General features: G+C 40.0%; 2 protein-coding genes and 1 long non-coding RNA gene across 3 annotated transcripts; 1 reads left to right on the plus strand and 2 right to left on the minus strand.

Annotated features, from left to right (window-relative positions):
• Window positions 1–10,795: 10,795 nt before the first annotated feature.
• LOC113661250 lies at window positions 10,796–13,806 on the minus strand. Its single transcript, XM_047814556.1, has 4 exons — window positions 13,036–13,806; window positions 12,904–12,961; window positions 12,150–12,642; window positions 10,796–10,857 (listed from the first exon to the last, which is right to left on the minus strand). Exons 1-4 carry the CDS (start codon window positions 13,062–13,064, stop codon window positions 10,796–10,798), a joined length of 642 nt encoding a protein of 213 aa, XP_047670512.1. The 5' UTR covers window positions 13,065–13,806.
• Window positions 13,807–28,591: 14,785 nt separating this feature from the next.
• On the plus strand, window positions 28,592–33,264 carry LOC113661267. The gene is made up of 4 exons (XR_003445009.2): window positions 28,592–28,612; window positions 32,415–32,631; window positions 32,723–33,058; window positions 33,253–33,264. It is a non-coding gene; the product is annotated as an uncharacterized LOC113661267 (long non-coding RNA).
• A 2,386-nt stretch (window positions 33,265–35,650) lies between these two features.
• Window positions 35,651–41,225, minus strand: LOC113661272. The gene is made up of 4 exons (XM_047815211.1): window positions 41,061–41,225; window positions 40,602–40,627; window positions 37,045–37,795; window positions 35,651–36,257 (listed from the first exon to the last, which is right to left on the minus strand). Exons 3-4 carry the CDS (start codon window positions 37,671–37,673, stop codon window positions 35,981–35,983), a joined length of 906 nt encoding a protein of 301 aa, XP_047671167.1. The 5' UTR covers window positions 37,674–37,795; window positions 40,602–40,627; window positions 41,061–41,225; the 3' UTR covers window positions 35,651–35,980.
• Between the last annotated feature and the right edge of the window lie 30,864 nt (window positions 41,226–72,089).

The raw sequence follows: 72,089 nt of genomic DNA on the forward strand, positions 1-72,089 counted from the left end.
ATATATATATATATATATATATATATATATATATATATATATATATATTACACACGTATAATCAGTGTGTGTATGTATATATATACACACTGTGTAGGTGGCAGCATTACTTTTTTTCTGATGAACACAAAAGAAGATATTTAGATAAATGATGATAAGCACACAGCTGATTGTAACACATATACTGTATGGTTCTTTAATGTATTTGCATTGCACTAAACTGGGTTCCTTTTCAATGGCCATATACAGTATGTGGCTGAAACAGGTAGCCTAGTGCATCCCAATTTTTTCAACATTATCATTTTAATATAACATTATAGTTATTATGGCCTTTAGAAATATGTCTTTTGAAGAGGTGGTGCACAATAGGCCCCTGTGGCACAGCCTAAGCTTTTGTCCTTAATGGCATTTTTTCCCCTGAATTACTTTTATTTTTATACTTTTAAGTAGTTTTGAAACCAGTACTTTTACACTTTTACTTGAGTAAAAAGCTTATATTACCTAGTATCTATACTTCTACCTGAGTAATGAATGTGAATACTTTTGACACCACTGTATCTCAGCCATCGGGTTGCAGACATATGTGCCGTTTTCTGTTCAAGAAGAAGTGACACTGCATGTGGGACCAAAAGTGTTAGTTCACTGTATCCCACAATATCCCTAGTAGCATTAACTTTTCCAGCTGCTTCAGCTTACAGTAAGTCTAGTTTCAACTCTTACAAAGGCCTTTTCTTCAGAAGAGCACAGAGCGACCACTCTCCGCTGAACATCGACGGATCATCCATAGAGATAGTCAAGAGCACCAAATTTCTTGGTGTTCATCTAGCGGAGAACCTCACCTGGTCACTCAACACCAGCTCCATCACCAAGAAAGCCCAGCAGCATTTCTACTTCCCACGAAGGCTGAGAAAAGCACATCTCCCTCTCCCCATCCTGACCATGTTCTACAGAGGGACCATTGAGAGCATTCTAAGCAGCTGCATCACAGTCTGGTTTTGGAACTGTACGATCTCAGATTGCAAAACCCTGCAGCGGATAGTGAGGACAGCTGAGAAGATCATTGCGGTTTCTCTTCTCTCAATCATGGACACTTACACCACACGCTGCATCTGCAAAACCAACAGCATTGTGGATGACCCCACGCACCCTTCACACACACTCTTCACCCTCCTGCTGTCTGGAAAAAGGAACCGAATCATTCGGGCCCTCAGAACCAAGCTTTGTAACAGTTGAACTGTACTGAGCACAACATACAGTACACACACATCTGTATGGACTGCACAGACCTACAAAAAACACATACTGACATATCAAACTGTTTACATGTTGTTTTGCACACTTTTGCACAAACTGTCCAACATTTCAGTCGTTTTGCACATACTGTACAATATCTCAGTCATTTTGCACATAGTTTACAATATCTCAGTTGTTTGCTGTTTTTGCACAATTCTATACATTATCTCAAGGACCTGCTGTTAAGAAACTGTGCTCATTCTACTATTACTGAACGAAATATTGTTTGAAAATTCAGTATTCACATACAGTACTGTATTTACACTGGTCGGCACTGTTTCTGTATACTGTTTATTGTCTTTTGTGTATTATATTTTTTTGTACTTTTTCTATTATATTGTAACTTTTTGTCTGCACTATCTTTTGTCCTGCACTGTCTTGTTTGTCTTGTCCTGCACTGTTTGCACCAGGTTGCACAGATGCACTTTGTGTCTAAGACTACTTACAAGTCCTCAGCCCTGTCTTTGTTTTATGTAGCACCAAAATCCTGGAGAAACTTTGTCTCATTTCACTGTGTACACCAACAGCTATACAGTATATGGTTGAAATGACAATAAAAGCTTCTTGACTTGATTTGACTGACTTGACTTGACATGTGTAGTGACATCGGTGATCAATTTGGTCACTGTGATCTTGTCCTTTACTATCAGATATGACACTAAATTCCTCATCATCATCATCATCACCACTGCCAGGTGAATCTGACCTCCACCTTTGTTGTACTTGGCTTCATACTGTATGTGCGATGTAACTGGTGATATGCACAGACCTTCCTGAGTAAGCAGATCTGGGTAGAGCAGAGGTCCGCTGTTAAGTCAGGAGCTGGTACTAGTGGGTCATACGTCAGTGTTGATTGTGGCTGTGGTGCAGCCGCCTCCAGACATGGTCGAGGAAGTGCAGATAATCACTTTGAATTAGATTGTGGTTTTCTCTACCTTTTTTCTGCCTTTGATTTCCAAAAAAAATCTTTGTAAATAGCTGTCCAGTTTACATTTACCCTGTTCCTACATTTACATTTACATTTACAGCATTTGGCAGACACCCTTATCCAGAGCGACGTACATAAGTGCTTAAATCTCTAACATTGAATACATTAATGCTGGTTCACTAGGTTATGTACTTAAGATACCATGAGTTTAAAACATTTGTTCATAGTTACATGGTTACCTTTCAGTGAGTCTAAGTGTTTCAGGCTAAAACTGCTGCCATCAGGGAAGGCATACTCTGTCACCCGTCACATTAGCTGTGACTGACTCAGAAACATAATTAATTCTCATAAAATTCACATTAGGTCCAGTGTCACACTCTGTGTTTTTACTGAGTTTGCTTTTAGATTTTCTGTTGCCCATGACTATCTTAGTTTATTGTTGACTGTCTCTGCATCAAAAAGCCTGTTTTGTCTTAGAATCTATCTGTACTTTATCTTTTTCGGCCTCTTTTTCTCTTCTGGGGTGGTTTTCCTCTTTTTCCTCTTTCCCCTCACCTGCTTTGCCCTCCGGTGAGTCTACACCGAGCTCGTCAGCCCTTAGCGGCGGGTTTTCCAAAACCCCTAAAAACAAGACACCTGAAGCACCTAATCCCAAATTAGTCCCATGCTTTACTTTTTATTCCCTAGGCCAGGGGTCGGCAACCTTAAAGACTCAAAGAGCACAGAAAAAAAAAACACAGGGAGCCAAGAAACCCTTTTGACTATCTAAAATGAAGATAACACTGCATATATCATTTATAACACTTCATATACCTATATGGAAAGTATAGAAAAAACTGTAGTGTGTTGCATTTATGAAATCAATGAACTGCTACCAAGTAAACGAAATTTTATTTCTGCAGGCAAACAAAAATATAGTTTGAACTAACCTTAAGAACAAAGATGCTGGGTTGAAGATTACTTTCAAATAAAATGTTCAATGTCTTAGTTTTGGAGACAGGCAAGATGTCTTTTGAAGACATCTCCAACCCCCCCACAACCCCAATTTTTTTCATTGGTTGTTGCATTAAATCTTTCCCAGATAGTGTTATTTTCTGATTAGCTATTGTGTAGCCTATTTTTTTGATTGGCTGATAAGTGTCAGGCTTGACTAAGAACTGAGACGCGCTTGATTCCTGCTCGGTTCCATAGAGAGAGCGGTGCGGACTGATACATTTTGGGCGCTGCGGCTTATTAAATATATGATAAATAGTCAAAAACTTTTTCTGTGTGGCGGGAGAGCATGACAAAAGACCCATGCGTGACTGTCACTCTCAATGCGTGACACTTGACAGCCCTGCATGACATCAAAATTTTAACTTGCCGGCTGCAGCAAACCAAAAATGCGTCTGCTTCTGTGTGCCAACTGCAAGTCGGCAGTTATAATGCATATTTTGAGCGACAAAAAAATTAAACACAATTTTAATGTTACAAGAGCATCATGATCTTAGAATTTAGAATTACATTTTTTTTTAAATCTAAAATAAAATAAATTTAAATTATTTTCCAAATCTACAGGGAGCCGCACCAGAGGGATGAAAGAGCCACTTGCCGCGGATTGCCGACCCCTGCCCCAGGCCATGCACTAGGTGCCTATCCAGGTCCCTGACCTGTCGACAGATCCAGGTTTAAATCCTGTCTTTACAGCCCTTTCCACACAGAGACAACCAACGATATAATTTTACTATTCATCGATAATAATTTTAACTATGATTTTCTGAAAACTCTTACAAACTTTCAATTATTTAGCAATTTCAAAAAAACAAATAACATTATGAATGAACATTATGTTCTAACCTTCCACAGCGGCAATTGTTCCGATTCCAGTGTTGAGGTGGCTCATGGTGAACTCCCGCGTTCTCTCACACTCTGAGCCAATCATGCAGTCGAGGTGAAGTTAACAGAATCCAAGGGGCCTGCAGTACACCTCCTCGGGAGCTCCCATAGCCAATCCTCAAGCGCAAAATCATGCCCGACAACGCCAACTTCTTGTGGAAATTTGAGAAATTAAGCACACTAGTAGGCAGGGGCAAGAGTAAAAAGGTTTTACAATTTATTGTATGCTGTTGCACAACAGGCAACAGGTCCCAACACTCCTTGTGTAGCATGAGAGGAAGGGCCCTGATAATTTGTTACACTCAGCTTTTATAAACATGATTCAGACACAGAATCTAAGAAAAAGAAAACATCTACCATTGGCTAAATGGACAACACCTGATCATCTCCTGCTCAGGATAATCTTACCCTTACCAAGGTCTGCCTAGAGTAGTTTATGAGCCAACTCGTCTCCAGCTCATTTTGACCCAGTAAAATTTTATACTAACAATCTCTAGTAATAACAATATCTATTCAAAAACAACTATTCTAGTCCTCCACACAGAAGGTCAGACCTTAACAAACAGATTCTTAGTAAATATTTCCATCACACAGTAAAATAAATTTGTTTGATTTACAATTAGGGCAGGTGTTGTTTTTTTTAATAATAATATGTTAAAACATTGTGTACCTGTAAATAAAAGTTTTAATGCCATCACATGGATAAGAGTTCAGAGGTTGGGTTTTCAGTAACTTATAATAAGCATATGTTTAGAAATTGAAAACTAAGATTACATTATTCCTAAGAGACTTTCTTTTTTCTTTTGCATTTGACATATCCATCCATCCATCCATCTTCTACCGCTTATCCGGGGCCGGGTCGCGGGGGCAGCAGTCTAAGCAGGGATGCCCAGACTTCCCTCTTCCCAGACACTTCCTCCAGCTCTTCCGGGGGAATACCGGGCCGTTCCCAGGCCAGCCGAGAGACATAGTCCCTCTAGCGTGTCCTAGGTCTTCCCCGGGGCCTCCTCCCGGTTGGACATGCCCGGAACACCTCCCCAGGGAGGGGTCCAGGAGGCATCCGAAACAGATGCCCGAGCCACCTCAGCTGACTCCTCTCGATGTGGAGGAGCAGTGGCTCTACTCTGAGCTCCTCCTGAGTGACCGAGCTCCTCACCCTATCTCTAAGGGAGCGCCCAGCCACCCTGCGGAGGAAACTCATTTCGGCCGCCTGTATCCGGGATCTCGTCCTTTCGGTCATGACCCAAAGCTCATGACCATAGGTGAGGGTAGGAACGTAGATCGACTGGTAAATAGAGAGCTTCGCCTTGTGGCTCAGCTCTTTCTTCACCACAACATATCGGTATATCGACCGCATCACTGCAGAAGATACACCGATCCACCTGTCGATCTCCCGCTCCATCCTTCCCTCACTCGTAAACAAGACCCCAAGATACTTAAACTCCTCCACTTGAGGCAGGAGCTCTCCACCAACCTGAAGGGGGCAAGCCACCCTTTTCCGACTGAGAACCATGGCCTCGGACTTGGAGGTGCTGATTCTCATCCCCGCCGCTTCACACTCGGCTGCAAACCGTCCCAGTGCACGCTGAAGGTCCTGGTTTGAGGAAGCCAGCAGGACAACATCATCTGCAAAAAGCAGAGACGAAATCCTGTGGTCCCCAAACCAGACTCCCTCCGGCCCCATACTGCGCCTAGAAATCCTCTCCATATAAGTAATGAACAGGACCGGTGACAAAGGGCCGGAGTCCAACATGCACCGGGAACAAGTCTGACTTACTGCCGGCAATGTGAACCAAACTACTGCTCCGGTCATATAGGGACCGGACAGTCCTTAACAGAGGGCCCCGGACCCCATACACCCAGAGCACCCCCCACAGGTCACCACGAGGGACACAGTCGAAAGCCTTCTCCAGATCCACAAAACACATGTGAACTGGTTGGGCAAGCTCCCATGAACCCTCCAGCAACCGGGCGAGGGTATAGAGATGGTCCAGTGTTCCACGACCGGGACGAAACCCGCATTGTTCCTCCTGAATCCGAGGTTCGACTATTGGCCGAATTCTCCTCTCCAGTACCCTGGCATAGACTTTTCCAGGGAGGCTGAGGAGTGTGATCCCCCTATAGTTGGAACACACCCTCCGGTCCCCCTTCTTAAACAGAGGGACCACCACCCCAGTCTGCCAGTTCAGAGGCACTGTCCCCAACCTCCACGCGATGTTGCAGAGGCGTGTCAACCAAGACAGCCCCACAACATCCAGAGATTTGAGGTACTCAGGGTGGATCTCATCCACCCCCGGTGCCTTGCCACTGAGGAGCTTCTCAACTACCTCTGTGACCTCAGCTTGGGGAATCGATGAGTCCACAACTGAGCCCCCGCCCTCTGATTCCTCAGTGGAAGACATGTCGGTGGGGTTGAGGAGAAACTCGAAGTATTCCTTCCACCGTCCGAGGATATACCCAGTCGAAGTCAGCAGATTCCCACTCCCACTGTAAACACTGTGGCGCTGGACGGTTTGCCAGAATTTCTTCGAGGCCAACCGATAGTCCTTCTCCATGGCCTCACCAAACTCCTCCCAGACCCGAGTTTTTGCCTCCATAACCACCCGGGCTGAAGCTTGCTTGGCCCTTCGGTACCTATCAGCTGCCTCCGGAGTCCCCCAAGCCAACCAGGCTTGATAGGACTCCTTCTTCAGCTTGACGGCATCCCTTACTTCCGGGGTCCACCACCGGGTTCGGGGATTGCCACCACGACAGGCACCGGAGACCTTACGGCCACAGCTCCGAGCGGCCGCGCCGACAATGGAGGTGGAGAACATGGTCCACTCGGACTCAATGTCTCCAACCTCCCTCGGGATCTGGTTGAAGCTCTGTCGGAGGTGGGATTTGAAGATCTCTCTGACCGGAGACTCTGTCAAACGTTCCCAGCAGACCCTCACAGTACGTTTGGATCTGCCAAGTCTGTCCAACTTCTCCCCCCGCCATTGGATCCAACTCCCCACCAGGTGGTGATCAGTTGACAGCTTCGCCTCTCTCTTTACCCGAGTGTCCAAGACATATGGCCGGAGGTCAGATGAAACAATCACAAAGTCGATCATCGACTTCCGACCTAGGGTGTCCTGGTGCCATGTGTACTGATGGACACCCTTATGCTTGAACATGGTGTTCGTTATGGACAAACTGTGACTAGCACAGAAGTCCAATAACAGAACAACACTCGGGTTCAGGTCGGGGGGGCTGTTCTTCCCAATCACGCCCCTCCAGGTGTCACTGTCACTGCCCACGTGAGCATTGAAGTCCCCCAGTAGAACGTCGGAGTCCCCGGTCGGAGCACTTTCCAGCACCCCTTCCAGACACGCCAAGAAGGTCGGGTACTCTACACTGCCATTTGGCCCATAAGCACAAATAACCATGAGAGACCTATCCCCGACCCGAAGGCGCAGGGAAACGACCCTCTCGTTCACCGGGGTGAACCCCAACACATGGTTGCTGAGCTGGGGGGCTATGAGCAAGCCCACACCAGCCCACCGCCTCTCACCATGGGCAAATCCAGAGTAGTAGAGAGTCCAGACTCTCTCAAGGAGTTGGATTCCAGAGCCCAAGCTGTGTGTGGAGGTGAGCCCAACTATCTCTAGTCGGTATCTCTCAACCTCCTGCACCAGCTCAGGCTCCTTCCCCCCCCAGCGAGGTGACATTCCATGTCCCTAGTGCCAGATTCCGTGTCATGGGATTGGGTCGCCGAAGCCCCCGCCTTCGACTGACACCCAATCCACATTGCACCGGCCCCTTACGGTTTCTCCTGCAGGTGGTGGGCCCACAGGAGATCGGCCCCATGTCGCTCTTTCGGGCTGAGCCCGGCCGGGCCCCGTAGGGCAAGACCCGGCCACCAGGCGCTCGCATACGAGCCCCAACCCCCTGCCTGGCTCCAGGGCAGGGCCCCAGTTGCGCCTTACCGGGTGACATCACGGACCTTGGTTTAACTTTACTCATAAGGGTTTGAACCGCCTTGAACCGCCACCTTAGGGGGTTTGCGTGCCTGAATGATCCTAGGAGCTATGTTGTCTGGGGCTTTTTGCCCCTGGTAGGGTCTCCCAAGGCAAACAGGTCCTGGGTGACAGGCCAGACAAAGAGCGGTTCAAAAAAAACCCTTATTTGACATATTTGCATAGGAAATCAGATACACAAAGCTACTTTTTAACATTAGTTTGCATCTTGAGTCACCAGATGCCCTTTAGTGCATTTAAATCATTGTTATTGCTGTACTACATATACTCGTTAGCACGTCACTGTCCAGAAATTACCTTGCATGATTTTGTTTTCAAAGATTTAGTTGAAAAGTCAGTGTGAAACCATTTGGATTGTTTGTTTACACTTTTATTCAATTTTCGAAGTGTGACGAGTTTTAGTTTAATACCATGAGATGTCTATTGCACTTTAGTATGTGAAACATTATTTGGTGAACCATTGATAAATTCAGTTCTAAGCCTAATAGAATTATCAGGTAAAATAAGATCACTGCATTACTTAGCAGGGAAGTATGGAATAGTAATTAACATGCTTTGTCTAATCTATGTTTCAGGCACAGTGTCAAAGCTAGGAGACAAGCATTTTTGGAGTGAAAGAACTTTGAGACAAAAGAGGGGTAATGGTAGAAATTGGAAGAGGCAAACTAAATCGTAGTATATACAGTAACTAGGGGGACAGCTTACATCATTTACAATTTGGTCTTCCTGAGGTCAATTGGACTAAGACACTGACAAGGCTCCGGGGACATAGGCTGCTTAGCTTGATATTGCAAAGCTTAGTGAAAGATCCAAGGACAATTAAGGCTACCATCTCGTTATCTGAATTCATAAACGATCAAGTCAAGGAGGGCAACGAACCACTAGTAGTTGTATTTAACAATAGACATAGACAGCAAGTTATTGCTCAGAATTAATAGCATTAGAGCTTAAGAGAGTACAGTGGGAAACTGGGGTTGCTGTGTCCATACTAGTAGATCAACCCACTTGAAGAAAAGTGCTGGAAAAAGGATGCAGTGAGACCATGCATGAGAGAAAAGTAGATAAATGTTCGCTTAGTGTGGTCAAGGCAATATCAAATCCTAGCAGTAATGTCATGGGTAAGCTCAGAAATGCTAAACAAAAATTCATTAGAAAATATAAAATAAAATGGCATGACAGGATTCAACGAGTGTTGTAGTGGCCTAAGGAATGGATGTTCATGGAAAAGCAATGTAAGGAGGTGCATTAAAAATGATGAGACATTGAAAAGTAGGAAAAGATGATGACAAGACTTGGGGAAAGAGAATAAAGAGATTAGAGATACTAAGCTGGTTTGAAGAGGAAGGATGATGAGGAGGAAAGAGGATGCACTAAGGAATGCAATATGATATGAAAAGGAAGAAATAAGAAAGCAACAGAAAGAAGAGCATGAAAAGGAAAGACCTCCACCGATATAGCACAGCAATGGTATTGAAGGAAACAATACCATTCTATATTTGTTTACATAATTATTTGTCTAACATAAAAATACTTGTAGTCTGAGCTAGATACATTAAGGATATGGAGACAAAACAACATTGTGTTAGGTTATTAAAAGGGAAAATGTTCTTACCTGATATTGCCATTTGTTCTCTGTTGCGATCCGAGAACTCAGATTTGTTAAAAATAAAAAATAGCAGACAGATGAAAAAAATAATCCCGGTAACAGTCACACACCTCTTCAAACAGACATAATTACAAAATTTGCAAAATTCTAAACTGAAAAGGCAGAAACAGTTGTCGTTGGGCAGTTTTCTGAACGATAGCCAATAGGAATTGCTTCAGCGTTCAACAAAAATCTCCAGCCACTGCTACAAAACAGCTATGTAGGTCTATGAAAAGCTAATAATGGTTAGATTATAGTGACATTCATGAGGCCCTTAAGATGACCCACTAACATTTTAACAAATCCTTTACTTTATAAAGTTTTTACCCTTTATTTTGTTGAAGTATTACACAATCTGTTAGTTTAAAGTTATGCCTCTGTCCACAGCAGCACTAATTTGCCAACATTGACATAATTCCATACAAGTTACAACATCTGTCTTCAGAATTTTGTTTAACTGCATGGAGTGAGCCAGTCTATTGCCCAGCCTTTTCTTGTCTTTATTGTTCTACATAGGCTGGCCAGGTCCAAGGTGTTGTCTGCAGTGGTTAGGCCATTAGCCATCCCTGGTATGGGACAGTGTAAACTTCTTACTGTAGACAGTGTCAGTGTTTAATGCATTTTATTTTTAGATGTAAGAAAAGACAATATTTGTACAGACTGACCCTAAGCCAGAGTGATGTTCCACCAGAAACTTGGCCTTTCTGTCTGACCAACAAGTCAGCATGTATGCATTTCAACACTGCAGTAATGTGCTACTTAAATAACACCTGTATTAGTGCTTGTAGGGATTCTGAATTTTCAAGACATGCATACTCTATGAATTGAGGAATCTATATTGTTCTTAGGTCTGTGTGTGTTACGTACATAGTACATATAAGGACAGTACAAGTTTTAAATGCTTCACTGTAACTATTTTTCTCTCTCACAGAAAAAAGTTTGCTAAATTTGTATGCAGAATCGTATGCAGAGTTTGAATGTAATCACAATGTGTGATGGCCACTCTGTTGATGGACCCTCCATCCAGCATCATTCCAGTGGGTTTTTCTGTGGCTAGGTGCCGGTCCTTGGGATCACAATAGTACTAACACTGTACTCCACTGCTGTGTTCTTCACTACCGGTGTTACACACCACTGAGGTGTTAAGTGCATAAGAATAATGTGTGCATAGGAAAATGTGATAGTTGTATAGACAGTATAATATGCCTTAAAGAATATAGTCATACATGCTGTGCATGTTTGAATTAAGTACATAGTATGTACGAAAGTAATCAAGAAATATAGAGTGAATGCACAGATAACATACATAAATAGAAGTAAACTAATGTAAGTAAAGAATGTACAGTTATATACATTTATAATTGATAGAAAATATGTAACAGTATGTACAGGGTGGAGCAGAACTGCAAAGTGATTACAGACAATAAAGTATTTGTGAGACATCAGGGTCCCAGCTGTGTAGTGTAGAGTTCAGTAAAAAGTGGGAAAAGTGGTCCTGTATCTATTCCTGGATGGAAAGATGTTGAACAGTTTGTGAATAGGGTGGAAGAAGTCCTTGATGATAGTGTGTGCTCAACACAGACTATCTACTTTGGTGAAGAGACTCAATGGCAATTGTGTGGTTTTCACCACCCTAGACAGTGTTTTGCATTGTCTTTTTTTAGTTAAAGCATTGTCTAAATGACTGTTAAGCAGGGGCTATACATATTTACATTAAAGCAGCTATAACCAATTGTTCCCTCATAAGACTCTGTTTTCTCTTGCTTGAAGATAATAAGACAAAAAAAATCTTGACATGTTACCAGAAAATGAGTATGGGGTGGCAAATGAAAACATACAATATAGACAATTTTAACAAAAAATAGTAAATATAAAAAAAATACTGAATCTAAAAGAATAATAAAGCATGAGCTTTAAAATAACACACATACCCCTAAGGCTCCTGGGTATTGTCACACCGTGAGGAGGAAGACAGACCCAGATACAGGATAGCTTCAAATAAATGGGGGTTTAATAACTAATAACACATAAAACAGTAACAATGATGAAAACTAAACAGGACAAAGGATGAGGGTACACTGTCGATGCATGGTTAAATAGACAATGAACACATGAGGAACAGGTGTGTGGAGATGGGGAGGAGTAAACAAGGGTGGGGCAGACATGTGACACGGAACATAAACAGAAGCACATGGCCAAAAGGCCAAAAGCACATGGCTGAGTCCTGACAGTACCCCCTCGAGGTTTGGCTCCCGAAGCGCCAACCCCATCTTAATGACGATCCAGACAAGGTCCAGGAGGTGGGGGCGAGGCACATGGCAAGGTAGATGGGTAGAGCAAGGCACAAGCTGAGGCAGCTGGGGGGAGCAAGGCACACGGCAAGGCAGCTGGGGGGAGCAAGGCACACGGTGAGGCAGCTGTGGGAAGCAAGGCACACGGCAGCCGAGCAACATCCACAGCCAAGTAGAAGTGCCGAGCATCGCCCACAGCCGAGCTGAAGGGCCGAGCGATGTCCACAGCCGAGCTGAAGGGCCGAGCGACATCCACAGCCGAGCTGAAGGACCAAGCACAACCCCCGACACATCGTGGCCAGACCATATCTCGAAGACCAGAGTAGGAGGGAGGGAAAGCGGGATAGATCCACTGCCACGGGCCTGCAACTCCTCCTGCAGAACAGAAGTGAGGCGACGTCCTCCTCGGGTAACCGGAAGTGGAGCGAGGTCCCCCACCAGGACAGGTGCGGACGATGCCGCAGGGCGCCAAAAAAAAGGGGGCAACATTGGGATGGTGACATCGTCCGTGGAGCAGAAGTGAGACGACGTCCTCCTTGGGGAACCGGAAGTGGAGCTGCATCTCTCACCGAATAAAATGCGAAGCAAAAAGGAAAAAGTCCAGGAAGACTGGAGGATACGAGGAACAGTCCAGAAGGAGGAAAAAAACATATGCTACTAATAAGCCGGTCCATGATGGAAGCTATCCTGCTGGGTCCAAGTTTTGCGCAGAATCATTCTGTCACAACCGGGAGGAGTAAGACAGACCCAGATACAGGATAGCTTCAAACAAACAGGGTTTAATAACTAATAATACATAAAACAAAGTAGATCATTTAATAATTACCAGTCACACTCAAAATAAACAAAACTAAATAAAAATAAACATACCTTAACAAGAGGAAACCAACCAAACGCACGGTGATCCCGAACATCAAGCACCCACATTCTAAATAAAATAAATCATCTTCATACATCAATCATACCCAACCACACAAACAAAACAAATAAAACAAAACATACCTTAACAAAGCAAAACCAAACAAATCCATGATGATCCTGAGCTTCAAACTCTCACATTCTAAAAACAGAATAAAACACTCATACAGTGGAAAATACACTGGGACTCCTGGTCCCACACAGCTACAAGCTGAGCAACGGGCAATTATTAACAAGACCCCCCAGCTGCCCTTCGTTTTTGCCTGTCCTTTAAATAAGTGCGGCTTATTAGCAATCTGTAATGGGGTTAGAGACCCCGCCCCTCTTTTTGTTACATTTGTCAAGGGTGTGGCATCTTATAGCTCTTGAAAGGTGAAAATAGTGTTGTTAATAACAAAATGCATGGAAAACATTTTTTACAATTACATATACATTTATAACAGAAGTGCTCTAAAGTCTATTAATAAATATATATTCATACTGGTTCACCAGGTCATGCACTAAGAACACAAATCTAAAATAATGTTGTGAGTGAATGTAGAAAAAACAATTATCTTCAAAACATTAATGAATGAAGAGTTATTCAAATGAAATTCAGGCATTTATTATCATTATTACTTTGCATCCATTCAGGTCACCAGAAAAAGTATAAAATTTTAGAGACACAAATAAAATGTTGTCCAAACATGCCACACTTTGGGTTTTGATGAACTGATGTTGATGTAATTATCTTATTTTACATGTGCTTTGAATGACTTCTCTCAAGCTGAAGTCAGAAAGTTGTCAGCTCAGCTCAGCTCAGCAGTGAAGCAAGTAAAGGTTTATAGTGCTTAGACTCAAAACACCAAAGATGAAGTATCTCTTTTTTATTTGTTACCTGTTTGTCCTTTATGGGACATCTGTAAGTGTGACAAGAGAATACTTTTTCGTTTCTCAGAAGATGACCTGGACTACAGCTCAAAGCAATTGCATACAACACTTTGGGAATTTGGCTACCATCACTTCTGTAGAGGAAAACAACAAAGCTGTGGCGGTTACAGGACAAAACCTAGCTTGGAACGGGCTTATCAGAACTGCACCATATGTAAGCAACTGGACATGGACTGATGGAGATGAAATAAATTTCACAAAGTGGTCCTCTGGCGAGCCCAATGGTATGAATACAGGAGAGAATTGTGTTGTTATGGATCAAAATGGCTGGCGTGATACTGGCTGTAGTGGAAATTTTTTTCCCGTTTGTTCTAGGAGTTTCATATTTGTGAATGAGAAAAAAAACTGGGAGATGGCTCTTCAGCATTGCAGGAATCAATACACTGGCTTGGCTTTTATGGATTCAGATAAATCGCTTCAATATTATCAGACACTGCTTAAAACTGAAATTCAAGCAGCAACAGTTTGGACAGGAATGCGTTTCCTTGATGGAAAATGGGCCTGGGTGAACGGGATGCTGCTGGGGAACAAAGTACCTCTACCTCAATGCCCAATCCAGCCATATAGCTGTGGTGCCTTCAACTTCAACACATCAGTCTTGGAGAACAGAAACTGCAATGAGGAGCTTAATTTCCTTTGCTATCACTGAAGGTGGGTAATAAACATCCAGAACATCAACCAGAAATGTGTTAGTTTGCATATTATTGTAATAATGCAGAATAATTAAGACCAGCACCATAGACTTTACAATAAAAAGAACTTTACGTAACATTCAATTTCTTCCTGTTTCAGTAAACATGAATATGTTAAAATTTTGTCTTTTTTTCTATTTTCTAGAGATAACTACAACTTCTCTAGAATAAGAAGAGTCTCCCTCAAGAAGCATTCTTCAAGGAATCATTCACTATATTCTAGATATTATGTAGTATGAGTAACCTGGGTCATCACTTTTTAGCTTGTGTTGTTTAATTACAGGTGTTGTTTAATTATCTTTATTTTACTTTTCTTTTTAATAATAATATGTTAAAACATTGTGCTTTTCTAGAATAATTTAATGGACCAATTGGTTGGGTTTTCAGTAACTTATAAAAAGCTAATGTTTAGAAATGGAAAACTAAGATTACATTATTCCTAAGGGACGTTCTTTTTTCCTTTGCATTTGACATATTTGCATAGGAAATCAGATACACAAAGCTACTTTAAGATTAGTTTGCATTCATCTTGAGTCACCAGATGGCCTTTAGCACTTTTAAATAGTTGGTATTGCTGTACATACACTCAGTTACACATCACTGTCCAGAGAATACCTTGCATGATTTTGTTTTTTTAGGAGTTAGGAATAGAAAATGCACTGCTTTAGTCAGTGTGAAATGATTTAATGAAAATGATAACAATCACACTGATGTCATGTGAAATTGAATTAAATATTAATTGTAATTGTAAGAAATTCAAAATTAAAAATGTAGCAGAACAATTCAGTACCTTTCTGTTTCTGAGATACATATATTTAAACTCCCACTGGACGATTTGAGTTGCATGACAAAGCAAACTTGTCTTCTACATGCCTTTTAGGTTTTGTGTGTAATTATGCAAACAGTTGTATATGTAATTTACTCTTAAATATTTAGAATTTATTGCTGTAAGGCAGCCATTGTTTACATACCTCATCATTGTTTGCAATGTTGATAATTGAAATTAGTTGAATTAAATTTTATTTGTATTTGGACAATAAATGTCAAAAAATAACAAAATAGCCTGCAGTTTTGGATCACAATAAAAATTGTGGCTGATTGGAGCTTGTTTATGACCCCTGACCTCCCTAGTAAAATTATATTGTTGGTTGTCTCTGTGTGGAAAGGGCTGTAAAGACAGGATGTAAACCTGGATAGGCACCTAGTGCATGTCCTGGGGCAGGGGTTTTAGTGAAAATAAATATTTAATTTAAATTTATTTTATTTTAGTTAAAAAAGTAATTCTATTCTAAGATTATGATGCTCTTGTAACGTTAAAATAAACCGTGTTTAATTTGTTTGTTGCTCAAAATATGCGACATAATTGCCGACTTGCAAAATAAGACACACAGAAGCAGACGCATTTTTGATTTGCTGCAGCCGGCAAGTTAAAATTTTGATGCCATGAACACGAAAAGGACTCAATTAGACACTGAACATTTTATTTGAAAGTAACCTTCAACCCAGCATTTTTTTTGTTAAGGTAAGTTGAAACTGTTCAAAATATTTTTGTTTGCCTTTATTTACTCGGTAGCAGTTCATTGATTTCATAAATGCAACACACTACAGTTTTTTCTATACTTTCCATAAAGGTAATAAACGTTATATGCAGTGTTATCGGCATTTTAGATGTCAAATTGTTTTTTCTGTGGGAAACGGGTCCAAATGGCTCTTTGAGTGTTTAAGGTTGCCGACCCCTGTACGAGGACCTTCAGGAAGAAAGGAAATACAGTAATACAACCTAGTTGTATAATAGCGTGAACTAGTTTTTCTGCATTGTGTTTATTTTAGCAATATGTCAGAGATGAAAGAAGGTTATGCCAGTAATATTATCTACATTACCTTCAAATAAATGACCACACCAAGGTCCTTTACTGTTGCACATGAAATATTTTCTACGATTGTCTACTATTCTTACACATTGCTTTGCTGAAACATATAACTGAGTATCATCAACACAACAGTGGAAGCTTATACCATGTTTATGGATAATTTTACCCAGAGATAATATTTTTAAGGAAAAAAGCAGTGGGCCTAGAATAGAACCTTGCAGAACACCAACCTTCACCTTGGTATGTGTGGCGGTATAGGAGAAGAGTAGATGAGGGGGTGTGCGGTTTTGGTTGCAACAAGAAAATCCTGCTAACTGCACCAGAATGTGGCGCTGTTTAGTTAGAGCAATTGCAGTTGCAATTGCACAAAGGCACGGAGTGGCAGTTAACCCAATTCTATACCTCAATCCAAATATCTTTTATTAGGAGTCCGACTATGCCACCCCAAGAGTTTCACCCAGGGAACTATTAACGATATCCCAACAAGAATGTTAGGTCACACAAATCCGTTACTATTAAAAAGATGGCAGACGAGAAGCGTGAGTGCAGTTCCAAACACAACCTTTATTTATATAGTTGTCTAATAATAACAATATTAAAACAGTTAGACCACACTGTTACATGTTACTAATCCCAGGGGGAATGGGAACACTCACACACACACACACACACACACGCACACGCACACAAAAGCAGTTGACAAAAAGACTGAAGTGTATGCAATATGTAAAATAAAATACTAAAGTATTGGGCTGAGGATCCCAAGGGGAAGAAGTGATCACTTGCTCATGTAAGTTAGCCACAAGCACAACTCACAGATCCCCATGCACTCACATCAAACCCGCAAACCCCAGTGTGCGCAACCAGCACACCCCCAGTGCACGCAACCCACACAACCCCAGTGTACACGACACGTACAGAAGAATTCACAACCTGAAAGAAGATCCTTCCACCAGTGGGGTGCCTCCGGACAATAAAGCAAAAGAAAGAACAATCAATAAACAAACATCAGAATCAGCTTTATCGCCAGGCATGTTTTCACATGCGAGGTATTTGTTTTAGTGACATAAGCTCCACAGTGTAACAGAATGACATATGCAGTATAGATGAAATTGTATGTACACATTTACAGGTGTGAAATGTGCAGTTTAATATACATATGAAATATACAAATATAGACAATTTGTATGTACAAATTTGCAAGTGTTAGAAATGTGCAATTGAAGTATACAATATATACAATTTGTATGTGCAATTGTGAAATGTGCAGTTGAAGTAAACAGTAAACATATGACTTCCAAGAAAAAAACAAAAATCCCCTCAAACAGACTTTCACAAACAATATGAGCATAAATAAGAAAACTCCACCATAAAATAACCTTCACGGGATGTAAGCAGATTATACTGGGCACTAATCCAGGTTATATACCAGCAATTTAATTCAGTTGCCGAACACTCCCCCTTAATTAACAGCCATAACTAACACAGCATACAGCATACTTCCACAATATGGTATGCTACACACTGCACTCAAACTTCAACAAGTGTGTGTGTGTATATATACACACACTTCAACAAGTGTGTGTGTATATATATACACACACACACACACACACACATATATAATTCATACTGTATATAATGAGTAGTGCATTGTAAATATGTCTAGTAGTACACTGTGTGTACTGACTATGTATGAGCACATTGCATCTTTTCCACATTTTCCACATTTGCACATTTCACCTGGTACTAAGCATTTTGCAAATTTTTTAACCTGTTTGTAAATTGTGCTAATTTCTTTTTCTTAACTACTGTATGTAAATGGTTCTGCAATTTCTGGAGCTCGCTCCCAAGAATTTCACTCACCATGGCACATATGCTGTGGTGATGTGACAATAAAGGTGACTTGACTTGACGCAAATGAACACTCTCTCCGCCCATATTGACAAGACCTGCCCCTTACTGCTCATTGGCTACACATTTGTTTTGATTTTTGTTTACCTTGTCGTCCCGACTAATTTTTCTAAAGCATTTCTCAAATATCGGAGACCCTACCTTTAAATAGGAAGTGTACCCTGCTAATTGGTGAACACAACTGTATATCCTTCATCCACTTAATTCCATTACAACTGCATACAGAAATCGCCATTTATATCTACAAACTGATAATGAACAGTAAAAAAGTTTGCTGTTCCCTTAAGGACAACAAAATGTTCTAGCCTATCAAGTAGAACAGCACTGAGGTCAAGCAACATTAGGAAGGAGACACAACCTGATCAGATTTCAGTATTAGGTAGAAATTACCACTTTAATCAGTGCTGTCTCAGTAATGATATGAAGTGTAGGTATGAGCATAATTATATTTTGATTCAACCTTTCATTAAAACTTGGAGATAAAGGAGAGTTTCAAGGTTTGATATACATAGGCCTATAGTCAAGGTCTGTTTTCTTAAATCAAGGGTTTGCTAATTCCTTGTGTAAAATATTTATGTATGTAGCTAACACTAAAGGAAGAATTAATTACTGTTAGAAGTTTTTTCTATTGATTCTTGTGTTATCAGCATGGAGAAAATTTAGTTAAGGGATTTTGCAAATTTATGAGTTTGAAGAGGACATTAGAGACATTAGACTAGTCCTTAGTAGGGAAATGGTGATCTAACATAATATTATATGCATAGTTACAGTCGTATGCAAAGGTTTAGGACCCCCTGACAGTTTATTTTATAAATATTTGGGTGTTTGGATCAGCAATTTTTAATTTAAAAAAATTACATTTTTATCTGTCAAATAACTGTTTGAAAGAAACAGTTTGTCTGGCTGTATTTCAGTAGTGAAATGAGGTTTATTGGATTAAAAGAAAATGTGCAACATGCATCAAAATGAAATTAGACAAGTGCATACATTTTGGCACCTTTGCCATTTTGTTGATTTGAATACCTGTAACTACTTAGCACTGATTAATTGAAACACACAATTGGTTTGGTGGCTCATTAAGCCTTGAACTTCATAGACAAGTGCATCTAATGATAAAAAGGTATTTAAGGTGGCGAATTGCAAGTTGTTCTCTAACTCTCCGCTGAGTGGCAAAATGGAGGCCTCAAAACAACTCTGAAATGACCTGAAAACAAAGATTGTTTAACATTATGGTTAAGAGGAAGGCTACAAAAAAATTATCTCAGAGATACAGTATAAGCTGTCAGTGTCCAGTGTGAGGAACATAGTGAGGAAATGGAAGACCACAGGCACAGTTCTTGTTAAGGCCAGAATTGATAATTCATGAGGTCATTGCTGCTAGTTATTAATGGTGTGCATGTTTCTGTTGTCGATGACGCCTGAGATAGGCACAGGCTCCCCGTGACCTGAGGTAGTTCAGATAAAGCGGTAGAAAATGAATGAATGAATGAATACATGTTTCTGTTGTGATTTTATTTCTAGTAAATTGTTACATTAAATAAAAATCAAATTATTTTTATCGTCAATTAGGGTAGAAAGATGACATTAGTATGTGGTAGACTAAATTGTAGCAATACAAATTGTTTTGATACACCTTTTTTTTCCAATAGAAATTCTTGTTTTTATGTGGACAAACATGAATAGCAGCTCCTGTGTCAAATTTGAATAAGATTGATTATTTGAATAAGATCTGGTTTTATCCATGGGGTTACCTATTAAGGATGTGGATACAGAGGACAATTTCATATCGGACCATAAACCAGTCTTTTTTAGATTTGATCAAGCCGTTGTCTCACCAAAGGGATCATTTAAAGATGTTTATTTTTGTTCGATGACTGAGTCAACGGCAAATCATTTTGCAGAGGCGTATGCAAATAGCTCTACCTCATCATTACTAGAAACTGCTGGACCTTTGATGGACACGGATAAATTGACTTTTGCTTTGAATTCTGTCTGCTTGGACATTATAAATATCGCTCCATTTAAGAAGAAAAAGCCTAAATCTTTGCCTCAGCCTTGGTTTAATTATGATACAAGAGCATTTTTCTTAGACAGGTTTGCAGACAAGCTGAACATAGATGGAAGAGTGATAAATTGCAGATTTCTTTTGAAATATTACAGGCAACTCTTAAGAAATATCAGTATGCTGTTCAAGCTGCTAGAACTAGATATGTTTCAGAGTTGTTAAATTGATCTCCTCACTGCCCCCAAAACTTTGTTTAGTACAATAGATTAATACTTAATCCATATATATCTACTTCTACTGATTCCTCTTTTTACACTCGTGAGGACTTTTTGACTTTTTTTCCAAAGTAAGATTGAATTAATCAGAGAAGATATCATGCCTTCATATTGTGTTCTAGCAGTTTCCACCACAATCTCATGTACATTTGATAATTTTGACTCCGTCTCTCTTACAGCTCTGGAGGATATTATTAGACACATGAAACTATCAAATACTCCCATGGATCCTATACCTCCTTGCTTTTTAAAAAATCTTTTTGATATTTTGGGCCCTAGCATTCTATCTATTGTAAATAGCTCTCTGATGCCTCTTTACCACCAAAAAGAACCGGGTGCTGGATCAGAGATAGCACTGGTGCTGGTTCAAATTTGGTTCCACTGGTGAACCTTCTAAGAACTTAGAGAGCTAGAGAGCCATCATAGAGCCGAGTCTGATGTCACTGTATACGTGTCACGTGTCCCAGCAACGTGAGCGCAGCAGCGGCAAACACAAATGCCTCAACAATGGCAGATGTTGCTTTACCGTTAATGCTCATGGCTTTGTGAACCTACATTGGCATCCAAACGTGGCGAATCCAACGTATACGTGCAGCTCCATGTAATTTGTAATTTGGATAATTGTAAATGTGTAAAGTAAATGTGTATTAAACATTAGTATACTTAAGGTACATTATCAAAGGCGCTAACTGTAGCCCCACCCACAGCCGCTAACACAAGCGGTTCTTAAGTCTAGACCAGCAACGTTTTGGTGCTACTTAAGAACCACTTTTCCTTGTTCAGAGCCGGTGCTTTGTCTGTCGAAAAAAAAAGAACTGGTTCTAAATTAGGCTCTGGCTCCGAACCAGCACTCAAACTGCCTCGATGGAAAAGGGGCATGAGAAATGGAGTGGTGCGTCCCTGTGTAAAGCAAGCACTGGTCTCTCCTTTACTCAAAAAATCTGGCTGTAACCCTACATAGTTGAATAATTATCGACCAATTTCCAAATTACCATGTCTCACAAAAGTATTGGAAAAAGGTTTTTTTCTTCAAATTACTCCTTTTCTAATTGAAAATGACATTTTAGATAACTTCCAATCTGGTTTTAGAGCTGGCCACAGCACAGAGACTGCATTAGTTAAAGTAGTAAATGATCTACTAATTTCAGTCGATGCTGAACATTCTTTGTGAATTTTGCAAATAACTCTTCTTTAAAATCCTCAGGGTTCTATTTTGGGGCCCATTTTATTTTCTTTGTACATGAGCCCACTTGGCTCAATTTATCATCGTCACGACATCTCTTATCACTTGTATGCTGACGACAATCAATTATATTTGCCTTTTAAAGTTGGAAATTTGAACTCGCTACAGCCTTTAGTACTCTGCCTGGATGAAGTCAAACTCTGGTTATTGCACAATTTTCTTCAATTAAATGAGAAAAAATCTGATAATTATCTTTGGGGGGGCACGATGGCTTAGTGGTTAGCATATTCGCCTCACACCTCCAGGGATGGGAGTTCGATTCCCGCCTCTGCCTTGTGTGTGTGGAGTTTGCATGTTCTCCCTGGATATACCTATAAAAAATACTGTTAGGAATCTTGGTGTTATTATTGACTCTTCCCTCAGCTTTGACAACCAGATTAAGTCAGTGGTAAAGAGTAGTTTTTATCAACTTAGTCTGCTCTCCAGGCTGAAATCCATCCTTAATACTAAAGACCTACAGGTCATAGTGTATGCTTTTATCACCTGAAGACTGGACTATTGCAACTCTCTGTATGTTGGGATAAGCAAACACAATCTATCTCGTCTACAATTAGTGCAGAATGCGGCAGCTAGGTTTCTAACTGGCACAAAAATTAGGGAACACATAATTCCAGTATTATCTACTCTTCACTGGCTTCCAGTCCAGTATAGAATTGATTTAAAAATGTTATTGATGGTTTTTAAGGCTTTTCACAACATTGCCCCAAGCTATATCACCAACCTCTTAAAGGACCATACTCCAGTCAGGTCTCTGAGATCAGGAGACTTCTACTGGCAGTTCCCCTACTGGTAGTTCCCCTACTGGTAGTTCCCCGTTCCTCAAAAAAATCTAGGGGCAATGGAGCTTTTATGGTCATCGCCCCAAAACTATGGAACAGCCTCCCTTTGCACATTCCGCAGGCCTCAACTTTAGAAGATTTTAAGTCTCAGTTAAAAACCTATCTTTTTAATTTAGCGTTTATTGAGAATAGACCTTGTTCAGAGGGAGTTTCTTGATGCTTTTCTGTATTTTATTTCATTTGATCTTTTATCTGTTTCCCTTTTATGTATTTTATTTTTTATCTGTTTTATTTTTCTTTGTTATAATCGGTCTGATATATATTACGCTGTTTGTAATATTGTGCAGCACTTTGGGCAGTTGAAATTTCAGTAAAATGTGCTATATACATGAATAAAGTTGAAGTTGAAAGTTGATTTCAATAGGAGTTTCATGACAATAGGTCAGTTTGAACCCTGTGATATAGGGTTACTGCTGGTTGGCTAATTATTGGCTAATGCTTACATTTACAGCATTTGGCAGATGCCTCATTGACTCATTGAATGCATGAACTCTGGTTCACTAGGCTACAGACTTAAGATACCACGAGCCTAGATCACTGTTCAATTATTATTCGTTTTTATTTATAAAATACACATATACAACAAACAGGGAAGAAAGTGCTAGTTGAAGTGTTTCATGGATAAGTAGGTCTTCAACCGGGAAAATAGCCAGTGAATCAGCTGTCCAAACCCCTAGGGGAAGTTCATTCCACCCCCTTGGTGCCAGAACAGAAAAGAGTCTTGTAGTATACTTACTTAAGAGGGAGCTGGTCCATTTTTGGATTTGTAGGCCTATTTGTAGGCGTTTTGAATCTGATGCGTGCAGCTTTAGGAAACCAGTGGAGGGTTAGCAGCAGCGGGGTGGTATGGGAGAACTTAGGCAGGTTGAAAACAAGTCATGCAGCTCTTATGTACTCAGGTCATCTTCAACAAGTTATGTACAGATTAGACTGAATATGAACTGTATCAAATTTAGATGAATAGGACTTCCCGCCCCAGCCACATTGAGAACATTGCTCTCTCTTTGCACAGCTGAGGACCACCCTCTCTTAGGGGATGAGCTATGGAGGGAAGTATGGTGTTAAATGCTACACTGTATTCAACACAATGTATCAAAACTTCCTTTTCTGCTGTAAAGACACCTCAGGACTGTATGTAGAATGTGTGACAGTGATGTTCTACTGTACCCTGTATGGTGTGTGTGAGTGACCAGTAGAATTTGCATTTTAGGAGGTGAACACGGTCATACCGACTCAAATTCCCACAATCCCATTTTTCCATGCATTTAAAACTGCCCATAAACCAAAATTATGCAATTCCTCTGTCTCCACTGGACAATGAAGGCTGAAGAGGGGGGCCAGTATCTAGTGGACTATGAGGCCAAGATGAAAGATTATGGGTGGACAAATGAGACATCCTTTACTCAAACTTAGCACAAATCCAGAAATTCCATGATAACCACCCAGGAAGACCTGCTACCAAACCCAGGTGATGCCCTAGTACAGGGGTCGGCAACCTTAAACACTCAAAGAGCCATTTGGACCCGTTTCCCACAGAAAAAAAACACAGGGAGCCACAAAACCCATTTGACATCTAAAATGAAGAGAACACTGTATATATCGTGTTTTACCTTTATGGAAAGTAGAAAAAACTGTAGTGTGTTGCATTTATGAAATCAATGAACTGCTACCGAGTAAACGAAATTTTATTTCTGCAGGCAAACAAAAATATTTTGAACAGTTTGAACTACCCTTAAGTAAAAAGACGCTGGGTTGAAGGTTACTTTCAAATAAAATGTTTAATGTCTAATTGAGTCCTCTTCGGCTCTCAAGTTTTGAAGACAGGAAAGCGTGACATCTCCAACCCCCACGCAACCCCAACTTTTTTCATTGGTTGTCTTTCCCAGATATTGCTATTTTCTGATTGGCTATTGTGTAGCCTCTTTTTGATTGGCTGATAAGTGTCAGGCTCGACTAATGACTTCAGGGGAGATGAGCTTGATTCCTGCGCGGTTCCAGACAGCGGTGCGGACTGATACATTTTGGGCGCTGCAGCTTATTAAATATATGATAAATAGTCAAAAAGTTTTTCTGCATGAGAAATACGATGTGTGGTGGGAGAACGTGATAAAAGACCCACATGCGTGACTATCACTCTCAATGCGTGACACCTGACAGTCCTGCATGACATCAAAATTTTAACTTGCTGGCTGCAGCAAACCAACAATGCGTCTGCTTCTGTGTGTTGGATTTCACAAGTCGGCAGTTATGACGCATATTTTGAGCGACAAAAAAATTAAACAGGGTTTATTTTAATGTTACAAGAGCATCATAATCTTAGAATTTAGAATTACTTTTTTTAACTGACTAAATAACTAACTAAAATAAAATAAATTTAAATAAAATTTTTATTTTCCAAATCTGCAGAGGGATGAAAGAGCCACTTGCCACTTCGGAGCCGCGGGTTCCCGACCCCTGCCCTAGTAGGAGAACACCAGAAGGTGTTCATAGAGGTGGGGTTCTGAAACAACTTCATTCGCACGTCCCCCTTTCACCACCAGAGGGAATCCTCATCCTAACATCTGAATTTCTATGCATAATGCAATAAAGCTGCTTTAAGTCAATGGCCATTGTTAAAAGCACTTAACAAATAAAATTGTACTAAACACTTGCTTTCTTGTACCACCATTCTGGCTGATCTCACTTACCTGAGAAGCCTGAGTGTAACAACTTCCAGAGACGTCTGCTTAATACTTAATTTTGCACAAATAAGTATTTCATTTTCTAGGTTCTCTTGTGTGGTGAATTGCGACTGTGACAGGCTGACCATAGACATGCAGAAGATGAAGGTGGTGAAAAAAGTGCTCTTTTTTTTTTTAAAGTACTTCAGGTGAAATGAGGTGTATAGGCCATGAAGGGTGCTGTCATTAATAGTATGCTCTGTGGAATGAGTTCTGCCTGGATCCAGGGAGCTCATACTGCTCAGGGATTGTGGTTCTCACTTTTATCAGCATGTTCTGGAATACAGAGAAAATCATCAGATTTGGGTTGCTGTTTTCACAGTGAATAATGTGTTTTCATGTTTAACTTTTCCTTGCCTTTCCTAGCATTTGACTAAACCTTGGTTATTCTAGTTCTTTCTTTCTTTCTTTCTTTCTTTCTTTCTTTCTTTCTTTCTTTCTTTCTTTCTTTCTTTTTCTTCTTTAAAATATTTTTTGTCCATTTGCATCAACAATCGTGTAATGTCAGTCAGTAGTACTTTCATGTCTTCAAAGTCCCTTAAGCATCTCAGGTGGTACAGACGCTGCCGGGCCTTCTTCACCAGGGTGTTGATGTGACAGGACCAAAACAGGAAACTGTCCACTCTCCCCAATGGGGTCCCATTGATGTTTACCGGTTGGTATGACCGCTCCTGCTGAAGTCCACTATCAACTCCTTAGTCTTGCTGACATTCAGAGGATTGTTCTCCTAGCACCATCTCTCCAGGTTTTTAGTCTCCTTTAAGTAGGTATGAGTGCGTATATGATTGATCTGATTACAAATATATGAGACTGAACCTTTCAGAGTTGGAATTAGTGTCAAAAAAAAACACTTAAGGCCCACACACATTGTACACAGTGTACATTAGGTAACACTGGAATCATGGGGAAAAATCCAAACCTGCAGGTACCTAATAAAATGCGAAGTGAATGTTTGAAATAAAATGAATATTTGTTTAATAACTGCCGATGATACAAAAATGTTATCTATATATAATCAATTAATGAATACCAAATTTGTTCATGTAGAGAAGACACTGTCTGACTAGGAGGGAGGAAAAGTATGATTAGCAGCCAGTAGGCATAGGTAAAAGGGGGACTGAAAGAAAAAAAGCACTTAAACTGAGCCCAGATTCTGAGAGAGGCTTTGACAAGCACATTCTTGGTTTCAGGAAAGATAGAAATCTTCTTACCCATATGGATAAGAGGAAAAGCTTCTCTGGTTTTACAAAGAATTTGGGTCTAAACTAAAATAACTAAAGGATGAAAAGGCTGACCATCCTTGGGCCTAGAGACTTCAGTACAATTGTCAAAGTCCAGTTTGGGTTTATCAATATGTTTGAGTAAGTCTTGTAGGAGCTGGGCAAAAGTATTATAAAAAAAATTAATAAAACTACTAGAAAACTAGAGTTTAAAAAGTATGATAGAATAAAGTAACCTTTAAAGACTTGTTTAGATGATATCTTGTGTTCAGAATAGGAAAAGACCTGTTACCTCATGTACCATCATTCAAGAGTGGCTTACTTAATTAGTTTGCATTAGACATATTTGAATAGGAAATCTGATTTGCTTGCACTGACTTTGAGGCTACAGATGAGTTTGACTTTCAATGCCTCCAATTTGGGTACTTCATAAGCTAGGGAGTTGCTGTGAGCTGTTCCAGAATATACTGTACTGGGGTGTAACCTGAGCTACACCGAAAGCATATCATGAATCAGTATAGTTATTTTAACAGACAGCATGCCATTGTTAGAGCTACAAGCTCAACGGCTTGATCTAAAAGATAAGGAATGAAATTAGCTTCATGCAACCAGTAGGCAAAGAACAAAATGTACATACCGCTTTCCAATGGGTGTCACGACAGATCAAGTCAAGTCAAGTCAAGTCACCGTTATTGTCATATCACCACAGTACATGTGCCATGGTGAGTGAAATTCTTGGTAGCGAGCTCCAGAAATTGCAGAACCATTTACATACAGTAGTTAAGAACAGAAATTAGAACAATTTACAAACAGGTTAAAAAAATGTACCATTTGAAATGTGCAAATGTGGAAAAGATGCAATGTGCTCATACATAGTCAGTACACACAGTGTACTACTAGACATATTTACAATGCACTACACATTATATACAGTATGAATTTTATATATATATATATATATATATAAAGTATGTTTAAATATAAATAATATATATAAGTATAAATATTATATATGTAACATGTAAGGTGCAACAGACTGTACAGATACAGAAATGTCCTGTGGTACCGATAGCTTATTGTCAGATAGATTGTTATATTAAATTAAATGCAGTGTGTGTATAGTATAGTGTAGTGTGCGTATAGTCCAGTGTGTATATATGCAGAGCAAAGAGATCAGTTTTAGAAAAGCAGTCAAGCTCCAACCAGCCTTCAGGAGCCTGTTCCACCTACTCTCTGGGGAATCTCAGAATCTCTGGGATGTTTTGCATATTACAGGTTTAATAGTGAGAGTCTGTGTGGCATGTATTTTGTCTGAATGTTATTGAGAATGGTGACTACTTGAAGCAGTGCATTCAGTGTAAGTGGATGTAGAAAAACAACCTTTTCAGTATCTGAAACCAGTAAAGCAGAGGCAGCAACTGAATGCAAACATTCAGGCATACCTTGGACCACAGTGTCGAGAGATTTAGAAAGATATATTACTGGACAATAAACACCACCATGCTCTTGGGCCAAAACTCCCACAGTCATGCCCCTGTGCTCAATGACATAGATATGATACGGAGCATTATAGTGAGGTATAGTGAACCAAGACCAGGAGTAGATGCATAAATGTGGATCATATAGCCACACCTACTAAAATTCAAGAGATTTGTGTAATATGTTAAACCTACTTCTGCTAACATATTTAAAGGCACTGTCACCTTTCAAGAAATTTGAAAAATAATCAGTAGAGTCTCTTCAAGTGTTCTTCAGATCATATGGGGATACATATGTAATGGGGTAGAAGGTGTAGGACTACAAATTGGGTGGACTACAAATCCCAGGTGACGTCCTCTTTGTGTACCATATGCTAAGAAATGCTGTTTGGTGTTTTTCAAGGCTGTGTTATAGCAGATGAAAAGACCAATTGATTAATGAGCAGCATAGCAGCCTAGAACTGAATTGTAAAGGTAAGGGTTGTGAAGTATGCTTACTATAGGAATTGGTTTTAAGTTTTTTATATTGTAATTTGTGCTTTTAATATGTAACTCTTTAAAGTGTTTTTAAGGTTATTAAATATGGTATGGCAATCAATTTATCTTTTTACAGATGATGTATGATTGCCGTTTACTTTTATTGAAAGCATTGATGGCTTAATGTTTTTTGTTTTTTTGTTTTTTTTTTTGGTTTGTTTTATTTATCTTGGACCAACTGATGACCGAGGGGTTTCCATTACCTTATACATGTGGTGTACTCTGTGGGGGGGGAACATCTTGTTGTGGTTTGAGGGTATGATTTCCTTTTGCCGTGGAGTGCGGATTGAACGGGTTTTGGTTTTATTGTAATTTGAGTGTGCACTTATTTGCAGAGTAGCAACTACTATTAAATAGGCTTGGGAACCCTGTTGTCTGTAATGGTTACAAGATAGTTCTTTTTCTTTCTTTCTTTGTTTTTGCTTGTCTGATCTTTTTGATTCTTTCTGATGCTACTTGGAAATGTTGTAAAATAAACATTGTCATATTTGCAAAGAAACACACTGTAGTGGTTACCCTTAATTTTAAGGTATCTCCTCATCCCCTTATGGGGTGATGGGGTTACACATAGTAGTAGTAGTAGTAGTAACCTTTATTGTCACTGGTCACAAGAGTGTCTTGCTGCAGTGCTCTTCCAGGGGAATTGTTGTTCCAACAGCGGCCTTGGCCGAGGCCAATGCTGGTTGAGGGGAGCCGAAAGCAGATAAGATTGGGATTGTTTGGTCTTGGGGGGAGTAGACATATATTCCAATGTACACGACTACTCTCTTGGTCCGTTCTAGTCTCCAAATCAATCCATTTTTCTTTCCAAAGCAGTGAGCTTCTCTGTGATGTTAACCAAAGCAGTATCCAAAGCAGTGAGCCTCACCGTGATGTTATCCATATTGCGGTTAATAGTCCCAGCCTCAGTGCTGACCGCCCTGCCCACTGCATCAATCATGACGGGCAGCCTTTGAGGTTTTATACGGCTGTCACCGTTTTCTGATTTTTTCAATAAACCAGGGCAATCCATAATCCAATCAGCAGAACTCCTGTTATCATGGTTCCGAATAGGTAAATATCTTCAACGTCCTCCACGGAAAGAGCCACCAGACACACGACCCGCCACTTCTCCCAAGTATCCATCGTATTGCCAGCTGTAAACGTTCTGGCAGGGCAGTCAGGTTCCCGTGATCCCAAGCTTCTCGTCGAGATGATGGTGTCAATTGCGTTGAGAGACCAGTTTATCAAATCCATGATGTTTTTTAGTTTGGAGAGCAGTGCGGAGAGAGTCTCTCAAAGTATAAGACAATAGATGAGATGAGAGGAGCAAAGCAGGGAAAGTAAGGGGGAGAGAGAGAGAGGGAGAGAAAATGCGACCGCCTTCGTTGAGAGCCAAAAGAGAGAAAAAGCAATCAAACAACAAACATAAAACACATATATAAACAGCAATCTTTTTAAAATGTGTTTACCATGAGACCAGTGGTTAGTGGTTAGATACAGCTTACTTCCTTTTTTACAACTTTGCTTTCAGATTCATTGGCCCATTACAGGTGAACCATTTTGGATATTTGGCTTACTCTCAAGATTACATATGCCAAATTAGTGATGAATGATGTTAAAGGAGTAGTGAGAAAAATCCTAATTACAGGTACAAATGTGATGTCAAAGCTTGCTACGCATTGGGTTTTGATGACTCAGTGATGAAGATTCAATTCTCTTTGCATAGTCAAGCTGTCTGAAAGGTGCAAACTACCTTGCATGATGATATAGTACAGAGTAGAATACACAAGCTCTTTAGAGGATAGTATGATCACCTGTGCTCCCTATACACCACTGCAATCGACAAAACTATAGCATTCCTGGACCATGGACAGCTATTTGAAGAATGAATGATCCTTGCTGTTGTGGTCAGGTGACTCAGGCCCTCAGTCGGTATAAAACCTAGGATTACACTTTGGATTTGTTTAGACAGAATAAAGAAACCTACATTACCATCAATATAAAAATATTATTCCATATCTAATATATTGTATATGCTATGTTTGGCACTTTCATGGAAATGAAGTCCTGAATGCCAAACCATTCAACTTGCCTGTGCAACCCTAAAGAGCCAACCTAAAAACAATGAATCTAGAACTGTTACCCTAGCGTCCTACCTAAATTGATAGATAGGTTGAGTAATTTAACACCATTCTCCAGAAAATCCGAGCCACAACCTCAGAGCAATCCCATTGTGAGTGGAATTTTATGGTTACTTAGGCTCACAGAGCTTGTGCTCTTCTGCTGGGAGCTAACTGAGCCTACTTCTCTAGTCACTGGAATGTTCCCAATGATACATGGCTCAGATGAGGGAGGAGCTGGAGTCAGCCCGCTACCAAATAATAGCAGTTACACCCCTATTGGTGAGTGATGACAAGAGTGAACTCCTAGACAATGAGAGAGAGACCATGAGACCAACAGAGACTATGACATTAAGATACATTTAAATGTACTGTAAAGCCATAAGCAAGGCAAGAGTCTCCTCTTCACTAGCACTGTAGTTTAGTTAGTGTTTCAGGAATGTCTTTGAGAAGTAGCACACAGGGTTGATCCCCTTTTACCAGAAGTTACAGTGAGTAGAAAGCAGTCTGGCACTCTGGAGACCACTTGCACAAGACACTTTGGCCTAACAAGTTAGTAAGAAGTAAAACAAAATTAGCAAAACGATCGAAATATAGTGATAACATCCAGCCTGCCTAAAAAGTGACCGAGATCTCATCCTGTTTTTGGAACTGAAAATGCACAAATTACTTGGATTTTGACATCAAAATATGTTTCCACCATATTCTGCCCCACAATTTTCCCCAAGTGACCACCCTGTACTGAATTCACATTTATCCAAATTAAATTAAAGGGTTCAAACCTTGGACAGCTATTCCATGTTTATATAAGTACTCTGTCTCTTGCTTCATAATCGCTTGCTTAGCAGTGCTGGCTTAGGGTTTGCTCCATAAGGATGCTGCTTGATAAGCAAATGATCACCTATGTCAATGTCATGTGTGAGAAGGGAGCAAACAAACTAGGAAACATTTTAATGAGCCTTGATGTCTCCTTGAAGAGATGCAGGCAAATTTTCTCATTTCTTAGGTAAACGCTGCAACACCTCATAGTTTGGACACACAGTAAAAGAGGACACATATTTCCTACCAAGATATAGACCATCTATCTGTGGGGAGCATTCATTGTATGGGCCATTGAATCTGGTCTGGAGTGAAGAAATGGCACTGGCAATAAGGCTAAAACTCCAGCATTATACAAACAGGCAACTGCAAGACAATCATACCAGTCCTTCATGTCATCCTGAGAGGAGCTTAAAGCTTAACCATTGCCAGAACTATAGGAAGTTCAAACTCAAGTTGGTGCAAAACAGTTAGTCAGTCAAGCTGATGTTCAAGATTCAAGAATTAGTCATTATTACTCTGCATTCATTCTAGTTCATTCAACAAATGTTTGATATTTAGATGTACAAATATGATGTTCTCCAAACTTTCCACGCTTTGGGTTCTGGTGAAATGAAATGATGACGCTCTTATGTCATTTTGCATGTGCTTTAAATTAATCCTTTTAAGCTGAAGTCAGAAAGTTTCAGCTCAAAGTAAACACCAAACACCAAAGACTCTAAACACCAAAGATGATGTATCTCTTTTTTATTTGTCACCTGTTTGTCCTTTATGGGACATCTGTAAGTCTGACAAGAGAATACTTTTTAATTTCTCAGCAGATGACCTGGACTACAGCTCAGAACAATTGCATACACCACTTTGGGAATTTGGCTACCATCACTTCTGAAGAGGAAAACAACAAAGCTGTGGCGGTTACAGGACAAAACCTATCTTGGAATGGGCTGATCAGAACTGCACCATATGTAAACAACTGGACATGGACTGATGGAGATAAAACAAATTTCACAAAGTGGTACCTTGGCAGGCCCAATGGTATGAATACAGGAAAGAATTGTGTTGTTATGGATCAAAATGGCTGGCGTGATACTAGCTGTGATGGAGGGTTTTTTTCTGTTTGTTCTAGGAGTTTCATATTGGTGAATGAGAAAAAAACCTGGGAGATGGCTCTTCAGCATTGCAGGACTCAATACACTGGCTTGGCTTTTATGGATTCGGATAGATCGCTTCAATATTATCAGACACTGCTTAAAACAGAGACTCAATCAGCAACTGTGTGGACAGGAATGCGTTTCCTTGATGGAAAATGGTTCTGGGTGAACGGGATGCTGCTGGGGAGCAATGTACCTCTACCTCAATGCCCAATTCTGCCATATAGGTGTGGTGCCTTCAACTTCAACACATCAGTCTGGGAGAACAGAGACTGCAATGAGGAGCTCAATTTCCTATGCTATCACTGAAGGTGGGTATTAAACATTCAAAACATGAACCAGAAATGTGTTAGATTGAATATTATTGTAATAATGCAGGATTATTAATAGAATTTTAAGACCAGCACCATAGACTTTACAATAAAAATAATTTTAAATAACATTCAATTTCTCCTTTACTGATTCATTAAACATGAATGTGACATTTTTTTTTTCCATTTTCTAGAGATAACTCTCTACAATCTTCTCTAGAATAAGAGGAATCTCCATCAAGAAGCATTCTTCAAGGAATCATTTAGAATATTATAGATATTATGTAGTATGAATATCTTGGGTCATCACCTTTTACCCTTAATATAACAGTAAAATAATTTTGGTTGATTAAAAATTAGGGCAGGTGTTGTATAATTATCTTTATTTTACTTTTCTTTTTAATAATATGTTAAAACATTGTGTACCTTGTGAATAAACATTTAGGGATTAGTTTTGCTAGAATAATTTAATGGACCAATTGATTGGGTTTTCAGTAATAGTTATAAAAAGCTAATGTTTAGAAATGGAAAACTAAGATTACATTAGTCCTAATAGACTTTCTCTTTTCCTTTGCATTTGACATATTTGCATAGGAAATCAGATACACAAAGCTACTTTTTTAACATTAGTTTGCATTAATTTTGAGTCACCAGATGCCCTTTAGTGCTTTTAATTCATTGGTATTGCTGTACTACATACACTCATTAACATAATCATTCTTCAGAGAATACCTTGCATGATTTTGTTTTTTTAGAAGTTAGGAATAGAAAATGCACTGCTTTAGTCAGTGTGAAACGATTTAATGAAAATGATAATCACACTGATGTCATGTGAAATTGAATTAAATATTAATTGTAATAGTAAGAAATTAAAAATTAAAAATGTAGCAATACAATTCAGTACCTTTTTTGTTCCTGAGAAACATATATTTAAACTCCCACTGGACAATTTGAGGGTCATGACAAAGCAAGCTAGTCTTGTACATGCGTTATAGGTTTTGTGTGTAATTATGCAAACAGTTGTATGTTTTGTATGTATGTACATTTTTAAGACAGCCATATTGATTACATACTTAATTTTTGTTTGCAATGTTGATAATTGAAATTAGTTGAATTAGATTTTATTTGTATTTGGACAATAAATGGCAAAAAAAAATAAAATAATTGCCTGCAGTTTTGGATCACAATAAAAATGTGGCTGATTGGAGCTTGTTTATGAACCTACTAGGGCCTCCAGGAAGAAAGGAAATACAGTAATACAACATAGTTGTAGAAATAGTGTGAACTAGTTTTTCTGCATTGTGTTTATTTTAGCAATATGTCAGAGATGAATGAAGGCTATGCTAGTAATATTATCTACATTATCTTCAAATAAATGACCACACCAAGGTCCTTTACTGTTTCACATGAATTATTTTCTACGATTGTCTACTATTCTTACACATTGCTTTGCTGAAACATATAACTGAGTATCATCAACACAACAGTGGAAGCTTATACCATGTTTATGGATAATTTTACCCAGAGATAATATATTTAAGGAAAAAAGCAGTGGGCCTAGAATAGGACCTTGCAGAACACAAACCTTTACCTTGGTATGTGTGGCGGTATAGGAGCAGAGTAGGTGAGGGGGTGTGCGGTTTTGGTTGCAACGAGAACATCCTGCTAACTGCACCAGAATGTGGCGCTGTTTAGTTGGAGCAATTGCAGTTGCAATTGCACAAAGGCACGAAGTGTCAGTTAACGCAATTCTATACCTCGATCCAAATATCTTCTACTAGGAGTCCGACTATGCCACCCCAGGAGTTTCACCCAGGGAACTATTAACGATATCCCAACAAGAATGTTAGGTCAAACAAATCCGTTATTATTAAAAAGATGGCAGATGAGAAGCATGAGTGCAGTTCCAAATTCAACCTTTTTATATACAAGTCTTCTAATAATAACAATCTTAAAACAGTTAGGCCACACTGTTATATGTTACTAATCCCAGGGGGGAACACACACACAAAAGCAGTTGACAAAAAGACTGAATTGTATGCAATATGTAAAATAAAATACCAAAATCCTGGGCTGAGGTCCCCAAGGGGAAGAAGCGATCACTTGCTCATGTAAGTTAGTAACAAGAACAACTCACAGATCCCTGTACTATCACATCAAACTTGCACCCACAGTGTATGCAACCCACCCACCGCCCCAGTGTACGCAACCCCCACAAACTCAATGTACACACCACACACGGAAGAAACCACCACCTAAAAAGGGGAGAGAAGATCCTTCCACCCGGGGGCGCGGGTGGGAAGAGTAGCCAAAAGTTGTACTCAAGTAAAAGTACTGTTACTTCAGAATAATATGATTCAAGTAAAAGTAAAAAGTAGGCATCCATATTAATTACTTGAATAAGAGTAAAAAAGTACTTGGTGAAAAAACTACTCAAGTACTGAGTAACTGTTGAGTAACGTCTGATTTATTTTTTAACACAAGACAGTCAGACAGACAAAAATACAAAATAATCTTTAGGCAAATTATGGCTCATCCAATCAATAGAATAAATTAAAATAAATTAATTACAAAATAGCTTAAATTAAAATAACTCCGGTAAATTCAAATACTTAATAAATAAAATAAATAAAATAATAATAAATAAAAAATAAATATACACAAGTAACACAAATTTCCAAACCTTTATACTTTAACAGGCAGAACTAGAACGAGTCAGCCCATAAACTGTGTGTGTCTCCAGTGACCGAACAACAGAAGAAAAACACACATTTCATACCAGGCATGCTGAACAGAAAACTGCACACCAGAAGGAAGCGGTCAACGTAAAATGTGTGTGTGTGCGTGTGTGAAAACATGCAGAAAAACTATTTCACTATTAAACTTCAACAGTAGCTGGCTCTCAAGGTTCTTGCTGTGAAGCTATGACCATTTAGCAGTGAACAGGAGTCCTGCATGACTGAAAAGTCTCTCACAGGCTGCAGATGCAGGAAGAACTGTGTTGACTTTGAGTGACAGATTCTTGATGAGAGGAAAGGTGTGGAGTAGATCAATACCTGCAGGGGAAGGACATGAAAGGTACCTCTCCAGCTCTCCTACTTGTGATTTTCCCAACTCCATGGATGCAAAGAAGTCATCTTCATTAGAGGGGCTGCTGTTTGTGCTGGTGACATCATCCAAGTCTGTGTCAAGGTGATTCCTGATGAAGTCAAGGCCTGTGGGTTAGGGTTAATCATTTTAGGGCAAGATAAATCGTTTTTCAAAATAATTAAGTCTGTACATTATTCTTACCCTTCTACTGTCAAGCTGCTGATGTTTGACATTAAAAGCTACCTGAGCTTCTAACTATATTGCCATCCTGTGGTTTGTCAACGATACACTATAATCCTAAATGTCAGTAACATTATACAGATTTATATAGGTCAATGTCTACTGGTTCACATTTGAATTGATAAACAAGTATATATAGCAGCATTTAAGATGTTCTCCGCTGTGGTCCAGGATGTTCTGAATCTTGGTAGGAGTATTGCTGCTGCAATCAGCTCAGGCTCTTTCATGACGTCTCCAAAACGTTTCTGGATCCCTTGCTGCAGGGCGTGAACAAGAGGTGTACACATTTTGCAAGTTGACTCCAACCTCTTCAGCTTATTCCGCAACTGGTAAAGTGTTGGCAGCAGGAGGCCCATATGCACAGATGATTCCCCTTGGAGGATATTAAGGGCCATGGCAACAGGCTTCATCACAGCAGCATACTCGGACAAAAACCCCATTTCAGCTTTCTTTATTATGCATTGTACATGTTAAATACATATAAATAGAAATAAAATAAATTAGTTTAATTTTTTCATTCAAGTCATCCACAATTGTCACACACCATGCAAAAAAAAAACTTAGTTACTTGAGACAGGTGGATTCACTCATTAATCAGCAAGGCTTATTTATTTTTATTATTCTTTAAAAACAAAATATACATTTTGTCAACTTACATCTTTATCTTTAATGCTGTGCAGACATTGCAAATTGCTTTCTCTCCTTGCTCTCTGTGAATGCGCACAATCCTTTCTACAGCGAGGAACAGGGAGCTCCAGCGTGTCTGATTGGGTCGGAGAAACTGCAGCTTGCATTCACGTTCCACTGTCTCATGAGCCATGGTTGACCTGCTGGTTTTATTCCAAAGAGCTTGACATTTGGCAAAAGCAGACTGAGACAGCCTCTTGTAGGTTTCGTTTGCACCTCCTCCTGCAGCAGTGGCATCAACTGTGGATACAAGATTGAGGAGATGGCATGCACACTTTTGGTGCCTTGGAAGTTGGTACTCAAGGCCTGAGTTGTCATCCAGAATAGCAGACACATCTTGATACGCCACCTCTGACTCACTCTGATTTTCTGTTGCATCATCAAGGGTGGAGTCACTGTCCTCTTGTACATTGGTGGCTTCCTCCTCTTTCTTCTCACCATATAATCTAAAGGCCTTCAGGAAGTTTGAGCCACTGTCTGTTGTTGTCCTGGTCACTTTTTCCCTGATTTTGTACTCAGAATGTATTTCCTCTAATGCAGCTGCAAGGACATCAAACGTGTTTGAGCCTTTGACAGGTCTACAGGTGTTACCCGCCATGTGGCAGCGAAGGCTGTGATTTTTGCATTCTTCACAAGAGTATCACCAGAAGAGGAGGACTTATGCTTTCTGTGGTTCTCTATTAAGTCTGCATACTTTGCCAGTTTGTTGGGGTGAACCCTCTGTGGATAAAAAACAATCTGTGAGGCTATAGGGAGATCAAGACATTAAAATAGACTTATCACATGAAATTTGGATATATATATATATATATATATATATATATATATATATATATATATATACATGTATATATATATATATACACATGTATATATATATATATATATATATATACACATGTATATATATATATATATATATATACGTATATATATATATATACACGTGTATATATATATATATATATATATACACACACACACACATACATACATACATACATACATACATACATATACACAGGGCTCTCAAGTTTTACCAAAAGTTTAGACCTTACTTCTCAGTGTAAGAAATACAAGGTGTGAGCGTGTGAACTGACTGAAATGCGTGTCTCACGGTGAAGACTTGAGAGCTCTGTGTAGCGTCTGGTACCGGTCATTTTAGATTTCATGTCCCAGGCACCCTAAATTTCAACATCTACTCCTCAATTAACCGCTGACCACTCAGTTTTACGATTTTATTGAGGGCTACACTCCACAGTGTCACACACCCACAACTGGCTCCAGAATGACTGGAGCCTACACAAAGACCAGATAACCCCATGTGGCTTCTCTGGGGCCCTCAAACAGAACACACACACACACACACACAAAACACAATGAGACATTCCTTTTACTAATAAAACCCGAAGATAAGATACTCTAAGGTTCTCATTCTTATAACCCTTTTTGTAATGGTTTCTTCTTTTAAGGTAGGCTTGCCTGACTTAAAATTATTTGCTCCTTAATTTCCTGACAAGAGTGTATTTTATTCATGTGTCTGAAAACAACATTGTATTTAACATCAGTTGTACTCTAATTACTGATCATGGCATGTTAATGTATACCTGTTCTAATGCTGTATGCCCCTTTAAGGTCTGATGTCAGAATGTATATGAAGCTATCGTTTTCTTTTTACTTCCCTAATGAAAGTGCATCCTGTTTTATGTTTCATTTTTGTTTCTTTGCCTTTATAAGAACACAATATCTTATTAACATCAGTTACCCTTCGATTACTGACCTGTGTATATAATGTACTGCTGCCTTTATACCTTCATTACCCTTCATGTTTAGTATCCAAATGACCACAAAATTATCGGTTACTCGTTTTTTTCAAACACTGGTGTATTTTATTTGAGCACGAAAGGTGCCATACCGTCTTAATACACCCTGGATCAAACTTTAAAGTCATCTAAAAGTTTGATAGCTAAACCACGCCCACAGACACCTGAAACAAATGGAGTTTTTCCCTCCAAAACCTTGACCGAAGTATTGGTCATCTCCCCAAAGATGGGTGGAGTTCACAACCTTTAAATTGTCACAAACACCACTAATCCGTGGTCAGACTTTCTGAACAGCTTGGAGACGACTCCATCTTCCTTCAAAGAAGTTCCAGCAAGCTTCACTTCCAAGAACGACAACTATTCTGATCTTCAGGAGAACTTGGAAGAACGTCTGACCCCACCCTAACTGACTTTTCAGAGATTTCTCTGTTGCATCCGGACTCTTGTGCAGTAAGCCAATGCAAGTAACCGTTTCCTTTTCCAACCAATTTAGATGCGTAATTTTAAGTAGGAATCTTTCATTGAATCTTAAGGTGAATCTAAGTTTCTGTGACGATTTCCCAGTTAGGGTGTGATTAATTTTTGAGTCTAAGCTTGCCATTCCTTTCCTTCCTGTCTCTAGTTTCTTCTTTCCAGTCTCTTCCTCCCTTTCCCCAATTTTAATTTCTTTTGTTTTATTTTATTTTCATTTTCCCTATTTCTTTTGTTTGTTTGTGTAGTTAGTTTTATGTTGTGTTTGTCTCATTCATTAAATGTCATAATTTTGAGCCACAGGTGATTTGTCTCTGAGTATCGCTCACAAATTAAGGTACCTGCAACATCGGGTCTGAACTACATGCTCTATTGAGTTAATTTAATTCAAAATACGGTGTAAAGTAAAAAGGGGAGTGAACCTTCCTGGGCCGGGAAGATACCTCCTTCATAGAATTAATAAAGGTTACACGGCCTGTTCGGCGGACGAACAGACCAAATAAGTGTAACGTTAATTCCATTACCGTAAATTTCAACTTAGGTTAAAATATTTAGAGTCACTATAACACATTATAGTTACTTATAAACATTTACCTTGCTTCACGAGCCAAAATCGCTACATCTGTCATATGTAACCTAAAAGACAAACATGTGCCTATTGATAGCAAAAAATTAAAATAAAATTAGGAAACTTAGCGCTACATGTTTCCTCAAGTTAGATGTTGAGTTTTTCAATGCTGAAATGTCCGTTTGCTTTGGCAGACACAGAAGACACCTCATAATGTAGCTGCTCTCTCGCACTTTTACTAAGGTAAACATGCTTTCAATATAAGGCCAGGGGTTCGGGTTTTCCTCCTCGTTTGTGTCTGCATGGCCGACGGTTGATGCTGACATGTTTTCGTTGCTAACTAACCCATCCTGCCACTGAGATTGAGTATGGTAACATGACGAGACTGCACAACTACATTTGATTGGTGAAACACAGGCATGTGGTAGAGCCTTAGCGGAAGTTTCTCTCTCTGTCAAAATGATGTGTAGAATACCAAAGAGGTAAAAAGAAAAGTAACAAGCTCATTGTAGCCTAATGTTGCGGAGTTCTTAATCACAAATCTACTCAAGTAAAAAGTATAGTGATTTAAAACTACTCCTAGAAGTATCTTTTTAAAAAAAAAAAAAAAAAAAAACTTACTCAAGTAAATGTAACAGAGTAAATGTAACTTGTTACTACCCACCTCTGCCAGGGGGGGTCCTCCGGCAACTAAAGCAAAAGAAAGAGTAATAAATAAATAAACATACAACTTCAGTCACAAAAGAAAAACACTTCGATGAAAAAAAAATCCCCTCAAACAGACTTTCACAAACAATATGACCATAAATAAGAAAACTCCACCATAAAATAACCTTCATGGGATGTAAGCAGATTATACTGGGCACTAATCCAGGTTATATGCCAGCAATGTAATTCAGTTGCCGAACACTCCCCAGGAATATGCAAAATAAAGGAAAACAACCAGACAACTTCCTTCGTAAATAGCAGTAAGATGACAACACAATCACTGTATTGAACCAAGACACTGTTAAAGCAGCCACCAGCCCCAGATAGTGTGATCCAATAGTCCACATTGTAAGCGTAACAGGAGATATCGATCAAAAAGACGAAAAGGAGGTATCCACATGCCTCCCAATATTACCACAAACACACTAGTCTGGTCTCAGGTGAAGATTCACAACATTCATAAAAGCCACTGTTAAACTGGAAGTTCAGCAGTTGTTCAGCTCACTACTGGAGCACACTAAAGGAGAACAAGCCACCCAAAGGGGCAAAAGGCAAGCTACAGCTACTGCCAGCCAAACAAAGGGACAACCCTGATGTGAAGCATCCCAGCTATCACCAATCAGCCTTTAAATAGGAAGTGCACCCTGCTAATTGGTGAACACAACTGTCAATCATGCTTCCACTTAATTCCATTACAATCACATACACAAATCGCCATTTATATCTACAAACTGATAATTACCAGTAAAAAAGATTGCTGTTCCCTTAAGGACAACAATATGTTCTAGCCTATCAAGTACAACGGCACTGAGGTCAAGCAACATTTAGCAAGGAGACACAACCTGATCAGATTTCAGTATTAGGTAAAAATTACCACTTTAATTACTTTAGGTTTTATATTTATAGAATTTTGCCACTGAAATAATTCTTGAATTCATTGTTGCTAGATATTAATGGTGTGCATGTTTCTGTTGTGATTTTGTTTCTAGTAAATGTTGTTACATTATTAAATAAAAATCTAATTATTTTTGTTATCTTCAATTAGGGTAGAAAAATACTAGTCTGTGTTAGACTAAATTGTAGCAATACAAACTGTTTTATGATACACCTTATTTTTCCAAAACAAATTCTTGTTTTTATGTGGACAAACATGAATAGCAGCTCCATTGTCAAATTTGAATAAGATTGCTTTCAATAGGAGTTTCATGACAATAGGTCAGTTTGAACTCTGCGATATACTTGCTGTGTGCTGGTTGGCTAATTATTGGCTAAAGCTTACATTTACATTTGCAGTATTTGGCAGAAGCCCTTAAGACTTTATCACTGAATGCATGAACTCTGGTTCACCAGGCTACAGACTAAAGATACCATGTGCCTAGATCACTGTTCAACATTTTTTTTTTTATTTAAAATATGCACACATACAACAGACAGGGAAGAAAGTGCTAGTTGAAGTGTTACATGGATAAGTAGGTATTTAACCTTTGTTTGAAAATAGCCAGTATTCAGCTGTCCAAACCCCTAGGGGAAGTTCATTCCACCACTTTGGTGCCAGAACAGGAAAAGTGTCTTGTAGTATACTTACCTCTTACCCTGAGAGATAGTGTGACCAGTGGAGCAGTGCTGGTAGCTCTGAGGGCATGAGGTGCAGTGTGAGGAGTGATGAGGGCTTCAAGGTAAGAGGGAGCTGGTCCATTTTTGGCTTTGTAAACAAGCTTCAGTGTTTTGAATCTGATGCGTGCAGCTACCAGAAGCCAGTGGAGGGTTAGCAGCAGCGGGGTGGTATGCGAGAACTTAGGCAGGTTGAAAACAAATCGTGCAGCTTAAACTCAAGTCATTTTCAACAATCTACTTACAGATTAGCCCAAATATGATCTGTACCTAAATTAGCTGAATAGGACTTCCCACCCCAGTCACATTGAACACATTGCTCTTTCTGACAATCTGAGGACCACCCTCTGTTTGGGGATGAGCTATGTCCCAGGACCTCTAACATTTGGAGGGAACAATGGTGTTAAATGCTACACTGTATTCAATACAATGTATCTAAACATAACTTCCTTTCCTGCTGTAAAGACAGCTTAGGACTGTATGTAGAATGTGTGACGGTGATGTTCTACACTGTATGTTGTGTGAGTGACCAGTAGAATTCGCATTTTAGCAGGTGAACATGGTCATACCGACTCAAACTCCCACAAAAATAATAAATAATCCAATTTTTCCATGTGTCTTAAACTGTCCATGAACCCAAATGCCACAATTCCTCTGTCTCCACTGGACATTGAAGGCTGAAGAGCCCTGCTCCCAAACCTAGGGGATGCCCTAGTAGGAAAACACCAGAAGGTGTTCAAAGAGGGGGTTCTGTAACATCTTCAGTCGCACATCCCCCTTTTACCACCAGAGGGAACCCTCATCCTCAGATCACTTACTGTTTTTAGCCATTTAAGCCATGCTCTTGATAATGCTTGTTATGTTGTTCTTGTTTCTTTTCCATGCTTTTGACCTAGTTTCCCACTTTTTGGTTTTGCCACCTTTGGTTTTTCTGACATTTTTATTGCTATGCCTGGTCCTAGTTGTTACCTGTGACTAATTTATTGGATGTTTTTTGCTATTGTTCTCAGTCTCTGTCTCAGTATTAGTTATTAGGTATTATAATCGACTTGAATGCTTATTAATCAAAAATTCTACAGTGATCACCATTCTGTGTATAATATCTATTTTATACCTGTAATATCTGTTTTGCCCACCTGATGTCATCTGATCAACCAACAACAGGCTACACACACACACACACACACACACACACACACACACACACACACACACACACACACACACACACACACATACACCCTACTCAAAAATATGGCATAATTTCATGTGAGTAAAACTTCTTTTACACTCCTTATGTTTTTTTTTTTTATTATACTTAATTTATGAATGATAAACCTTATGAAATGATGCCATATTTTTGAGTAAAATAAGCAAAAATTATTAAATATTATTTTGGATAACCACTGACTGATGAATGTCAAACATTACATTACTCAGCATATCTCTAGGCCAAATCTGACTGATGCAACTAAATTTATAAATAAGAGAGGAATCAAATATGATTTGCAAAACACATGTATTTTATTTTTGAACTTCTTTATATGAATGTGTGTGTGTGTGTGTGTGTGTGTGTGTGTGTGTGTGTGTGTGTGTGTGTGTGTGTGTGTGTGTGTGAAGCTTGTTGGTAGATCAGATTTTGCCCCCAGCTGGACAAATGCATATAACAAGTGTGAAATATTTAGCTTTTGTTATTTCTGGAGGTCTAATGAATTTCAATGCCCAATGTGTGTGCGTGTGTGTTTCTGTGCTTGTGTGTGTGGTGTGAGTGTGTGTTTTGGGTGCGTCTGTTAGTGGACATTTTATGTGTACATTTTTGTGTCTGTATGTATGTTCATTGCGCTGAAAAGGGCAAAAGTGTGACCTATTGCCCCACTAAATGTGGCCGGGTTAAAATGACCCAAGTGGATCCAAAACACATAGTATATACTGGTCTGAACACATAGTTCAAAGACCCTTTACTTGCAAAGTTCAGAATTTGGAACAATCCTGGTAAATTTCAGGCAAATAAGTGGAAGAAAACCCAAGTTATGACACATTAAACTTTCATTAAACCTTTCAGTCGGGTCAAATAGACCAAGGGAAAATAGGAAGGTTAAGTCAATGTCCATTGTTAAAAGCACTTAACAAATAAAATTGAACTGAAGTGAAAGCTAGCAAAAGAAAAAAAAATTAAAGTGGGAGAGCTAATTGGATCTTGAAGCTTATTTGTTTCAGAAAACACAAGGAATCACTGATTGTTTTGTTTGTAGGATTCATGAGACACTGACTGAAAAGTAAACACTTCCTTCCTAGTACCACCATTCTGGCCTGAGAAGCCTGAGTGTAACAGTTACCAGAGACATCTGCTTAATTCTTAATTTTGCACACATGATACTTTTTTCCCTGTTACTCACCCTATTTTGGTTGGCGCATTATGCTTATGCCTGTGAGCACAGATAGATTATGGTTGCCATTTGCACTGTGTATTTCCATTTTTTTATATTCTAGGTTGTCTTGTGTGGTGAATTGCAACTGTGAAAGGCTGACCCCAGACATGCAGGACCTTGCACCTAAATGTTAAATGCTCCCTTGCAGTCCACAAAAGGACTGTCATTTTGGCATCTGGGTGGTAGTGAGGACATTAGTGTGAGAGGAATATTGAGGCTGCTTGTGGGTGGTGATGTGGGTTTCACCATCACACTCTCCTAGACCTTATGGTTCAATTGTTTTGATTCCTTCCTTATTAGTTACCCTATTTAGATTCCATGCTTTCCTTCTTTAGTTGTTGGAGCAATGAATATCAGATTTGGGTTGCTGTTTTCACAGTGAATAATGTGTTTTCAGGTTTAACGTTTCCTTGCATTTCCTAGCATTTGACTAACCTTTGGTTATCCTAGTTCTTTTTTCTTTCTTTCTTTCTTTTTCTTCTTCTTCTTCACACCAATACAACATTTAACTGACTGTATATTACAATCACACCCCCAGTGTCACCCATATGAGGATGGGTTCCCCCTTGAGTCCGGTTCCTCTCAAGGTTTCTTCCTTTACCAATCTAAGGGAGTTTTTCCTTGCCACTGCTGCCTGAGTCATCTCAGACTTGCTCATAGGGGAATAAATACATACACACTGTGAACTATATACATCTAATAATAATCTAGAATTTTTATTCTGTTAATTCTTATTTCTTTTATTATTCGTTATTTCCTTTATCATTAATTATGTTTACCTTCTGCTCTGTGTTTATGTTCTGTAAAGCTGCTTTGAGACAATGTCTATTGTAAAAAGCGCTATACAAATAAACTTGAATTGAATTGAAACTTGATTTCTTTAAAATATTTTTTGTCCAATTGCATCAGCAATCAATTAATGTCAGTCATTACTACTTTTATGTCTTCAAATTACACTTCAAAATGAATGATTCATGGAAAGCCAAAAAATCAAGAAGAAGAAAGGAAAATGATTACAAAACGTTCCTAGCATGATTTCTGCGTGAACCCCTAATAATGATAATGGCATAATAGTGCCAGCCATAAGGATAAATGCTTTTGTGCCAATATAGGCTCATCATCATTCATAAAAATAATCAAGACCTTACGCAACCTGCACCAAGTCCATCATCAAGCTATTGTCGACCTGTTTGCTAAACAAAAAGAATAATTATAAGCTCTCGTGATGATGTAAATATGCCAGGAACAGTACTTACCTTTTACTTACCTTTTACTTGGATATCATGGATTTCTCACCTTTTACTTAAAGATGGTTTAGAAGTAGGTGATCTAACACTTAAATACATGAAAGACATGGGATTCTGTGGATTGAGAGTGTCGCCATTAATAATTTCCCCAGCATGTCACACAGAGTGTCACTGATTAAATGGTGACAGGTTTTGGAGCACAAAGATGTTGGCATTCTGCAATACTTGTAGTGGCCAGAGGTGGTACTATAGTTCTGCATTATGTGTAAAAGTTGGGGAAACATTAGCATAAATCTCAGACAACCATGCTTTAGTGTAATACACATAAATTTTAAATTATATAAGGCCATATCTTCCACAAATAAAGAAGTTATGTACATATACAGTATTCTCCAAATGTCCTCTGGTATGTCCTGCCCCAGATCAACCTCTTAAAGGGCCTTAATGGAATTTAATCAAATTATATCAAATTTTATTTTTCACATACACATACATACAGAGTACGACATGCAGTGAAATGCTTTTTACATCTGTCCGGTATTCAAGCATAGATAGGAATGTAATCGAGGATAAAAATAAAACCAAAAGGAGGTAGATAAATAAAAAGCATAAACTATATAAAATATATGTGAAAATATATATATATATATATATATATATATATATATATATATATATATATATATATATATATATATATATAAATGTGTTGTATTGGCAGTACAAATTAAAATGATTTTGTGATTGTCCTTAAAGTGTCCATGTGCAGTATGGTGTGGTATAAAGTGGCACTGTGCTGTGCAAGTCCAGATTTAAAGTGACAGTCCAGAGTTAAAGTATCATAGTGCAAAAAAAGGTTGTGCAAAAAAGGGAAGATCCAGTAGAGGAGATCCAAGGAGAGGTCCAGTATTAGATCCTGGGTGTTTCCTGGTTTAAACTCCGAATGGCCTGTGGGGAGAAGCCTCTCCTCATTCTCTCCGTGTTTGCTTTAGCGGAAGCTTCCAGTTGTGGAGCATCTCCTAAACATCCATAATTGGTCAGAGTATTCAGTAAAACAGTAACTATAATCTATTCATACACACCAAACACAGACAAAGACATTAGTATAATGCTACAACCAACAAGGGGGGGGGGGGGGTTTTACACATAACCTAAATAGGGTGACCAATAGGGAAATACAGTAGACCAGACACAAAGAAATAGCTTCAAAAATTGATTGAGAGTTCCCTCTGCAGACAGAGAATTGTCCCTGATAGCTTTGACACTCCCAACTGCTACTCAGCAAGTCAGATGGGCCAGATCAGTCAAATGGTGGCATTAGAGTGCAAGTGTTAACAATTTTATGGTTTACATTCAATGTTTCATGAATCAAGAGCTAACTTTTTTCACCAATTCTATGGGTTCTCTGAAATAAAACAGCCTTAACAATCATTAATCTTAGATTTAACTTAGATTTTTTGCTAACTTGAATAATATGCTAAATTTCTTTTATGTTCACATTTGTAAGCAATACCAAACAGCACAACCAAGCAGCTTTCAATAATCATTGAAAACTCAACAAAGAAGAGAGTCCATTGTTGGGATGGCTGAGGTCCTTTACAATCTTCCTGGCCCTGGTCCGGCACCACATGCTGTAGATGTCCTGCAGGTCAGGGAGCTTGGTGTGGATGGTACATTCAGTTGACCGCACCACCTCTGGAGGGCTCGCCTGTCTTGCATGGTGCTGTTCCTGAACCAGGAAGTGATGCTACCCGTCAGGACACTCTCAGTTGTGCAGGTGTAGAAAGTCTTTAGCACCTGAGAGGATAGTTTGAAGTCCCTTAAGCTTCTCAGATGGTACAGACACTGCTGGGCCTTCTTCAACAGGGCGTTTTTTGTGATAGGACCAAGACAGGTCTTGTGTGATGTGAACACCTATTTACCTGAAACTCTCTCCACTGGGGTCCCGTTGATGTTTAGCGAGTGGTATGACCGCTCCTGCTTTGTGCTGATGTCCACTATCAACTCAGTCTTGCTGGCGTTCAGGAGAAGATCTCCTGGCACCATCTCTACAGGTTTTTAGTCTCCTGTAGGTAGGCCGTCTTATCATTGTATGGAGATATGCGTGCGTATATGATTGATCTGATTACAAATATATGAGATTGAAATTTTCAGAGTTGCAATTGGTGTCAAATAAAACCTTCTAAGACGGTGTCATTAGGTAACACTGGAATCATTGGGGGAAAATACAAACCTGCAGGTACCTAATAAAATGTGGAATTAATGTTTAAATAAAATGTTTATTTTATTAACTTTTTTTTTTCAATGTTTTATTTTATTAAACATTTTATTTTAAATGTTTAAAATTAATTAAAACCTAATATGACCATGTAGAGAAGACACTGTCTAACAAGGAGGAAAAGTATGATTAGCAGCCAGTGGGCATAGGTAAAGTGGGACTAAAAGACAAAAAAAATCACTTAAACTAAGCCCGAATTCTGAGAGAGGTTTTGACAAGCGCATTCTTGGTTTCAGGAAAGATCTTACAAATATAGAATATTATTAATATAGAAAAGAGGAAAAGCTTCTCGGGCTTTGCCAAGAATTATCAATAAGTTTAAGTAGGTCTTGTGGGAGCTGGGCAAAAGTATTATTTAATAAAAAGACTAAAAACTAGTGTTTTAAAAGTGTAATAGAATAAATTATCCTATAAAGACTTGTATAGATGATATCTTGTGTTCAGAATAGGAAAAGACAATTTGTAAGCTGAGGTACCATCATTCAAGAGTGGCTTACTTAATTAGTTTGCATTTGACACATTTGAATAGGAAATCTGAATTTATATTTGCTTGCAATGACTTTGAGGCAACAAATGAGTTTGACTTTCAATTATTTTCTAGGATTTCAGGTACTTTGCTTCTCTGGAACACTATTGTTTTTGTTTGGACTCTTCTTCGTCTTTCTTTTATTGTTTTGTGCATTACAGAATTTTGGCTTTATTACTCATATTCAGAGAAGAATTCTTAGCCATTACCTATGAATTGAATTCAGGAAAGACATTGCCAAAAAAAACCCCATACAAAAACATACAATAGATTGTGTTTTGGGACAGAAAAACAGCATAAATGAGTATAATCCTGCTAGGGGTATGACACTAAAAAAATGGTGTTCTACTAACAAACATAAAATAGCATACGTATACAACGAAAATGCTACACACCTTAGCCTCGACACCTGGAATCGCTTTACTAAAAAACATACGTCAGAGAAATAAAACTGTCACCTGCTACATCTAGTAGGCTCAAAATGTGGCAAATTAGAGAACACTGTGATTTGGCTATTTCATCAGCTACAGTAGGGAGTTGCTGTGAGCTGTTTCAGTATATATTGGGGTGTTACCCAAGCTGGAAAGCATATCATGAATCAGTATAGTTATTTTAACAGATAGCATGCCATTGTCAAAGCAACAGGCTCAACAGCTTGATGTAAAATATAAGGAATAAATTAGCTTCATGCAACCAGTAGGCAAAGAGCAAATATGTACACACTGTTTTCCAATGTGTCACGACAGATCAGAGCAAAGAAATCAATTTAAGAAAATCTCTGGGCTATTTTGCATGTTACAGGTTTGGTAGTGAGAGTCTGTGTGGCACAGAGGATGGTCATGTATTTTGAATGTTATTGAGAATGGTGACTACCTGATGCAGTGCATGCAGTGTAAGTGGGTGTGAAAGAACAAACTTTTCAGCATCTGAGACCGGTAGAGCAGAGGCAGGAACTGAATGCAAACATGTGGGCATACCTTGGACCACAGTGTCGAGAGATTTAGAAAGATATATTACTGGACAATAACCACCACCATGCTCTTGGGCCAAAACTCCCACAGTCATGACCCAGTGCTCAATGACATAGAAATCATACAGAGCATTATAGTGAGGTTAACCAAGAGCAGGAGTAAATGCATAAATTTGGATCATATAGCCACACTCACTAAAATTTCAGAGAATTTGTATAATATGTTAAACCTGCCTCTGCTAAGATATTCAAGGCAGTGTCACCTTTCAAGAAATTCTAAAATAATCATTAAAGTCTCTTCAAGTGTTCTTCATAAAATACATAAAAACATATTTCTGACAGCAATTTTTTTTTAAACTGTCTCATGTTTACCATGAGACAGTCAGTGGTGAGCTAAAACTTTGCTTTCAGATTCACTGGCCCATTACAGGTGAACCATTTTGATATTTAAAATTCTTTTGTTAACGTTTGTGTGGCTTACTCTCAAGATTACATATGCCAACTTAGTGATGAGTGGACCAAATTTGTGAGAGGAGTAGTGAGAAAAATACTAACTACAGATACAACGTGATGTTGTCAAAGCTTGCTACACATTGGGTTTTGATGACTCAATGATGAAGATTCAATTCTCTTTGCATATTCTTTAAATTAATTTTAAACCTGGACCAGTGTTGGCCAAGCGAGATCCTGAAGGGAAACAAAGGAGGCATCAGGAACAGGCTGAGGGGACACCGAGACCTGGCTGAACCCAGCAGTACCGGACCACGCCATCCAGCCAGCCGAGTTTTTTTTGGTTTACCACATGGACAGAACACTGGAGTCAGGGGAAGTCAAGGGGAGGTGGAGTGTGTCTGATGGTGTGACAGCATGAGCACTGGTGTGACAGCACAAGCATTGTTCCTCTTACACGCTCCTGCACACCAAATCTGGAACTACTGACCATCAAATGTCAGCCCTTCTATCTAACTCGGGAATTCAGCTCGGTCATAGTCAGTGCCGTTTATATTACACCTCAAGCAGAGACGGATTATGCAGTATGGGACTTACAAGAGTCAATATTATAAGAGTGAAAGAATTGACACCATTGCAAACTATGTGCGAACATGTCACTGTAAGACACGTTGAGAGGATTGTCTGTGATTTTTCCCATGTTTTGAATATGGAGTATGAGTTGTTGCCTTCTGGCAGGAGGTTCAAAGTTCCTCGCTGCAGATTAAACAAATTTAAAAACTCTTTTATCCCAGTGTCGGTGAAGTTGTTAAATGGGGAAGGACACAGTTGCTATTTTATGTGTTCAACATCTTGTGAATTGTATCTGTCTAATGTGTGTACTGTATGATTGCTTCATGGGTGATGGCCCAAGACAAATTGGTGATTTGATTCCTTCATGGGTGATGGCCCAAGACAAACCCCTACTGGGGACAATAAAAGTTTACCTTACCTTACCTTACCTTACCTTACCTTACCTTACTAACGCTACACCAAACACAGCAACGGGATGCTGCGCTCATTGTGGTGGGAGATTTTAATAGTGCCAACTCAAACACGCATTACCGAACTTTCAGCAGCACATCTCCTGCCCCACCAGGGTCGAAAGGACACACCATTTAAGAACAGCTACAAGGCACAATCACGTCTGCCATTTGGGAAATCGGACCATGCCACCATCTTCCTCATGCCGTTTACAAACAAAGGCTGACACAGGAAGCTCCAGTTCAGAGGGAGGTTGTGCGCTGGACTGAACAATTGGTAGCCGCTCTGCAGGACGCTCTAGATGACGCAGACTGGGACATGTTCAGGCGCAGCTTTGATGACGTCAACATGTAAATGGAAGCGGTTGTGGGATACATCGGGAAACTAGCGGATGACACGGTGCAGAAAACCACAATCAGAACGTTTCCTAACCAGAAGGAGTGGGTGGATAAAACCATCTGCGATGTTCTGAGATCCCACTCCGCTGCCTACAACATGTGGTAGCTCAGTGGTTAAGGTGTTGGGCTACTGATCGGAAGGTCATGCGTATGAACCCCAGGTCCACCAAGCTACCACTGCTGGGCCCCTGAGCAAGGCCCTTAACCCTCAGTTGCTCAGTTGTAAGTCACTCTGGATAAGGGTGTCTGCTAAATGCTGTAAATGTAAATGTAAACATGGGGCTTGATACTAGGGACATGGACGAGTTCAAGGCTGCGTCTTACAGTGTGCGCAGAGCGGTGAAGGAAGCAAAATGGCACTACGAGAGGAAACTAAAGTCACAGTTCCAACATGGTGGCTCTAGGAGCATGTGGTATGGACTAAGGCACATCACGGACTATTGAACACCTGCTTCTAGAATGGGGAATGCAGATGCTTCTCTGGCAGTCAAGCTAAACACATTTTATGCTCGCTTCAATGCTGCAGCTAACCAAGCTAGCAGTGCTAGTAGCACAAACAGCATGCATGCTGATAGAGCTGGAGAGGTTCACAATCTTGGAGCATGACTTGAGGAGGGCATTCAAGAGAGTGAATACCAGAAAGGCAGCTGGACCAGATGGCATCCAGGTCAGGTTCTGAAAGCCTGCTCTGACCAGCTAGCACTGGTGTTCACTGAGATATTCAACCTCTCATTGGCACAATCTATTGTCCCCTCATGCTTCAAACAGTCCACCATTGTTCCTGTCCCAAAAAACCCCCAGCCCGCCTGCCTCAACTACTACTGCCCTGTAACTCTGACCTCAGTAGTGATGAAGTGCTTCGAGAGACTTGTAAGAAACTTCATCACTGCATCACTACCAGCAGAGGTGGCAAAAGTACACACATACTTTACTCAAGTAGAAGTACAGATACTCATTTTTTAAAAGACTCCAGTAAAAGTAGAAGTAGTGACTACACTCTTTTACTCAAAGTAAAGAAGTATGGGCTCTAACATGTACTTAAGTAAAACGTAGCTGTTACTACTACCTGTTTAGTGTCATGGTGGTAACTGGACGTCATGTATATATATATGTGTGTGTGTGTGTGTGTGTGTGTATGTATATGTATATGAATATATAATTTTGGATTGTGCTGATGGATATTTGTGTTCATCAGCCACAAGACTGTTATGAAAGGCAGGCACTGATGTAGGTGAGGTAGGGTGGAGTCAGCGTTTATGTTCATCCCAAAGTTGTTCAGTAGGGATGAAAACAACCACATATAGAAAACAACCACATATAGCAGGAAAGGTCAGGTGAAAAATACTTTTGTAAATACAATGTATACCAAGTGTATCACCAAGGCCATATCCCAAACTGTAGGGAGATTCCAGCTTTGTCCTTGTAAACAACTCAAAATTATTGTGATGTCTTACAAATGACAAAATTAATGTTAATTCAATTAAGCACTTAGTGTTTTTTGGGTTGACACCAGGGGCGGTTCTAGGATTTCATCTTTAGGGGGTTTAGCCCTCAGGGAGAATTTAAAACAAGAAGAGTTCTATAATTATATATTATATGACAACTCTGGTAAGAAGAATAGTGAAATTTCACTGCTTTTGGTTGCCGTCTTTGCGTCTTTCCGCCGATTAACGTTATAGATAAACGCCTCCAGCTCTGACTGCGCGTACCTGTGCTTTTCCGTTCAAATAAAGCAGACAGCTGATGACACACTTTTGAAAGACTACAACACACGTGTGTAAAAGAAAAGTAAAAAAAAATTGCTCTTGGATCAAACTGATAAATAATTTTCTTTCCCATCGACGATCGTCCGTTTTGAAAATGTAAGAAGTAAGAAGAAAAGATATTTGTGTAAAAATGTAATGAGTACATTTCAGCATTTAACACTATAATTACCTCCACGCTCACCTCTAAGTTGGAGGTCCAGGGACTCAGCCTGCCGCTGTGTCAATGGATCTCCAACTTCCTGACAGACAGACCACAAGCCATACGGGTAGGCAAACACACCTCATCCACCCTGACCCTCAGCACTGGAGCTCCCCAGGGTTGTGTTCTGAGCCGCCTGCTGTACTCACTGTACACGTATGACTGTGTGGCCACTTCCAACTCCACCACCATCATCAAGTTTGCTGACGACACTGTTGTGGTGGGCCTCATCTCCAACAACGATGAGACGGCCTACCTACAGGAGACTAAAAATCTGGAGAGATGGTGCCAGGAGAACAATCTTTTCCTGAACATCAGCAAGACTAAGGAGTTGATAGTGGACTTCTTCACAAAGCATGAGAGAGAAACCCTAATGGTGAGTGATGACCAACTTGAACTCCTGGATATGTCACCAACATTTAAATGTACTGTAAAGCCATAAACAAAGCAAGAGTCTCCTCTTCAATAGTGCTGTAGTTTAGTTAGTGTTTCAGGAATGTCTTTGAGCACACAGGGTTGATCCCCTTTTACCAGAAGTTACAGTGAGTAGAAAGCAGACTGGCACTCTGGAGACCACTTGCACAAGACACTTTGGCCTAACAAGTTAGTAAGAAGTCAAACAAAATTAGCAAAACAATTCAAAATCAGTGATAACATCCAGGATGCCTAAAAAGTGACTGAGATCCCATCTTGTTTTTGGAACTGAAAATGGATTTTGACATCAAAATATGTTTCCACCACATTCTGCCCCACAATTTTCCCAAGTGACCACCCTGTACTGAATTCACATTTATCCAAATTAAAGTGCTCAACAGCTATTCCATGTTTATTTAAGTACTCTGTCTCTTGCTTCATAATCGTTTGCCTACCGTGCTAAAAAAAAAACAGCGGTGTGCTGGCCGACCAGCTTGGGATGATGGTGTGCTGGCCGACCAGCTTAGGATAGTGGTATGCTGGTCCAGCTTTAAGTGCTGCTTGCTTGTGTGCGGGCCGAATGGCCTGGGATGCTGGTGTGTTGGCCAACCAGCCTGGGATGCTGGTGTGCTGGCCGACCAGCCTGGGATGCTGGTGTGCTGGTCAACATATGTTGTCTATGATGCTAGTATAATCCCAGCAAGGCCACAACAAAACCCATTTGCAACATATCACATTTCTTAGTGCATATTCCTAGACAATTTTCTAGAGAATTGCAATACACTTTTTAATAAAGAAAAACATTCTGGATATATATATACACGAGTTACGATAAAACAGCTACTGCTTAAATTACATACCTTTAAGCATTAGTATTTGCGCCCTGAAGAAGTCTTGCTTCCATCGTACCCAATAAACCTGAGTTTGGTCAAACATGTCATAGTTAAAGTCCTTAATTTCGCTAGTTGAAACAACTGCCATGCAGCCATCATCCAGGTACCTCACGTATGCAAACATTCTGATTCCAGGTGATCAGCAGATTTGTCGTGTAGAAGCGGAAGCTTTTTATTTATCCCAAAACAAAATCCTAATTACGGTGGCAAAAACATGATGATCTGGAACACGTGCACTTATATTAATTTCGATAAACACTGTAAGGTATATAATGTAATCGAAAACATTGCAAGATTTATTTTTGGAAAGTGCAGGAACTACATTTACCTTCGTGAACATAGTTGCTTTAAAAGTGAAAGTGTATCTTTCAAAAACATTCATTCTGTATGATTTACTGTATATGCTGCTTCCCTCATGGTATTACTATATTTAATTTGTGGAGACACTTTAATCCCTAACAAACGATTTTTAAATGTTTTTATTCTTTGTTATTCAAAGCTTTTTGAGCTATGTTATTTCGGTTCTTTATTCAAAAGAGGGAGCAAAAGAAATAACTTTATAATTAAATATATTCCAATATATTGTGTAATCTTATATTAATGTGTTACATAGAAACATACACAAGCAAAAATAAAGGTTGTTCCCATAAAGCTCATTCCAGAAAGATCATACTGGTTAAACAGCTACACCAGCCCCCTTTTGCTTGAAAACACCATGACTATGCTGGCCACCCATCTATACCAGCACTATACCAGCTTGAACCAGTAAAAACCAGCTTGGACCAGCATGGAATTCATGCTGGTTTATGCTGGATTTTTCAGCAGGGTAGCGGTGCTGGCTTAGGGTTTGCTCCATAAGGATGCTGCTTGATACCTATGTCAATGTCAATATTAGTGTTGTGTGAGAAGGGAGCAAACAAACCAGGAAACATTTTAATTAGAGCTTTTATGTCTCCTTGAAGAGATGCAGGCAAATTTTCTAATTTCTTAGGTAAACACTGCAACACCTCATAGTTTTGACACACAGTAAAAGAGGACACATATTTCCTACCAAGATATAGACCATCTATAGTATCTGTGGGGAGCATTCATTGTATGGGCCATTGAATGTGGTCTGGAGTGAAGAAATCGCACTGGCAATAAGTCTAAAACTCCAGCACTATACAAACAGGCAACTGCAAGACAATCATACCAGCCCTTCATGTAATCCTAAGAGGAGCTTAAAGCTTTTCGAACAGTATTCCTTGCTATATTTAAACACTTAGAAAGGGCACAGACATGTACATCAAAATTTACTTTTTTTAGTGGCCTGTTTCCAGTGACAACCTTTGTTCCTGCAGCACCTTTAATGGTCCTTATATTGTGTGCACAAGGTCATGGACAGCAAATAAAAGCAAGGGAAAACTTCAAAAGGTTCAAGGGCACCTTGTGACTGAAGGTGAAAGACACTCGAGATCTGATGGCTAATTTGCATCTCTCAAATTACCTGAGAGAACAGCTGTGACCTAATGATAGTGTCATCTCTACACACCTGGGCAAACGATTGCAGAATCTTACCAGTTTAGTGTTAGAATTGAGACTATGCATTGGAATAGCCTTTGGAGTTTAGCACACAAGTGCCAGAAATTAATAGTTGCTGTAACAAGTGTTGTGAAGGGGGCCAACACAACTAACTAGTATGTGCTAAAATGATTAACTCTGAGTCCAAATGCGCTGTAGTGGTACAATTCTTTTGTTCTTTTTTACTGTATAATTCAGATTTTTTTTTTAAATAAATAGTTTTGAAAGAAGTTCATACAAACCAACCAGGAACCAGAACCAGGTTGTCTTATTGTTTGCTTTTTTCCCAACAAATATTTACAAAAAGTGAGAATAAGGAAAGGAAACAGAGTGATAAAACTGTAATTATTTTGACTCTATGATGAAATTTGTCATTGAATAATTGTCCTCCACACATTTAAACCTTTTCCTCCTTCAATTTTAGCGTTGTGGTTAGTCCAGTACTAAATCAGGATTTCAACATTAAACTTGATTTTGTAAAACAAATATTGTTTTAAACATTTACTTAATCATTTTAATAAATCTTAATGAAGAGAGACTGAATTCTTCAGGAGTGCACCAATAGCTCTTGAAAGGTCAGGAGCACATTGTCGCTAACAAACTAATCCAGGAGTGACGTTTTTATTGACGTTTACATTTACATTTATGGCAGACACCATTATCCAGAGAGCTTTACAGAAGTGTTTTAAAGTTTATTTAATAAATGCACCCTGATAATGGTTCATTAACTCATGCACTAAAAATACCATCAGTTTAAAAACTCTGTTATAAGCGAATATAACAATTTTTCTAAACCATTGCCAGAACTATAAGAAGTTCAAACTCAATTTGCTGCAAAACAGTTACAGTAGTCAGTCAAGCTGATGTTAAAGATTCAAGAATTATTGCCATTATTACTCTGCAAACATTCTAGTTCATTCAGCAAAGGTTTGATATTAAGATGTACAAATATGATGTCCTCCAAACTTTCCACACTTTGGGTTCTGGTGAAATGATGAAATGATGACGCTCTTATGTGATTTTGCATGTGCTTTAAATTAATCCTTTTAAGCTGAAGTCAGAAAGTTGTCAGCTCATCTCAGCAGTGAAGCAAGTAAAGGTTTATAGTGCTTAGACTCAAAACACCAAAGATGATGTATCTCTTTTTTATTTGTCACCTGTTTGTCCTTTATGGGACATCTGTAAGTGTGACAAGAGAATACTTTTTCGTGTCTCAGCGGATGACCTGGACTACAGCTCAGGACTATTGCAGACAACACTTTGGGAATTTGGCTACCATCACTTCTGTAGATGAAAACAACAAAGCTGTGGCAATTATAGGAAAAAACCTAGCTTGGAATGGGCTGATCAGTTCTGCACCACATGTAAACAACTGGATGTGGGCTGATGGAGATAAAACAAATTTCACAAAGTGGTCCCTTGGCGAGCCCAATAACAGTACAGGAGGGAATTGTGTTGTTATGGATCAAAATGGCTGGCGTGATACTAGCTGTGATGGAGGTTTTTCTTCCATTTGTTCTAGGAGTTTCATATTTGTGAATGAGAAAAAAACCTGGGAGATGGCTCTTCAGCATTGCAGGACTCAATACACTGGCTTGGCTTTTATGGATTCAGATAGATCGCTTCAATATTATCAGGCTCTGCTTAAAACAGAGACTCAAGCAGCAACTGTGTGGACAGGCCTGCGTTTCCTTGATGGAAAATGGTTCTGGGTGAACGGGGTGCTGCTGGGGAGCAACGTACCTCTACCTCAATGCCAAATTCTGCCATATAGGTGTGGTGCCTTCAACTTCAACACATTAGTCTGGGAGAACAGAAACTGCAATGAGGAGCTTAATTTCCTTTGCTATCACTGACAGTGAGTATTAAACATTCAAAACATCAACCAGAAATGTGTTAGTTTGCATATTATTGTAATAATGCAGGATTGTTCATAGAATTTTAAGACCAGCACTAAAGACCTTACAATAAAAAGAACTTTACATCATGTTCACTTTCTCCCACATTGTCTACATCAACCTGAGTACGTTAAAAACTATATATTGTTTCTTTTTCTAGAGACTCTACAACTGGAATAAAAGGAATATCTCCCTCGAGAGGCATTCTTCAAGAAATCATCCAGACCTTAATATTATGTAGCTATATATGTATGATCACTTTTAATCATTAATATAAGAGTAAAATTATGTAAGTAGTTTGAAGATTGTGCTGTTTAATTTTATAATTTTCTCTTTCATCTTTTTAGAGTGCATGTTAAAGTTTAAGAGTAAATGTTTGAAGGTTGGGTTTTCAGTAACTAAACAAGCTAAAAAAGTTAATATATATAAATGATATAGAATAAAGTATACAAAGCTACTTTTTAACATTAATTTGAAATCTTCTTTAACAGAGTAAGCAGATGCACAAGAGAATGCCTTTCATAGTTTTTTTTTTCACTTAATAGTTTTCCACTAATCAACAACATTGATTATTATTATTATTATTATTATTATTATTATTATTATTATCATCATTTGTCATAGTAGTAGTAGTAGTAGTAATAGTAGTAGTAGTAGTAGTAGTAGTAGTAGTAGTAGTAGTAGTAGTATATTGAGGACCAAGCACCTCAGGACCACAGGGTACATGGAGACATGGGTGTTTAGATCTGTATACCACCCCAAAAGTGGCCAAATTTCACCAAACAAGGTGCATTCCCCAATGGCCAATATCAACATCATACTGAGATATGACTCATTTCAGATTTGTTTGTCTTTAACATAGAAATTGGACAACAGCCCTAGCAAGATTCAAGTTTTTGTAAATTCTTAAAAAAATATTGAAATGATTAAGAAATGATGTCTTGTTTGCAAAATAGAATTTAGCATAATTATTCAGTTTTTTATACAAGTGTGTGGGGTTAAATGGTAAATTTATGTGTGAAAAACATGCACCCCTAGTAGCTAATTTGCCTTTTCTGATGTATCCATTCATGAGTTATAACTGTTTGTTTAAATCACTCAATAAAAAGTCAAGAATTGATTGACTTGTCATGGCATGTTTCTGATAATTATTGAGTTTGACACTTTTTTCAGATTCTGAGTAGCTTCCCACCAAATTTGTGATTTGCACCATGCCTCAAAATGTGGCGTTTCTATGACTTGTGGCCTTTGAACTCCATAATATTTTAATTCGGACTCATAATAATAATAAATAATATAACCAATCACTCCTCACAAACCATGACTCCAGTAGCCAGTTCTTGTCAAGATAAACAGGACTGTCGTAACTCAGAGCCCGTCTCCAAGTCGACACATCGCAGGGTGTCCTCCTCTCTTAGACTTTTTGGTTACTAAAGACTGTTTTAGTTAGACTTAACTGATAACTCTATAATTACTACAAAAAACACTGAGAAAACTCCTCAGACCTGGATGAGAATGAGCAAACTTCTTTATTGTGGTCAATCAAGTTGAAAGTAACAAAAGAAAACCCCAAAAATAGCATGTCATGCAAAAATCAATCAAAAACAAAAACTCTCACGACGTTCTTGCGAAAGTAAAAACACCCCCACGACCCCCTGAAGATCTCCTCCATATATACCGGAGACTCCATCGTTCGCCACGTCCGTGCTACGGTGGCTAAATGTAAGGCTCGCACTCACTGCTTACCTGGTGCTTGTGTTCTTGATGTCTCTGCACAGGTACCTAGAGTCGTGAGCAGAAACACCAGAGCTGTGGTTCTTCATGTCGGCTCGAATGACACCAGCCTGAGGCAGTCGGAGATCCTGAAGAGGGACTTCAACACCCTGGTGGAGACAGTTCGCAGCACAGCGCCCACGACGAGGATCATCGTGTCTGGACCGCTTCCAACGTACCAGCGAGGAATTGAAAGGTTCAGTAGACTTTTTGCTTTAAATGAATGGTTACAGTCATGGTGTCAGGCTCAGAAACTACTCTTTATCGATAATTGGAATGTTTTCTGGGAGCGTCCTAGGCTATTCCGTGCTGACGGCCTGCACCCCAGCAGAGTTGGAGCGGAGATCCTCTCGGACCACATCTCCAGGGCGCTGAACACCTTCTGACTGGTAAACTACTCTTTAAATTTAAATCTCAATAGCCATCCTTCACCTCAGCACATTGACACAGAAAATGCACACATAGCTCAGCCTATAGAAACTGTGTCTGTTCCCCGAGCAGTGAGATCAAAAAGTAAATACACGAGAAGTCCTCGAAATAATCTTACTGTAATTAGACCATAAAAATGCCAAAGAAACGAACAAAAACAGTTCTTAAGGTTTGGACTTCTGAACATTAGATCTCTTGCACCCAAAGCACTTATTGTAAATGAAATGATCTTAGATAATAGCCTTACTGCACTCTGCCTCACCGAAACTTGGATTAAACCAAATGAATACATCAGTCTAAATGAGTCTACACCATCAGGATATATCTGTAAGCACGAGCCTCGTCTGACTGGTCGTGGAGGTGGTGCCGCCACTATCCTTAGTGATTACCTCACTGTTACCCAGAGAACACAGCATAGATTCACTTCTTTTGAAGTGCTCGTCCTTAATGTTACACTATCGCACATGCACACGAAGAAATCCCTGATGTCTCTTGCTCTAGCGACCGTGTACAGACCCCCAGGGCCCTACACAGTTTTTCTTAGAGAATTCACAGATTTTCTCTCAGACCTATTGGTTAACTTTGACAAAGCATTAATTGTAGGAGACTTTAACATTCATGTTGACGACACAAACGACGCTTTAGGACTCACATTTATGGACTTACTAAACTCACTTGGGCTCAAACAAAACATCACTAGTGCAACTCATCGACGTAACCACACATTAGATTTAATAATATCACACAGAATAGAAGTCACTGATATAGATATCATACCTCAAAGTGATGACATCACAGACCATTACCTCATAATGTACACTACCTATAGAACAGACTAACTGTGTCTCACCATGTTATCGACTCGGTAGAACCATTATTCCGACCACCAAAGACAGATTCACAAATAACCTGCCTGATCTGTCTGGACTTCTTACTGTACCCTCAAACACAAACGACCTAGATGTAATGACTAACAGCATAGACGCTATATTCACTAGCACATTAGACACTGTTGCCCCAGTCAGATTACAGAAGGTTAGAGATAAAACACTTGCACCATGGTATAATATTCATACTCACACCCTCAAGAGGGAGACCCGTAACCTCGAACGGAAATGGAGAATTTAGAGGTTTTTAGAATTGCGTATAAGGACAGTATGTCCAGCTACAGACAGGCTCTAAAAGCTGCTAGGGCTGAGCACCTGAGCAAACTCATAGAAAATAACCAGAACAATCCCAGGTTTTTATTTAGCACAGTGGCTAGTTTAACAAAAAATCAGAAATCTGAACACACTATTCCATCACATTTCAGTAGTGAGGACTTTATGAGATTCTTCACTGATAAAATCGAAAGTATCAGGAATAAAATAGGTGATGCTCAACATATGAGAGCAACCAGTGACACAATCTCACCTAAGGCTTTACACAGCTTTACAAGTACAGGACAGGAAGAGTTAGATAAACTTATTACTACAGCTAAATCAACAACATGTTCACTAGACCCCATCCGAACTAAACTACTGAAAGAACTGTTACATAAAGCTGGTGAGCCTCTTCTTAATATCATTAACTCCTCGTTATCTTTAGGTTACGTCCCGAAGTCTTTTAAGTTGGCAGTTATTAGGCCACTCATCAAAAAACCTAACTTAGATCCTAATGAACTATCAAATTACAGACCTATCTCACACCTTCCGTTTATGTTTAATATACTTGAAAAGGTTGTGTCTGTTCAACTGAGCTCCTTCTTACAGGAGAGCAACATCCTTGAAGAGTTTCAGTCAGGTTTCAGGCCCCATCATAGCACAGAAACTGCAATTGTTAAAGTTACAAACGACTTGTTCTTAGCTTCGGACCAAGACTGTATGTCACTATTAGTTCTACTTGACCTTAGTGCTGCATTCGACACTATAGACCACAACATTCTTCTAGATCGCTTACAAAATTACACAGGTATTCATGGACAGGCTTTAAGCTGGTTTAGATCCTACCTGTCAGAGCGATACCATTTTGTAGAATTAAATGGTGAATCCTCCAGTTTACTACCAGTTAATTATGGGGTCCCTCAAGGATCAGTTCTAGGACCTCTGCTTTTCTCTATATACATGCTTCCATTAGGGAACATTATTAGAAGACATGGGATTAGTTTCCATTGTTATGCTGATGACACACAGTTATATATCTCATCAAAACCAGATGAAATAGCCACAGTGTCCAAATTAACTCAGTGCCTTAGAGAGATAAAAGACTGGATGAGCTGCAACTTTCTATTGTTAAACTCCGATAAGACAGAAATATTACTCATAGGTCCAAAAACCAATGCACAGAAACTCTCACAACTTAACTCCCATTTAGAGGGATGTACTATTACTAGTAGCTCGACAGTGAAAGACCTCAGTGTTATATTAGACAGTAACTTGTCTTTTAAAAATCATATCGCTCATACTACCAAAACAGCCTTCTTCCACCTTAGAAACATTGCCAAGCTGAGAAACATCCTGTCTGTCTCTGATGCTGAGAAGCTAGTTCATGCCTTCATGACCTCTAGACTGGACTATTGTAATGCATTACTAGGTGGTTGTCCTGCATCTTTAATAAATAGGTTACAGTTAGTCCAAAATGCAGCTGCCAGAGTTCTCACTAGGACAAGAAAGTATGACCATATAACCCCAATTTTATCATCTCTACACTGGCTACCTGTTAAGTTTAGAATTGACTACAAACTGCTGCTACTTACGTACAAGGCTCTTAATGGTTTAGCTCCCATGTATCTAACTAGTCTTCTAACACGTTACAATCCTTCACGCTCTCTGAGATCACAAAACTCAGGACTTTTGGTAGTTCCCAGAATATCTAAGTCTACTAAAGGTGGTAGAGTGTTTTCTTATTTAGCTCCCAAACTTTGGAATAGTCTTCCTGATGAGTGTTCGGGGCTCAGACACACTTTCCCAGTTTAAACGTAGATTAAAAACTCATCTCTTTAGTCAGGCGTACACATAATACATCCCATAATATCATGCACCAGTACATCAGACCAGCACATTTTTATGAACAGCAGATATGTTAATCCCTTTCCACTGCTTCTCTCTTTGTACCTATCCCGAGGCATCCAGACACTGTACCATCTCCCAACGTCCTCTGTGGGACGAAGCCTTTGGACGTCCACTGAGCCGAGGCCGACTCTAAAAATCCTGAGACATCTCCAGTTAGACTCTGTGGTACTGAGGAGATCAGAAGTCCTTGATCCTTACACCAATACAACATTTAACTGACTGTATATTACAATCACACCCCCAGTGTCACCCATATGAGGATGGGTTCCCTCTTGAGTCCGGTTCCTCTCAAGGTTTCTTCCTTTACCAATTTAAGGGTCACCTCAGACTTGCTCATAGGGGAATAAATACATACACACTGTGAACTATATACAACTAATAATAATCTAGAATTTTTATTCTGTTAATTCTTATTTCTTTTATTATTCGTTAATTCCTTTATCATTAATTATGTTTACCTTCTGCTCTGTGTTTATGTTCTGTAAAGCTGCTTTGAGACAATGTCTATTGTAAAAAGCGCTATACAAATAAAGTTGAATTGAATTGAATTGAATACCCTGGCGCTCCTAGGCGTCCCTCCTGGAGACCTTCCTCACATCCCCTTGTTTACCGACTTCGCCCGCTATGTTTTCACCAATTTCCCCTTATTTTTCATGACCCAAGACTAAACACGTGGGCCTTCTTCAGTCTGCACAACAAGCACAACAGCTATGGTCTTCTTTCTACACAACAAGTTATGAGCTAAGGTCTGAAAACCAAGGTCTTCTTCATTCTACACAACAAGTTTTGAGCTAAGGTCTGGGCACCACATGCCCATTTATGGATTTTCCTCCCCTTAGATCCCAGGACCTGGGTCTGGGAACCAAGGTCTTCGTTATTCTACATATCACTTTATGAGCTAAGGTCTGGAAACCAAGGTCTTCTTCATTCTACATAACAATTTTGTATTTGTTATTACAAATGTGCTCAAAAGAGCCTTACTTCCTGGTCAAAGTGGAGGATTAATCCTTTTTTTTTACAGCTACAATGAGCAAGTTTCCTCATTTCATTTCTTGCTATGATAAAAGTTCTTGATTATATTGGTTATGTTGTATTACTGTTTTTGCTAAGCCTTTGCTGTTATAATGTTGCTTTGTATACAATGTTACTGTCTATGTGGACTCCTTAAGCTTACTAAACCTATTAGCTGAACATTGTTATGATCTCAGTCTGTCACTTTCCAGACCACCCTACTCCCTTCATGAGGCCTGTTTCAGCTGAACTTTTGATTTTCACTTCCTCACACATTGTTGATCAGAGAGCTTAGACTGACTAGGCCTGACAGCACCGAATCTGGTTACTTTTACTAAGTTTATGATTACAATAAACATCTTTGGCCTACAACATCGCCTACATATGTCTTAAGACACCAATTGTAATATTTTGCAAGGCTTAATACTTTACTTTGGTTATAGTATTCGAAGGAATAATACTTTAATTTCTACTAAGATATTTACATTTACATTTACATTTACAGCTTTTGGCAGACGCCCTTATCCAGAGCGACGTACATAAGTGCTTAAATCTCTAACATTGAATACATTAATGCTGGTTCACTAGGTTACACACTTAAGATACCATGAGTTTAAAGCATTTGTTCAAAGTTACAATAAAAAAGTGTCAAAGGGTTTTTTTACATTTACATGTAAATGTAAATGTAAGATATTTCACAACAGGACCATAAAGAAACCATATATGAACATACTTTTCAAGGTTTGTGATGATAGCTAAAAGCTTGTTTAAAATGACTATTGAAAGCTGCTTGGTTGTGCTGTTTGGTTGCTGGCTACTTGGTATTGCTTACAAATGTGAACATAAAATAAATTTAGAATATTATTCAAGTTAGCAAAAAATCTAAGTTAAATTTAAGATAAATGACGTTAAGGCTGTTTTATTTCAGAGAACCCATAGAATCGGTAAAAAAGAGTTGGGCCCATAACAATAAAATTGTTAACACTTGCATTCTAGTGCCACCATTTGACTGGTTGGGCCCATCTGTAGGAGGAGGGAGTGTCAAAGATATCAGGGACAATTCCTCTGCAGACAGCAGAGGGAACCCTCAATCAATTTTTGAAGCTCTTTCTTTGCATCTGGTCTATTTCCTTTCTTGATTTTGTATACCTGTTCTGTATTTCCCTAATGGTCACCCTATTTAATTTATAAGGAATGGAGAAGGTGGAGAGTTGATGAGCCCATAGCAGGAATCTGGGGGTTGTTCTCTGTCATGCCCAATTGCAAATCTCTAAATTGTGCTCCCTAAATTCTGTTAGTATGTGATCTTTGCAAAAATAGGCATGAACATACTGAATCTTGTTACACAAACTTTCCCAACATGTAGAGCATCTCCTTCACCTTGTCAGACCACAGCTCTGTTTTGCTAATTCCAGCATACAGTCTGCCCATTAAATCCTAGCCTGCAGGAGCCATCTCTGCCTTTCAGGGCTGTTTTGAGTACACTGACTGGCACTTATTTAGGGAGGCTGTAACTAGCTACATCGGCAAGTGTGTTGATGACATGACCATCACCATATGCTCCAATCAGAATCTGTTGATGACTACAAAGGTGCATGTGCTGGTGAAAACCAGAGACTCTGTCTTAAGCACAGGTGACATGGAGGCTCTAAAGACAGCAAAGACCAAATTGTCCTTGGCCATCAGAGAGGTAAGAAGTGAGAAGAGGCCAATCCTGTGAGGATCCTGAGGGATCTAGAGATGTTCCAGCTCCAGTTGGATTTTGCTTCATGAGGATTTCAGAGAGTCAAAGAGGAGTTGCCAACTACATGTGGTCTTTGAGGAAAACGACCTCCTAATCAATAGACATGAAAAAACATAATTGTCAGACTGTATCTGATGGAAGAAAGGATATTATTCATAATAATACTCTCAGTTGTTTATAACAGTATATAAACACACCCTCCAGTGTCATACAAACGAGGATGTGGATACCTCAGGAACAATAAAATGGATATGCAAAACAGAGAAGGGAACAAGACTCTGTGTCATGGCTTGATGCTATGGTAATGCCTCAGTGAGACTAGTGACTGGAAAACAAGTAAAAACAAACCAATGTTATTCACCAGTGTGGGTTCAGGTGATGCAGTAGTGCTCGTCAATGACACTATAAAAAGGCATCTACATCACAGAATCGCCAGATTCAAATTATCTAAAGAAAGAAGTTAGGTATGCTTAGTGTGTGGCAAGTTATACAGTGTCTTGCTCCCTACCTAGGGAACCAGGTTACATATTTAGCCTGAGCCTTTTGATGGAACTCAGCACTGCTTCATAGATTGGTGCATACTGTATATCAGAAACTCAATACCAACATCACCACACAGAGTAAGAATGCCTGACTAAAAAAGCTGTGTGGCATTAGCATAGACAACTGCAAAGGCATTCTTGGAAGAACTCCAGCACAGAATCTAAGCAGATGACTTGGTTCAAGAATCATTTTTCGCACCACAACACAAAGAGACTCTATTTTGGGGCATAAAGTTTCCTTGTGGATGGAGCTCTGAGACTCATTACTGTCAGAATGACCAGTTTTTAGTAAAGTTAGTAAAGCAGATTTCTATGAGCTGACCCCCTTCATTTGTCAGACCCAAGTTTTCCAGCTTTGAAAGTGTTTCAAAGCTTGAAACATGAAAGCATGAAATAAAAGAATCTCACCACAGGTCATGGACTGGGCAGCCATCAAGAACCACACCCCTGCCTGTGAGAGAGACATCCATTAAATGTGTTTAGCAATGGCAGCATGCCCCAAGAGAGGGACCCAAGGTGAGAAACCAGGGTTTTTTCACAATTAAAGGGTACAAAGACTCGCCCCCAGCATCTAAGTTTGAGGGACTGATAAGTCTTGGGCTAGCCTGATGTCACTCATAAAAGCAAGGATTAAACTGTGGCTACATTGTGGTTGCATCTTATATTACCCTGAGAAAAATGATTCTCTGAATGAGAAATTGCACACTCTTCCTGAGGTTCAGCTGGAGCTCCAAATACATGATGTTTGCCCAGTAGAGACTGAAGTTTCTGTTTTAGAAGAATTCTGTACCACGCTGCACACATTTGAACCAAGAGGGATGATTCTGTGACTTTTTTTATGGTATTCTGAACCAAATGAGATATATTTGGAAATAGCTGCCAAACAGCTAAATGGTCTGAAGATGCATCTTTTTTTATTTATTTATTTATTTTTTATACAATTGACCTGTTCGAAATTGGGGTGTCCATGGGGCTTTATCATCCTCTTCAGAACTTATTATTATTATTATTATTATATTTAGAATAATTAACCTGGGGTCATTACTTTTAAGTTTTAATTTAACAGTAAAATTGGTTTGGTTTATTAAAAATTAGGATCCAGCTCAGATTTTTGGCCATGTGCGTTTGTTTATGTAATGAAGCGTCATGAGATGGAGGATCCATTTGCACGCTCTTTAATTCAAGCTCAAGGTACAACAGGCTTAGGTCAGAATCAGCAAACACAATATCGAAGCTGAGGCAAAAATCAGAAACGGTAATACAGGCAGGAGGTCGGGGCAGGCGGCAGACAATCATAGAACGGAGCAAAATCAAGACAGAGTCAAAAACCAGGAATACACAGACAGAAAAACGCTCAGACCAATAGCAAAGGCAAATCGAGACTTTGCAGTGAAATGGAGTTCAAGTTCATGCTTTATAGGACACAGGTGATTGAAAGCAGCTGGTGGTGTAATCATTACAGGAGCGGTGGTTTGTGGGAGATCGGAAGCCGCTAGAACTCGGTCGAAGGTTCCCTCTGGTGGCGGTTGGGAGATGAGGCAGGTGCTTCATCTATAACAGAGCTCCCCCCCTGCGCCGCGGGGCCGCCCGCGAGGTCGAGGGGCTGGTTTGTCCGGATGGGCCTGGTGAAACTCAGCGGTGAGTGAGGGGTCCAGGATATCTTGAGCCTTCATCCAAGAGCGTTCCTCCAGGCCGTACCCCTCCCAGTCGATGAGATATTTGAGCTGGTTACCCCGAAACATGAAACATCGGGGAAATACGGTACGAGGGTGGCAGCGCCAAGCGGTATGACACAGGATTCACCTGTTTGACGATCTTGAAGGGACCCATGAACCTGAGGCTGAGCTTTCTGCATGGAAGGCGGAGCCGAATGTCGCAATTGGATAGCCACACCCACTGTCCAGGTTGATACTTGGGATGCGGTCTACGATGCCTGTCGGCGTGGCGCTTCTGCTGTCTGATGGCCCTCTGAAGTTGGTGATGAGCCGCACTCCAGGTCTCCTCGCTCCGCTGGAACCAATCGTCCACAGCAGGCAGAACGGATGGTTCACTGGCCCACGGGAACACGGGCGGCTGATACCCGAGGACACACTGGAAAGGCGTGAGGCCGGTGGCTGGTTTGTTGAGTGAATTCTGAGTGTATTCTGCCCATATCAGGTACCTGCTCCAGTCAGCTTGGCTGTTCTGGCAGTATGATCAGAGAAAGCGGGGAAGTTCTTGATTCAAGCATTCTGTTTGGCCATTGGCTTGTGGATGATATCCCGAAGTGAGGCTGATGTTGATGTTTAAGTGCTGGAAGAAAGCCGTCCACACTCGGGAGGTAAGCTGTGGTCCTCTGTCCAAGACGATGTCTTCAGGTAGGCCATAGAAATGGAATACATAATTACAAATGGTTTCTGCGGTCTCAAACGCCGTGGGGAGCTTGGGTGAAGATACCAGGCGGCAGGCTTTGGAGAACCAATCCACGACGGAGAGGATGACAGTGCAATTGTCGGATTTGGGCAGATCAGTGACGAAATCGATGGAGATGTGTGACCAAGGTTGCTGTGGCGTAGGCAGTGGTGGCAACAAGCTCGAGGGAAGCTGATGTGATGCTTTTGAGGTGTTGCACACAATACATTTCCTGACGAAGTTGCTGATGTTGCCAGACAGAGAGGGCCACCAGAACTTGTTTTGAGCCAAGTGGGCTGTGGCCGAGACGCCAGGGTGACCGGAACTAGACGAGGTGTGCAGTTGCTGCAGCAGGGTCGAGTGTAGATTTTCCGGCAGGTAGACCTTGGTGGCGAGCGAGTCATTGGGAGGCGGAGAGAGTGCGTTAGCCTGAGCAATCTGAGTCATGATGTCCCATTAAATGGGGCCAATGATCTGGGTTTCAGGGATAACGGGCTCTGCTGGTGAGCTTACGTCAGGTTCACTGTCAAGACTGGAGAGTGCATCGGCCTTAATATTTTTCGATCTGGGCCTGTACATCACTGTAAAATGGAAGCGTGTGAAAAACATGGCCCACCGTGTTTGGCGAGAGTTCATCCGTTTAGCCGAGCGTAGGTATTCGAGGTTTTTGTGATCAGCCAGTGCCGCCACTCCTTGAAGGCTGCCTTCATAGCCAGTAGCTCTCGATCCCCCACGTCATAGTTGCATTCAGCGGGAGACAGTTTTTTGGAAAAGTAAGCACACGGGAACATCTTATCGGCCGGACCTTGTCGCTGGAAGAGGACTGCTCCGATGCCAGTACTGGAGGCGTCAACCTCGATCACAAATGGCCGGCCTGGTGCAGGATGGGCGCTGTGGTGAAACACTCCTTCAATAGGTAAAAGGCTCTCACTGCCTCCGGTGACCACGCGAGATGGGACGGTGCCTTCCTTATCATAGACGTGAGGGGGGCTGCAATCGTGCTGAAACCCCGGATGAAGCGGCAGTAGAAGTTAGCAAACCCGAGGAAGCGCTGCAGCTCCTTAATGGTTTGGGGTTGGGGCCATCTCCTCACTGCCTCCACTTTCAAGTCATCCATGGAGACTCCCCCGGCTGAGATGACATACTGTACCCCAGGAACGATGTGGAGGTCTTGTGGAACTCGCATTTTTCGGCTTTCAGACGCTTTAGTATGGCTCTCACGTGCTGTATATGCTCCTCAAACGACTCGGAGTGGATGAGGATGTCGTTGATGTACACAATCACCCACCGATCCACCATATCTCGGAAGACATCATTAATGAAGTATTGAAACATGGACAGACTGTTAGCAAGGCCGAGCGGCATAACCAAATATTCATAGTGACCAGACTGGGTGGAAAAGGCGGTTTTCCACTCGTCCACCTCATACGGATCAAGTTGTACGCGTTGTGTAAGCCCAAATTTGTAAAGAACTTGGCCTTGCGCAGCTGTTCCAGGGCCAAGGGGAAAAGTGGGAGCGGGTAGCGAAATTTTACACTGATCTCATTCAGTGCTTGATAATCAACGTATGGGCAGAGGCCCCCGTCTTTCTTCTTTATGAAGAAAAACCCGGATGATGCCGGCGACACAAAATGCCGGATGAATCCCTTCTTTAGCTCCTCCTTGATATATTTGTTCATGGCTTCGGTTTCTGGCTGGGACAATGGGAACATTTTGCCCTTGGGCGGTGTGGTATTGGGAAGCAGCTCGATGCAGCAGTCGCTGGACCGGTGAGGGGGTAGCTTGTTGGCCTTGAACTTGCTGAACGCCTCCGCGAGATCGTGATATACGGCCGGCAGGTCGGGAGTGACTGGGGTGCTGGATCTGGGAGTTGTGGCATATAGTGACAGGAGTGCTTCGGAGGACTGACATCGTCGAGCGCACATCTCATCCCAGGTGATGATCCGTGGTTCTCTCCACAAGATAACCGGGTTCTGGAGGCTCAGCCAAGGCAGACCTAGGATCATGGAGTGATATGAAACTGAATGGTCTCGCTGTACCAGGGGCCCACTTGTAATTCGAGTTAATTCGAGTAATCCGTCCCTCTCCGAGAGGACGGCCGTCGATTGCCTCCACTGCCATGGGAGAAATGCACTCGGTTAGTGGGATGGCGTTCTCTCTGATGAATTCCTCCAAAACGAAATTCCCAGCAGCCCAGGAATCGATGAGAGCCTCCAGATCGATGCTTCTACCTTGCACCGTCAGGCGTACGCCGAATGGGGCACAGCTCTGAGTTTGAGTGGAGAAAGTGGTCACACTCACGAGTGTGCTCTGCTTCCTGTGTGGTCTAACAGGGCAGGATGACAGCCGGTGTACGGGGTTGCCGCAATATAAGCAAAGCTGGAGATGAATACGACACGCTCTCTCCTCCATGGTGAGATGAGTGGAGGCGGGGCACATGGGACCGGGCTTCTCGGATGGCGGACAGCGCGTGGGTGAACACCACGCTCTGATCAGTTTATCTATTCAGATGGACAGGTCCATGAATTCCGACAGGTCCCTTCCCTCATCATGACAGGTGAGTTCAGCTTGCAGATCGTGATTCAGGCCCTTGCGATAGAGTAGCTGCGAGTGTGCGAAATGTGTCCCTGCGGAGGATGCGGCCTCAATTCCTGCCTGCGGAGGATGTCACAGATTTTGCTTTGGGTTTTTTCGGTGTCCTGCGACATCTCCCCTCCTCGGCACACATGTTCCTGATGTCTAATTGTCTTGTGTATTAATCCTTGTTGTCATTTGTCCTCTTTATCACGTCTTTTGTCATGTTCTTGTCCCTGTTTCATGATCTTAAGTTATTAAATAGTTT

The sequence above is a fragment of the Tachysurus fulvidraco genome, chromosome 6 (genome assembly GCF_022655615.1).
Source record: "Tachysurus fulvidraco isolate hzauxx_2018 chromosome 6, HZAU_PFXX_2.0, whole genome shotgun sequence".
Taxonomy (NCBI): Eukaryota; Metazoa; Chordata; class Actinopteri; order Siluriformes; family Bagridae; genus Tachysurus; species Tachysurus fulvidraco.

Excerpts from the sequence above, each read along its gene's own strand:
- LOC113661250 (XM_047814556.1), bottom strand. The coding sequence starts at position 13,064 with ATGGATTTGTTTGGTTTTGCTTTGTTAAG. Across the intron at positions 12,962-13,035 it reads TTTGGTTTTGCTTTGTTAAG|AATGTGGGTGCTTGATGTTC; the intron begins GTATGTTTTGTT and ends TATTTTATTTAG. Across the intron at positions 12,643-12,903 it reads GTTGGTTTCCTCTTGTTAAG|TCTTCCTGGACTTTTTCCTT; the intron begins GTATGTTTATTT and ends CGTATCCTCCAG.
- LOC113661272 (XM_047815211.1), bottom strand. The coding sequence starts at position 37,673 with ATGGCGGGTAACACCTGTAGACCTGTCAAAGGCTCAAACACGTTTGAT. Across the intron at positions 36,258-37,044 it reads ACAGCATTAAAGATAAAGAT|GAATCACCTTGACACAGACT; the intron begins GTAAGTTGACAA and ends TGACTTCATCAG.